This window comes from Staurois parvus, unplaced genomic scaffold (assembly GCF_062004578.1).
Source record: "Staurois parvus isolate SC_StPar_1 unplaced genomic scaffold, SC_StPar_1.0 ptg000221l, whole genome shotgun sequence".
NCBI classification, from domain to species: domain Eukaryota; kingdom Metazoa; phylum Chordata; class Amphibia; order Anura; family Ranidae; genus Staurois; species Staurois parvus.
Window position 1 is genome coordinate 3,326,832 of NW_028318017.1, and position 72,089 is coordinate 3,398,920.

Genomic DNA, 72,089 nt, shown 5'->3' on the forward strand with positions numbered 1-72,089 from the left:
CCTGGCCAGCCAGCTGTCATTATACATACTGCAATATATTAAGCCCTCTTCACTCCCATACCTTTGTTTCTGGTAAATTTCTTTCATTTATTCTGGGCTCATTTTGCTCCTGCTCCATTACCCTTCCATGTGGTTGCAGCCACCAGATTGTGTGTAAAACCCTCCGCTGTCAGGTCCTGATGGAACTGGCAGCAAAGGGTTAAAGAGGTCTGTTCTCATCTGAAAAAAGTATTCCTTTTGGATAATCAAATTTACTGTATAAAGAAAAATATCCCGTAGCCTCCATGGTGGTATTCCCGAGTGTAGCTCGGGGTAAAGTTTCAGTACCAAAAGCAGTAACCCCGAGCTACACTCGGGCTTACCATACAGCGTTGCTCCGGGATCTGTTCTTCACTTACCTTGTCCTGCGCTCCCGCGATGTCCCTCCTGCAGTGTCCCCTGTAATGTCCTCCGGCGGATGCCGGCATCTGTCATCTGGGTTCCATCCCCTGCAACGTCGGGATGTACGGGGGTTGGAACTGGCGGGAAATTTGAAAATGACAAAAAGTGTCATTCACTAAATACACTAAAATCACATAGTATAACATTCCTGTATCAAAGCATTTCACATACATTTTGTCCCGAGTGCTTTGTCCTGTGCCCTGCCTGCATTTTTACTGTTCTTTCTGCCTGGAAACTGAGAAACGTCCATGGCGTCCAAAAAGCGTCCCTTTAGGTCAAAAGCGGTTTTAGACCGGCTAGAGAACAGCGATAGTAAATCAGAACCACTTGCAGAATTGAGTGATAATGATTCGTGGGGGAAATTCCTTATCAGACACTGAAAACGATTCTGCGACTTTGCTCAGCGATGTGCGAACTTGGCGCCCTATTTCACATTTCAGTGTTTTTGGTTTGATTATATTATTGAATTAAATTTATTATTATATTATTATTTTTTAGGATTATTTATTAAATTATAATTTAGGATTTCGTGTTTCAAATTTTATCCTACCCGGGATGTTTACTAGACTCTTGTTCGGACAGATTTCAGGGAGTTATTCCTAAAAATTACAGGCGTACAATAAAAAAAATACATATTTCCATGCAAAAAAATGTACCGCTTTGAGCACAGAAATATGGACATAATCAGACCGCTAGGGAGGTTAAAGACAAATCTGCATTGGGTGGGGTCAGGGTTGGGTGCCCGTTAGGTAGGCTTTACGGGGCCCGATGATTTCTAACAGCAACACTGCCAACAATATTAAACCAGGCATGGATATAAAATGGTAAAAACTGCATTTGGTCTTTAGATGGTGTCAATTATAGAAATTAGAACCAATTGATAGCCAAATGTGGTACTTTCTATTTTAACAATTTCAATACCGGACACTTTCATCCCCTTCCAGCCCAGACCAATTTTAAACTTTCAGCTCTGTCGCACTATGAATGGCAATTGCACGTTCATGCAACACTACCCGTATGAACATTTTATCATTTTTTCAAACAAATTGAGCTTTTGTTTCACATTTAATCACCAGTGGGTGTTTTATTTTTTGCTAAATAAAAAAAAGACCAAACATTTTGACAAAAAACTAATTTTTATTTGTTTCTGTTATACAATTTTGCAAATAAATATTTTTTCTTTAGAAATTTAGGCTGGCCATACACACTATACAATTTTCTGTCCAATTTCTTTTAGATTTACCTTCAGCTATGCAGTGCAAGGGCCTGCCTAATTGGGTGCAATTGAAAGTGTCATTTAGGTTTGACCTCATATTATATGTTTTTTGGTAAATCTAAACCAAAAATCTCAAGAAAATTGTATAATGTATGGCCAGTCTTAGTCTCTGACCAATCTCACGGGTTGGATGGACTTTCTCCTTTTGATTATTTCCAGGTGAACATGAATTAGAGTTCCAATATCTCCCCGATGTTCTGCAGACAGATATACATTTCACGATGACTTATGTTGTACAGATTCCTCGTGTTCCCCGATATGAGCTCATACATTGGACTTGTTCAACTTTCCAACCAGGAGTGAATGGACTTGGATACTCTCCCCATGTGGCCTGGTATGGTTCTGGAGGTGGGGGAAGGGCATGCATGTCCTCCCCTTTCGTGGCCAGGCAGGCTGCAGGCTTGGATGTGGGTTTAGGATGGATTTTGTGGAGGAACCTATACTTTGTTTCTTTTAAAAGTGCCATGTATGAGTTTCTGTGGGGTCCCCTTTGAAATCCAAACTAAACCTGAAAGGTCTTTTGAACCCAAATCCCATCAGACTCAATTGGAGCAAAATCAAAAGTGCCCATTTTCTGGGCTAATAGGCAAGTAGTTGTTAAAAATAGCAACCCCCAGGAGGCAGTCAGCTATTCTCTGGATCAACTACCCCTGGTGTTATTACCTATAACTGTTAGTATCCAGTTATATTCTGTGTATCTAGGAAAGAATCCAGGACTTTTTTTTAAAGCAATCCACTGAGCTGGCCACAACCAACTCTTGAGGGAGTCTATTCCACATTTTCACAGCTCTCACTGTGAAGAAACCTTTCCGTGTTTGAAGATTAAATTTATTTTCCTCCAGAGGTAAAGAGTGCCCCCTTGTCCTCTGTGATGACCTCAGGGTGATAGCTCTACACTGAGTTCACTATATGAACCACTGATGTATTTATACATGGAGATCATATCCCCTCTTATGTATTATACATGGAGATCATATCCCCCCTTATGTATTATACATGGAGATCATATCCCCCCTTATGTATTATACATGGAGATCATATCCCCCCCTTATGTATTATACATGGAGATCATATCCCCCCCCTTATTTATTATACATGGAGATCATATCCCCCCTTATGTATTATACATGGAGATCATATCCCCCCTTATGTATTATACATGGAGATCATATCCCCCTTATGTATTATACATGGAGTTCACATCCCCCTTATGTATTATACATGCTGATCATATCCCCCCTTATGTATTATACACGGTGATCATATCCCCCCTTATGTATTATACATGGAGATCATATCCCCCCTTATGTATTATACATGGAGATCATATCCCCCCCTTATGTATTATACATGGAGATCATATCCCCCCTTATGTATTATACATGGTGATCATATCCCCCTTTTGTATTATACATGGAGATCATATCCCCCTTATGTATTATACATGGAGATCATACCCCCCTTATGTATTATACACGGAGATCATATCCCCCCTTATGTATTATACACGGAGATCATATCCCCCCTTATGTATTATACATGGAGATCATATCCCCCCTTATGTATTATACATGGTGATCATATCCCCCCTTATGTATTATACATGGTGATCATATCCTCCTTATGTATTATACATGGAGATCATATCCCCCTTATGTATTATACATGGAGATCATATCCCCCCTTGTGTATTATACATGGTGATCATATCCCCCCTTATGTATTATACATGGAGATCATATCCCCCCTTATGTATTATACATGGAGATCATATCCCCCCTTATGTATTATACATGGAGATCATATTCTCCTGTGTTCTCAGCAGCAGACCTAACTAATCAATAGTAGGCACGCTGGTTACTGGTAAGGCAAGCCAAATTTAATTAACCAAAACACACACAGCTCTACTGAACACAACCAGCACTAAACCTAAATAATCCTAGCACCTATCTTTATTCTGTCTATTTCTGGATCATATCAATTGTGACCCAATGTGGATCATCTGGAGCTGTGTCAGTACCACCCCCCATTATGGACAAGAGCCCCCCCATGCTCCTTTGTATACACAGAGCTGAAGAAGGGATTTCATACATTGTCCTTCTCTTTGTCCCCAGTCACCCCCTCTAGATGGTTCTGTAAAGGGCCTACATGCTGGGACCGGACCTTTCTACTAATTAATAGATCTGAAGAATTTTTTGGGGTTGGTCCTGCTATCTTTTGCAATCTGTCGTTCATTTTCAATTTGTGCACCTTTATTTCCTTTTTACATATTCTGTTACAGTTAGTTTCTTTGTAATGTTTAAATGATGATAGCGTTCTTTGATTATTATATTTAAAAAAAAAACACTATTTTAACTTTGGCCGTAAGCCACATAGGTTTGGTTTTTAGCCTTTTATACTTGTTGCCCATGGGAATATATTTTGCAGTGTGGTCATATACAGTCTTTTTGAAGAACTCCCATTTCTGTGTTGTGTTCAATGATGCCAATATCTCCTTCTAGTCTAAGTCTTGGAGAGCAGCTCCCAATCTTGGAAAATTTGCTCTCTTTAAGTTGAGCATTTTTATTTTGCCCGTATGTGCTCGCTGTTTACAGGTAACAATAAATGAAATCATGTTCTGGTCACTGCTACCCAGATGTTCTTTTATATGGACACTAGTAATAAGCTCTTCATGATTTGAGATGACCAGGTCCAGCAGAGCATCATTCCTAGTTGGGGCCTCTATGAACTGTACCATAAAATTGTCCTGTAGTAGGTTTATACATTTTTGCCCTTTAACTGTTCCTGCAGTACCATTACTCCAGTCACTTTCCGGGTAGTTACCATCCCCCATTATTATCACTGTCCCAGCCCTTGCAGCCCTTTCCATCTGTGCAAGCTAAGTCTCCACCTCCTCATTAACACTGGGAGGCCTATAACAAACTCCAATGATGACCTTTGTAGTACTTCCCCCCATGTGCAGTTCCACTCGTAATCCTTCAGCCTCATCACACTCTCCATCAACTAGGTCCTCTTTCACACTCGCTCTGAGATCACTTCTCACATAGAGACAGACACCACCACCTTTCACCTTTCCTATTTCCCCCGTCTCTCCGAAAGAGAACCTAGCCAGGAATATGAATGGCCCAGTCATGTGAGGAATGAAGCCAAGATTCAGCAATACCAATTCAATCCTAGTTCTCTTCATGCACCAAACCTTCCAACTCACCTATTGTACTGGGCACACTTCTGGCATTGGTGAACAAACACATTAATTCATTGTCACTTTTGGTTCTTGTGTTTTTCACTGTGAAACAGGAGTGCGGACCCGCAAGAGGGCGTTATGGAAAATCATGTCCCTCCTGCCGTAGGTAGCACATTGGCAGGTGGTTTAGTTTGGCAACTCTGAAGTTGGGAGGAAGGGGGACAGATGAGAGGCCCCAGTTGTGAAGATGCTTAATAGTCTTCTTTTGGCCTTAGTGGAGGCACAATCTGATTTTGGTAGGTAGTCAGGATTTTTGTGTGGGGTACCCCCATTTGTAGAATATGTTTGAGTGATGGGAGCAAACTCTTTCCTTTACTGCGCTGTGGTGGCTGAAAAATCAGCGTAGTGAGAAGTGTGTATGAGGCTCAGGTAAATTACAAGATCTGGCTGCTGCGAGGAGTTGTTCTTTGAGGTGGGAAAAGTGTACCTGGGTCAAAACATCTTGAGGTATTGAGGTCTGTAGATGTTTTGGTTCGATGTGCACAATTATGATATCGATGTGAGAGAGAGAAGGGAGGTGTGCATGAAATAACTGCTGCACATACATTGTTAAATCAGCGGGTACGATAGATTCGGGAATTACCTTAATTTTGATATTGCTTCATCTAGAACACGGATGTCAAACTGGTGGCCCCCCAGCTGTTGCCAAACTACAAGTCCCATGAGGCATTGCAAGATTGACAGTTAGAAGCATGACTCCCAAAGGCAGAGGCATGATGGGACTTGCAGTTTCACAACAGCTGAAGTGCCACCAGTTTGACACCCCTGGTCTAGAGTGATCCTTTAAGTCAGCTATCTTGTTTTTTAGAAACTAAATCTCCTCTGTATGCTCCATCATCTTATTATGAGCTGCTGTGTACTTCCCCATTTGTCATTCAACATGAATAGTGCGTTCATTAATATTACATAGTTAGTCTGGCTGAAAAAAGTCCATCCAGTTCAAACATTTAAAAAAAAAAAAAAGTTATAATCCTACACCCACAGTTGATCCAGAGGAATCGAAAAAAATCCAGCAAAGCATGATCCAATTTGCTCCTGCTAGGAAAAAAAATCCTTCCTGATCCCCAGAGAGGCAATCGGATATTCCCTGGATCAACTTTACCTATAAATGTTATATCCAGTTATATTCTGTGTATCCAAGAAAGAATCCAGGACTTTCCTACAGCAATCCACTGAGCTGGTCACAACCAGCTCTTGAGGGAGTCTACCTTTTCACACCTCTTACTGTGAAGAAACCTTTCCGTGTTCAGAGATTACATTTCTTTTCCTCCAGAACCAACTCTTGAGGGTTGATCGGTTCGGCACTGGATATGTAAAATGGCGGTACACAATTCCCTCTGTAAGCCATTCTGTAAAGACCGGAGCATATTCTTCAAAGTATGTTCAGAGGCTGGGCAATCAAATGCAGGCATAGCCATGCAATCATCCTCAGGAGCCTCAAGTGTCCTCAGCCTCAGCCCAATGTTGTCTCTTACTCACCGGAGGTTTTATAGGTGGAGCCGAAGAAGCTCCACTTTTCTTGGTCTGAGAGGAGGTGGCAAGGGGCTCTGATTCTGTTTCCTCCATGTCCAGGTACTCCTCAGCACTCTCAGGCAGCTACAGCGGGGAGGAGGGAGCGTAGTGTCCTGGGCCAACACCATCTTGCTGTGCCATGTCAGCAGAGGAGAAGAAGTCATTAAGCGGGGCCCTTGGTTTTGGTTCTTCATGCAGGACATAGTCCAGAGTGTGTCAAGCGGTTACCCAGCAGCAGTTTGTATCGCAGCGGGAGGGGATGTATGTCCAGTGCGAACGTGCTTCCTGGCAGAGCACAGATATAGACTCACGTGGCCATCTTGTTCTGCTGCCAAGCCATGCTCACCGACAGTCCAACTTCTGAGTATTTTTCACGGAGGTGTTGTCAAGTGATTGGAAGAGATTTCTGCACTTAACTGGGACAACTGATGAACTGGAGTGCACCATTTTATGGACACCTAGACTGGTTGTTGGTGGATATGACTGCTGAAAGGGATTATTAAAGGATTTATCATTGGAGGATCAGAACACTCGAAATATATATATCTTCCTTGTCTGGGGGGTAAGTTGCTTCCAGTTACTGGGGGTTATTTCTGTATATAACACTTTAGAGGACTTGTCCTGAGCGCTATATAAATTCATGATGGCCGGATGAATGCTTGAAACATTTGTCCTAAAATTTTTTTTTAAAAATGGACCTCTAGTTACAAAATTTTCCACCACAAAATGTATTCAGTCACTGAAAGGTGATGATTTTTATTCTTCTCCTGCTATCAATGGCCAACCCGGTCCCACACTTCATCCATGTCTTTGATGACCTCTGATCTCCTTATGAACTGTTTCTTCCATGATGAAGATCAGCCATGGAGTATATCTGAGGTGTATATCAGGGTGTGCTTCTTCCCCACATGAGAGCTGGGATGTCCAGCAACATTCATCTAGAAGACATTTCCCGCACTCAAGGCACTAATACACCTCCAGGGTTGTGGGGGATCCCTGATGTACAGGAAGACAGGACTTCAGTGAGGAAGATTTCCCTCACTCAGGACAGGAAAGTGGCTTCTCTCCCGTGTGAGATTTCTGATGGCTATAAAGATGAGACTTCTGTGAAAAACATTTCCCGCACTCAGAACAGGAATACGGCTTCTCCCCTCTGTGAGATCTCTGATGTCTGTAAAGGTGTGAAGTTCGTGAAAAACATTTCCCACACTCAGCACAGGAATACGGCCTCTCCCCCGTGTGAGATCTCTGATGTGTATCAAGATGGGACTTCCGTAAAAAACATTTCCCGCACTCAGGACAGGAGTATAACTTCTCCCCTGTGTGAGATCGCTGATGTCTGTGCAGATTGGACTTCCGTGAAAAACATTTTCCGCACTCAGAACAGGAATACGGCTTCTCCCCCGTGTGAGATCTCTGATGTGTGTAAAGAGTGGATGTCTGTGAAAAACATTTCCCGCACTCAGAACAGGAAAGTGGCTTCTCCCCCGTGTGAGATCTCTGATGTATGGAAAGACTGGACTTGTGTGAAAAACCTTTCCCGCATTCAGAACAGGAATGTAGCTTCACACCCACATGAGATCTCTGATGTACGGTAAGTCTTAATTCAGAGTCAAAACTTTTCCCACATTCAGGACAGGAAAGTTTCTCCTCCCCCTGAATTCCAGCCCCATCCCTCCCAGTAGGAGGTTGCTCAGGGTCAGAGGGATTTGATGGTCCATCCACACTGTGAAGTCCACCATCCATAGCTGAGCTCATTGTCTTTTCTCCGGCACAACCTCTTGTGATGTCCTCATCTTCCATTTTACAAACCGGAGATAAAGTGAGATGATCCTTTGAGGGTTTCTCCATGGCGTGTCCTGGAAAATATAAAAACACGATCAGTAGATATGAGAGAGTGAGTTCACATAAATCAAGATTCCATCTGGATCAGGTAGGTTTTAGTGAGCACATGATCTCTGTAGATGTCCCAACCAGCTGGGACTTCCCCTCTTCAGTAAAAGGTCCTTTGGTCCTCCCCCCAGGTCACTTCTACATTTCCTCAGCCTTGCCAGAAGAGCAGGAACCAATAGGGACTGGGAGGGACATGCTCTTCATACAACCACAAGGCTAGGCACTGGGTCATGTGATCTCTGATAATCAGGAGGTTCAAAGTTCAGACTTGTAGACCCTTTACCATAGAACAAGTGACCATAGGCCTAGTCTTCTAGTGAGAAGCAGCACTGGAGGGGGCTTGGAGAAGTACTTTTGGGTGCAAAGATAAGCATTTCGAACAACCTCAGACCCATCTCCCTGCTCCCATTTACATCTAAACTCCTTGAGCGCCTCGTCTACACCTGCCTAAGCTCTCAGCTCAATGACAACCACCTCCTCGATCCCCTACAGTCCGGCTTCCGTCCCCTACACTCCACCGAAACCGCCTTACTCAAACTCTCCAACGACCTGCTAACCGCCAAAGCTAATGGCCACTATTCAGTGCTCCTACTCCTTGACCTCTCTGCGGCCTTCGACACAGTCGACCACCCCCTCCTCCTCAAAATACTACACTCCCTCGGCCTCAGAGATTCTGCTCTCTCCTGGCTCTCATCCTACCTGTCACAACGCTCTTTCAGCGTTACCTATAATGCTACCACCTCCCCCTCACTCCCCCTCTCTGTTGGGGTCCCTCAAGGTTCTGTCCTCGGGCCCCTTCTCTTCTCCATCTACACCTCCTCCCCTGGCCAACTCATACACTCTCACGGCTTCAACTACCACCTCTATGCCGACGACACACAAATCTATCTCTCAACCCCCCACCTCACCCCCTCAGTCTCTGCCAGAATCACACACCTACTGAGCGACATATCAGACTGGATGTCGCTCCACTTCCTTAAACTGAACCTCTTCAAAACCGAGTTTCTTGTCTTCCCTCCAGCCCGGAGCCCACCCCCCATTGACTTCTCCATCACATCCAACAACGCCACCATCAAACCCGCCCCGCAGGTCAGAGTACTTGGTGTCATTTTGGACTCCAACCTATCCTTCCAGCCCCAAGTCCAATCTTTAACAAACTTGTGCAGACTCCACCTCCGCAACATCGCCAAAATCCGCACGTTCCTAACCCCAGAAACCACTAAACAGCTCATTCACTCCCTCATCATATCACGACTCGACTACTGCAACTCCCTCCTCACTGGCCTGCCTCACCGCTGGCTATCCCCGCTTCAGTCCAACCTGAATACGGCTGCCAGACTCATTCACCTTTCCAACCGCTCCGTTTCCGGCACACCCCTCTGCCAATCCCTCCACTGGCTTCCGATTGCGCAACGGATCAAATTCAAAATCCTAACACTGACGTACAAAGCTGTCCACCATACTGCCCCGAACTACATCACCGACCTAATATCCAAGTACCGCCCAACACGCACACTCCGCTCCTCACAAGACCTCCTTCTATCTAGTTCCCTGGTCTCCTCCTCCCATGCCCGCCTCCAGGACTTCTCCAGGGTGTCACCCATCCTCTGGAACTCCCTGCCCCAACCCATCAGATTATCACCTACTCTCCTCTCCTTTAGGCGCACCCTGAAAACCCATCTCTTCAGGGAAGCCTACCCCACCCCCTGCTAACTTGCCGACCTCCTCCACTCTTCCTACCACTCCATCCCCCACAGCTATCTCCTCCTGTACCACCATCCCCTCCCTCCTAGATTGTAAGCTCGAAAGAGCAGGGCCCTCGATCCCCTCATGTTTTGCATTGTATTGGTATTGTTCTGTCACATGTTCTGTCCCCCTTTGTAATGTACAGCGCTGAGCCAACTATTGGCGCTTTATAAATACTGTATAATAATAATTACTATTTTCCTCTTTAATTTTCATCCCAAGAGTTTTATGATGACCTTTCGCTATAAGTCAACTCAAAGAAGAGGGACCAATCTAAGATGGTGCTACTGTAACTAGGATTGCTGCCAGATGCACCCCAGAATCTACATGAATAGGGATGAGAGTGTGAGTAGGGGTTCTATCCCACCTATTTGTATTTTTTCTGTGTTGTATTGAACTGAATCAGGTTACTATTGTTTTATATATGCTGACATCTAGTGGTGGTTTGGGGCTATTACAACTTCTTTACAGATAGGATCTACTTTCTCTCCTTGTCCTCCCCTCCTGTTTAGTGCAAGTTAGCTCAGTTCTAGCAGTTTCTTCCATGTTTCCTCAGTTAATGTTAGCTGGGCACAGAGACATTGCTTGGGAAACTCATTGTCTTCTTACACTTTATACTCTGATTGCCAAGTCAGCAGGTGACTACACTGTCTGGACAGCTTGGATGGTATATCGATGCATAATGCAGCATTTGGATAAGAAGAGTAGGGGTACTTTTTATTCTATAGTCATTCACATCAAGAAATGGGATCTGAGGGCTCCATATTTTTAAAGGGTATTTCCAGATTCCAATAACCCTCTGCCTACAGATCTCCACAACCAACAGGCCAGGTTTGTGAGGAATAAGACCTTGTCCTAATCAAGGACAAGGTTCTCCATCAGAGAGGATAGAGTTCTGGTACGGATTTTTAGGAGGAACCCATTCACATCTATACAGGACCTTAATCTGGGGTTATAAGGATTTGGTGTAGATGAAGGGAATCCTCGGCTGTTTGTTTACAAAGAGAAGTAAGGGGTCAAAAGCTGTCATTTACCAGCAATTTAACTGCTTCCCGACCACCCTATAGCAGAAATACTGCTACAGGATGGCAAGGGTGCGCATAATCACGTTTATATAAGTGATTTAGCATTTCTGGGTAGGGGGTGTATGCGAGCCCCATTCACGCCCTGACAGCCACGGCTGTCAATCACCAGGTCCCGGCTGGTTATTACCCGCCGGCACCTGGTCATTGCCATCGGGGAGGAGGACTGTTTTGTTTACTAACAGTCCTCCTCCCTGTCAGCTCGGGCACACTGCACAGCACAGCCATCCAGAGCAGTGCGCTTACAGTGAAGCACCAACACACCGCCCCCATAGTAAAACACTCCCTGCACACAGTTAACCCTTTGATTGCCCATCATGTTAACCCCTTCCTGCCCAGTGCCATTAGTACAGTGTCAGTGCTTTTTTTCTTTTAGCACTGATCACTGTATTGGTGCCACTGCGAATGTCAGTGACATCAAGTCAGTTCCCCCCCCCAGTGTCAGAATGTCCACCGCAGTCCCGCCATAAATCGCTGATCGCTGCCATTACTAGTAGAAAAAAAAATCCCAGTATATATACCTCCATTTGTAAACACTATAACTTTCACATAAACCAATTAATTTAAACACATTGGGATTTTTTTTAGCAAAGACACAGAGCAGAATACATTTTGGCCGAAATTTATGACAAAATTTGATTTTAATACTGAACATGTTTAATAGCAAAAAGACAAAAATATTGTTTTTTTCTCAAAATTGTCTTTTTTTTTTGTTATAGCACAAAATATTAAAAACACACAGCCGATCAAATACCACCGAAAGATGTACCCAAAGAACCCCAGTGGGACTTTAATGCAGCAATAGGATCATACATACCACTAAAAGAAAGCTTAATTAGTGGGAAAAAAAGGGATGTAAATTTCATTTGGGTGCAGAGTTGTATGACCGCGCAATTGTCAATTAAAGTAACACAGCGCCGTATCACAAAAAATGGCCTGGTCAAGAAGGAGGGGAAATCCTCAGCAGTTACAGTGTCCCTGATCACCACCAAACCAGTTACAGTGTCCCCAATCACCGCCACACCAGTTACAGTGTCCCTGATCACCGCCACACCAGTTACAGTGTCCCTGATCACCACCAAACCAGTTACAGTGTCCCTGATCACCCCCACACCAGTTACAGTGTCCCCGATCACCCCCACACCAGTTACAATGATGGGGCACTATTCCTCCCACTGACACCAATGATGGGGAACTATTCCTCCCACTGATACCAATGATGGGGAACTATTCCTGCCACTGATACCAATGATGGGGCACTATTCCCCCCACTGACACCAATGATGGGACACTATTCCTCCCACTGACACCAATGATGGGACACTATTCCTCCCACTGATACCAATGATGGTGCACTATTCCTCCCACTGACACCAATGATGGGGCACTATTTCTCCCACTGATACCAATGATGGGGCACTATTCTTCCCACTGATACCAATGATGGGGCACTATTCCTCCCACTGACACCAATGATGGGACACTATTCCTCCCACTGACACCAATGATGGGGCACTATTCCTCCCACTGACACCAATGATGGGGCACTATTCCTCCCACTGACACCAATGATGGGACACTATTCCTCCCACTGACACCAATGATGGGACACTATTCCTCCCACTGATACCAATGATAAGGCACTATTCCTCCCACTGATACCAATGATGGGGCACTATTCCCCCCACTGACACCAATGATGGGGCACTATTCCTCCCACTGACACCAATGATGGGACACTATTCCTCCCACTGACTCCAATGATGGGGCACTATTCCTCCCACTGACACCAATGATGGGGCACTATTCCTCCCACTGATACCAATGATGGGGCACTATTCCTCCCACTGATACCAATGATGGGACACTATTCCTCCCACTGACACCAATGATGGGGCACTATTCCTCCCACTGATACCAATGATGGGACACTATTCCTCCCACTGACACCAATGATGGGGCACTATTCCTCCCACTGATACCAATGATGGGGCACTATTCCTCCCACTGATACCAATGATGGGGCACTATTCCTCCCACTGACACCAATGATGGGGCACTATTCCTCCCACTGACACCAATGATGAGGCACTATTCCTCCCACTGACACCAATGATGGGACACTATTCCTCCCACTGATACCAATGATGGGGCACTATTCCTCCCTCTAATACCAATGATGGGGCACTATTCCTCCCACTGATACAAATGATGGGACACTATTCCTCCCACTGATACCAATGATGGGGCACTATTCCTCCCTCTAATACCAATGATGGGGCACTATTCCTCCCACTGATACCAATGATGGGGCACTATTCCTCCCACTGATACCAATGATGGGGCACTATTCCTCCCACTGACACCAATGATGGGACACTATTCCTCCCACTGATACCAATGATGGGGCACTATTCCTCCCTCTAATACCAATGATGGGGCACTATTCCTCCACTGATACCGATGATGGGGCACTATTCCTCCCTCTAATACCAATGATGGGGCACTATTCCTCCCACTGATACCAATGATGGGGCACTATTCCTCCCACTGATACCAATGATGGGGCACTATTCCTCCCTCTAATACCAATGATGGGGCACTATTCCCCCCACTGATACCAATGATGGGGCACTATTCCTCCCACTGATACCAATGATGGGGCACTATTCCTCCCACTGATACCAATGATGGGGCACTATTCCTCCCACTATTACCAATGATGGGACACTATTCCTCCCACTGATACCAATGGTGGGGCACTATTCCTCCCACTGACACCAATGATGGGGCACTATTCCTCCCACTGATACCAATGATGGGGCACTATTCCTCCCACTGATACCAATGATGGGGCACTATTCCTCCCACTGATACCAATGATGGGGCATTATTCCTCCCACTGATACAAATGATGGGGCATTATTCCTCCCACTGATACCAATGATGGGACACTATTCCACTGATACCAATGGTGGGGCACTATTCCTCCCACTGACACCAATGATGGGGCACTATTCCTCCCACTGATACCAATGATGGGGCACTATTCCTCCCACTGATACCAATGATGGGGCACTATTCCTCCACTGATACCAATGATGGGGCACTATTCCTCCCACTGATACCAATGATGAGGCACTATTCCTCCAACTAATACTAATGACTTGACACTATTCCTCCTTCTACTGACTACAAGCACTATGTAATTTTCTTTTTACTCCTACTGATGCTGGGACATTTTCTACTTCCACTGGGTACTCTGGAACTCAAAAAATCTGAAGGACAGTAAATGGGCCCTTTGTTTAAAATGTTTGGAGACCCCTGTTCTAGACCTGTGTTTCTCAACCATTTTTTATGGACAGTCCCGAGGCACCCTTTAAAATTATGGACAGTCTTGGGGCACCCCATTCTAAAATGTGAAAAGCTATTCTAATAGTTGTATATAATGCAGCAGTATCCACACGTGTAGGACACCCAATGTTAGAGGTGATTTATTCTTCCAAAGCAAATACACTTTTGCACACTGGTACTGACTAGTATTCCAATGTTTCTCTTCTCCATCACTGAGCTAATGAGACCCCAGCACTGCCGGAGAGGGGCAGGGGAGGGTCAAAATAGGATGCTATGCAGGCAGCTGACATCCTCCTTAACAACTGATGATGTCATTGGTTGTCAGGACACCGGCCGCTAGAAGGTCGTAATGGTGCACAATGAAAACCTGTGACTTTGTGTAACAAAAAGGCCGGCTCGTTCCACCTTCTGGTTTGTATACAAGTTTTGGGATATTTTTAGACATTCTTCCAAGGCACCCTAAAGAAACCTGAAGGCACCCTGGTTGAGAAAGGCATATCTAGACCAACTAGTGTGCCATAAGAGAGCAGAGATAACAGAATATATTGTGGCTCACCTGTGCTGATCTCTGTAGGAGTGTCCTCCTCTTTCAATGTCCTCGTCATTCCAGCCTCCTCCATAGACTGCTGATCATCCCTCACATATGTCTCTTCTACTTCACCCTCAACTTTCATCTTCATCAGATCTTCACCCTAAACCAACAGAATGGCAGAAAATAACATCTGTAATATAGAAGGATTTATGATGTGAGATCACATAGAAAATATCATCTTGTAGAGTCCACACATCGTCTCCACATGTCAGAGAGTTCCATCACTTTATGTTCCAGACCCTCAACTCCACCGACCTGATGATGGGGAGGGATGGTGTGACCTTCCTGTGTGGAATCCCGGGAATACAGAGGACGGGGACATCTCTCTGGTGGGTTCCTGGTATTAGGTGGCTCCATCATATCCTTGTGTCCTTCTGAAAACTCCTCCATCACTCCATACTCCTCATCCTCCTCTTTATACTCTTCTTTAACATCAATATTATCATCCCCGAGGATTCCACTCTGAAAGATATAATAAAACATTCATTGTAACAAACATGCTGTGTATAAATCACAACTACCAATAATTGTCATCATCTACCTGATGATGGTGAGGGATGGTGTGACCTTCCTGTGTGGAATCCCGGGAATACAGAGGACGGGGACATCTCTCTGGTGGGTTTCTGTAGCTGGATGACTCCACCATGGTGTCCTGGTACAGATCTTTGTGTTCTTTTAGAAGCTCTGACTCCTTCATCACCCCATCCTCATCCTCCTCCTCTTTTTTCTCTTCTTTAACCTCAACTTTAGGATCTCTCAGGTTTCCACTCTGAATATATAATAAAAATGCCATCAATGGTAACAATGCAGATAATGTACAGATCCTAATGATACTATCAGTGATTGTTCCTCATCTACCTGATGATGGTGAGGGATGGTGTGACCTTCCTGTGTGGAATCCCGGGAATACAGAGGACGGGGACATCTCTCTGGTGGGTTCCCATGACTGGATCCATCTGTAGGAAACACACACACTGACTGAATCCATTGTTTCTATGTGTTTATCAGATGATGGGGGATCTAGGTGGATCCTCCGTACTGCTCTCTCCTTTACAATAAAGTCTCCTCTTACCCGGTGATGTGAGGGGCGGCTGATTGTCCATCATGACGTCCTTGTAGAGATCCTTGTGTCCTTCTAAATACTCCCACTCCTCCATGGAGAAATAGACAGTGACACCCTGACACCTTATAGGAACCTGACACACACAATGATACAGTCACCATCCAGACACATCCCTTGTCTGTTACTGGAGAATGTCCCAGAATTCCCGGCACCGCTCACCTCTCCTGTCAGCAGCTCCATCATCTTCTTGGTGACTTCTAGAATCTTCTGCATGTTGTGTCTCTCAGGGTTTAGGGAGTCACATGGAGGCACTGTGATGGTCATATGGTCACCTGACTTCAGAAGAGGAAATCTCTGTATTGAGAAACCAATAGGAATATCATGTTAGACTCCCAGAATCCTCCTCACCTCTCCGGTCAGGTCTGTGTATTATGAAAAGAGCTAAGAGTGATGTCATGTGACCTCCCAGAATCCTCCTCACCTCTCTGGTCAGGTCTTTGTTTTATTAATAGAGATAAGAGTGATGTCATGTGACCTCCCAGAATCCTCCTCACCTCTCCGGTCAGGTCTGTGTTTATTAATAGAGATAAGAGTGATGTCATGTGACCTCCCAGAATCCTCCTCACCTCTCCGGTCAGCAGGTAGAGGATCTCCAGGGTGAGGTTTAGTATCCTCTCAGTCATGTGACTCCGGTCCTCCTCCATCCTCATTGGTGCCATCATGTGATCTATACAGGTCTCCTTGTAGACGGATAACTTTGGGAAATGAAAGTAAGAATGATTTGGATGGTATTGGTCACACAATATTATGTGGATGTGAGGGGGGAATAGGAGGGTTGCTGGACAATAAAGGACTACTACCCCCATGCGAACACATTCAGTTTAGACTGATTAGTGTTTTATACCCTTTCATGAACCCAGAACTCTCTTGACCTGCCGGGTCAGAAATCCCCTTTTCTCTGTTGGGTTTATTTGGTCTCTGAACTGGTTTTGATGAGTTTTAGATCTGCAGACAAGGAATGATAAATATGATCCTTTCTTTGACTTGTTTGCTCTGAGGCAGTGCTGTGAGGTCAATATCGGGTCATCATGATATCCAGGAAGGGCAACTTGCTGACTTTTGATTGGACTTTCTGGCTAATCAGGATAATTGGCAGAACTCCGGCTGCAAACCTCAAATCTCCAGCAGCCTGCTGACTGACAGGAGTGATGTCACTGTCACTCTCTGCAGTAAGAGATGGGATTGAATAGCAGGAGGATGCTGCTGGTGAAGTACACAGCTGTGGGGGAGGGGCCTGTTCTATTCCTTCCAATGGCAGCCCAGTGTGGGTAGGAGGAGGACAGCAGGGAGGAGGGGTTTGTTTTCTTGGTTGCCAAATATACTCTAGTACCCAGGACATTGTACAGAGTGGTGGTGGGTTCCTGGGGCTCTGAATTTTAGCACTGGGCACTGCCAGAGCCTGTGTCATGGGAAGGTATTGGACTCCCCAGATGCAGTGCACTGACCCCTTACCTCCTGTTAGGTAATGCTGCACAGATAGACCTCCTCTAAGAATAAGTGCCCACCAGGCCAATGAAGGACTGTCATTCTTTCCATTTGGTATTCTGGAACACATTACTTGACCAGTGAGATGGTAAGAGGTTAAAGGTTGCCTTCATTTCCTGGCAGAAATTCAGTAAGGTCTGAAAAGTGCAGGTGGGAGGATCATCCTAGAGCCCCCTTCCCTACCTTAGAGTCCCCCAGAGCCCTACAGCCTCTTCTTCCCTCAAAGTCCTTCTGCCTTTCAACCTTGTCAAAGGCCCAGAGTCCTTCAGCTACACTATTCCCTCAGAAATACTGAGCCCCGCTACTCCAAAAGGGGTCCCTAAAGTCCATCAGCTACCCATTACCCCTCACAGTCCCTCAGCTCCTCTACTTCCCTCGGAAACCTCAGTATTTCCCTCCCTCTGACACCAATGATGGAACATATTCTTCATGTCCGGCTGGGGAATGTTTCCTTCCTCCTGACCAGCAATGTAAGGGGTTCTATTCTCCATACTCCTGACCCCGGCACTCCATCATTGTGTTGGCTGCATAGTGTAATGATTGCCCATTGGCTGCCTGTGTAGTGTCATCATTGCCCTTTGTAGGCCATGTATGGTCAGGATGGTCCTTGTCTTGTCTATTTATTGTCAGTGCTGTTTGTTTAGAGGACCATATTACTAGAATTTATCTCCACAATGAGGAGAATGTTCCGGCCCCGGAAGTGGGGGAATGTTCTGCCCCTGAAGGGGTTCATCTGGGTTCCCACACTATATATGTGTGTATCATCATCTGCTGGAGATAAAAGATGTCACAGTGACTATGGAGGAAGAGGACGGACGTGACTATGGAGGAAGAGGACGGACGTGACTATGGAGGAAGAGGACGGACGTGACTATGGAGGAAGAGGACCGACGTGACTATGGAGGAAGAGGACCGACGTGACTATGGAGGAAGAGGACCGACGTGACTATGGAGGAAGTGGACGGACGTGACTATGGAAGAAGAGGACGGACGTGACTATGGAAGAAGAGGACGGACGTGACTATGGAAGAAGAGGACGGACGTGACTATGGAAGAAGAGGACGGACGTGACTATGGAAGAAGAGGACAGACATGACAGGGGGTTACTGATTGTAAATAGGAAATAACATCTTATTACCACCTCTGCTGCCACTTCCACCAACGTCGTCTCTCTACTTCCTCCCCACTCACCTCTCACCTGGAACTTCCTATTTATACCTGACATCACTTCCTGTCTTCCATAGAGACTTCCTGTCTGGGTAGTGAGATCCCCACCTTGTGGAGCTCAGAGGAACTGCAGCCCCGAGAAGCGTCTGGTAGTGTGACCCCGGCCTTGTGCTGGGTGTGTATGGACTGTATGTCCTTATAGAGGGGTCACCTCCACTCCCACATATTTCCTATTACTATCACTGCTAAATACAATCACATGCTCACTCCCCTTTCTTGGCCAGGCAGGCTGCATGCTCGGACTAAGGATTTGGTATGGATTTCCTGGTGGACCTCAAAGGACAACCCCCAGGAGTAGGACACCCCCCCAGGATTAGGACATTCCCCAGGATTAGGACACTTCCCAGGATTAGGACCCCCCAAGCATGTTATTTAAAGGAATTGGATATTTTTAATGTTTTGCTTTAAGCTTTGAAATATTCTCTGTTCCTGGCCAAATGGAATGTTTGAACATTTTTTTGCATTGGTACATGTTCCTCAGGGCAGGGACCAGCATGTTTTTACACCACCTATTAGCTCAGTAAATGGATATTTTTAATTTGACAGTCTCAGCCCAATGGTGTTCAGGTTTGGCCTCTGAGTTTCTTTGAAGTTCACTGATCCTTCTCACACCAAACCCTGGGTAGTTCAGCTCATCTCTGTTGGAGAGTCCATGGCCAGAGGCATCCTACCAGCCAGTGACACATACCTACTCCATTCAGCCATTAGTCGGTCATTCTGCAGGTGAATGTTTAATAAAGGGGCATTAAGCCAATCTTTTCAGAAGTGACCTAATCCTCATACATGGCACATTCTATCTGTTCATGAACTGGGTCATTGCAGGTCTCTTTGTGTCCAAAGGGTCATGGTGAAATGAAGGAGAGTCAAGTGGCATAATGCCAAGTCTTTGGGGGACAGAGACATTAGTAAGCATGTTGTATGACACTTCTTTTTCAGCATAATGACAATGTGGGGGGGAATCCTCCCCCCCTTCCTTCAGTACGGCATCCATATCCTCTTGCTTCCCTTCTGCCTCTGCATCCTCTAGCACCAGCCACCGGCATATCGGGATCTGACTCCAGATGAGAAACTGAAGTGGAAGAAGAGGCGGGGGGGGGGGGGGGGGTTTAGAGCTCTGGACAAGTTTGGCTGTATAAGGCCATAATATGCCCAAGGAATGGTACAGAAAATTCTGCTTTTGTCAGGTAGTCCCCAAGTTGTGATCCTGAGATAGAACCAGATATGGACATTGGTGTTAAAACCGGGTTCTGCTCTGGTGCAAGGGATGCATTGTCACTCTGAGTCAATGTTTACCTGTGATTTCGAATTGGCTCCCTTTCTCCTGGTCTCCACCATAGCTACAAGTGAGGGAATTTCGCTGTGGGGTACTCATGGAGTGGGGTGCAGGGGATAGGGTAAGTGTGTCTGGAAGGTGTACATGGTAACCCAGGTGTAGACCATCCTGGACAAGTCGTGAAAGGGTGGCAGGAAGCACTTGAGTACCTTATAAGGGCTCTAGGTGGAAGTGGCATTAAAGTATAGGGCCAGTGGTGTCTTGTAACACATGGTCATCCACCTGATACTGAGCTCTGACTGGTTGAATTTTAGCCCCAAGTTTGAAAAGCTTATGCCGTAAGGTGAATACGTTCCAAGCATAGTAATGGTTTATACAGTATTGGTCAGAAGCATGCAGAGTGACCCTGTATTATCTGTCCAGAATTCTATACTGTATATAAAGTCAATTCTTTACCCATCATGATGGGCATACCTTCAAAGGGGTCTTCAGGGACTGGGTTCCATAGCAATGAACCACCACCCTGGCCCTGTATAGCTCCCTGTGGCTAACTCCACACATTGCACCAAGTGCCAAAGAACAGGATCCAATGCCTGAAGAAACATTATAGGGCATTCCCAGAGCATGGGGGTCATGGTACGGCTCCCAAGGTTTTACCAAGGTTGTACCAATCAGGAGACACTGCTTCTGGTAGACAGTAGAAGACAGTGAGGATTGATTGAAGAGTCAGAAGATAAATTAATAAGGAAAAATTAATAAACCAGTGAAGATAAACCCTAGGTGGGTCCAAATTATTCTGCCCACACAATGGGTGCAAGTCCAGCTGCTCACTGAAGCATCCAAAGAAACTAGAATGGACAACCACACTCCAGGAAAATACTTCTTTATGATAATAAATCCAGAAATGACATCAAAACAGGAGAGATGGGACGGTCAACGTGTTTCAGACTACAAGAACTTAATCATAGCAAACCCCCCATACTGCTTCCTCTACATTTACATATACAGTGGGGCAAAAAAGTATTTAGTCAGCCACCAATTGTGCAAGTTCTCCCACTTAAAAAGATGAGAGAGGCCTGTAATTGGCATCATAGGTAGACCTCAACTATGAGAGACAAAATGAGAAAAAAAATCCAGACAATCACATTGGCTGATCTGGAAAGAATGTATTTGCAAATTATGGTGGGAAATAAGTATTTGGTGAATATGAAAAGTTCATCTCAATACTTTGTTATATATCCTTTGTTGGCAATGACAGAGGTCAGACGTTTCCTGTAAGTCTTCACAAGGTTGGCACACACTGTTGCTGGTATGTTGGCCCATCCTCCATGCAGATCTCCTCTAGAGCAGTGATGTTTTGGGGCTGTCGCTGGGCAACACGGACTTTCAACTCCCTCCAAAGGTTTTCTATGGGCTTGAGATCTGGAGACTGGCTAGGCCACTCCAGGACCTTGAAATGCTTCTTACGAAGAAACTACTTCGTTGCCCGGGTGGTATGTTTGGGATCATTGTCATGTTGGAAGACCCAGCCACGTTTCATCTTCAATGTCCTTGCTGATGGAAGGAGGTTTGCACTCAAAATCTCACGATACATGGCCCCATTCATTCTGTCCTGTACATGGATCAGTCATCCTGGTCTCTTTGCGGAGAAACAGCCCCAAAGCATGATGTTGCCACCCCCATGCTTCACAGTAGGTATGGTGTTCTTTGGATGCAACTCAACATTCTCTCTCCTCCAAACAGGACGAGTTGTGTTTCTACCAAACAGTTCTATTTTGGTTTCATCTGACCATATGACATTCTCCCAGTCCTCTTCTGGATCATACAAATGCTCTCTAGCAAACTTCAGACGGGCCTGGACATGTACTGGCTTAAGCAGGGGGACACGTCTGGCACTGCAGGATCTGAGTCCCTGGCGGCATAGTGTGTTACTGATGGTAGCCTTTGTTACGTTGGTCCCAGTTCTCTGCAGGTCATTCACTAGGTCCCCCCCCCGTGTGGTCCTGGGATTTTTGCTCACCGTTCTTGTGATCATTTTGACCCCACGGGGTGAGATCTTGCGTGGAGCCCCAGATCGAGGGAGATTATCAGTGGTCTTGTATGTCTTCCATTTTCTAATTATTGCTCCCACAGTTGATTTGTTCACACCAAGCTGCTTGCCTATTGCAGATTCAGTCTTCCCAGCCTGGTGCAGGTCTACAATTTTGTTTCTGGTGTCTTTCGACAGCTCTTTGGTCTTCACCATAGTGGAGTTTGGAGTGTGACTGTTTGAGGTTGTGGACAGGTGTCTTTTATACTGATAACAAGTTCAAACAGGTGCCATTGATACAGGTAATGAGTGCAGGACAGAGGAGCCTCTTAAAGAAGAAGGTACAGGTCTGTGAGAGCCAGAAATCATGCTTGTTTGTAGGTGACCAAATACTTATTTTCCACCATAATTTGCAAATAAATTCTTTCCAAATCAGCCAATGTGATTGTCTGGATTTGTTTTCTCATTTTGTCTCTCATAGTTGAGGTCTCCCTATGATGCCAATTACAGGCCTCTCATCTTTGTAAGTGGGAGAACTTGAACAATTGGTGGCTGACTAAATACTTTTTTGCCCCACTTTACAAAATCAATTAGCATGCTACTTGACAAGATGAAGTATAGGTAGGTAGTTTTGGGCTGGATTTTTGAGGTGAAGGTAAGTTGGCCGTTCGTGTGTTCGACAAACACATGAATGTTAAGGGTATTCAGCGGGCTGTTCACCAGCCTAGTGCCTCACAATGCACTGTGCTCTTACAGTGCATTATGAGAGCAATGATTGGCCAAAACACTGCACCTGACCACTTTGGTGACTTTGGCCAATCATGGCTCACAGCTAAGCCCACGCCCCACACTATACAAGGCCACTTACACTGCAGCCTTATGCAATGTGTTGCTGGACACTATCCCTGGAAAAAAAAATATCATTACCAAAGAAAAATTTAAAAAACCAGCGTGCCCCCCCAATCCTTTCCAGACCTTCTAGGTCTGGTAGAAAGATTACAAGGGACCCCACAGTAAAACAATTAAAAATAATTCACTTGAGGTTTCCCCTAAAAGCCATATCAAGCCCTTTAGGACTTTTAAGGGGAACCCCTACCTCCAAAAAATGGAGGAAAAAGTGTGTGGGGTTCCCCCTTAAAGCCATACCAAGCCCTTTAGGGTCACCTTTAGGTTGTCAATACAATGCCGACTCACTGTAATAAAAAAAAAAACCCAGATGCCCACCAACCCGTTCGCATCCACCGAGCAATCGCCGCAATATGACAGGTCTGACAGTTGCTGGTCAGATGTAAACAATTGGGCGGAGCTAGCAGTGACATTGGCGGTGATAGCTCCACCCAATTGTTTACATCTGACCTGCAAATGTCAGGTTGTGGCAAGTGCTCGGGTCAGCGGGTGTAAGGTTTTTTTTCTTTTGCCAAGATGTCATTGTCGTGACAACACTGGACGCTGTGATTGATGATGGATTACAACAATGGAACCATTTTTTGGCTTTTTTTTAGCCAATTGCCCTCCAGAGGATTTACCCCCTTCCTGACAAGGCCATTGTTTGAGACACGGCACTGCATTACTTTAACTGAAAATTGCACGGTCACGGAACGCTGTACATAAATGACATTTATGTCCCTTTTTCCCATGAATAGAGCTTTCTTTCAGTGGTATTTGATCACCTGTGCGGTTTTTATTTTTTGCGCTATAAAAAAAAAGTCTGACAATTTTGAGAAAAAAAACTATATTTTTGACTTTTTGCTATTAAGTTTGAATTTAGAATAGAATCCCTTCCTGCACTCAGTACAAGAGAGCCTCTTCCCTGTTGGAAGGCCGGCCCGGTCCCGCACAATCTGAGGTTCCTCAGGATACGAGGAATCCGATGGTCCATCTACACTGGGTGGTGTCGGATGGACATTGGAGGGAGTCGGGTTTTCTCCTGGACTATACTGTGTGATGTCCTCATCTTCTACTTTCCAGTCTGGAGACAAAGCGAGACAATCCTCGGAGGTTTTCCTCATCTCCCGGACATGGACTAAAATACAAAGAGGATTACTAGACAGGAGCCGATTGGTTCCCCCAAACCAGGACTCCGCCCACAAAAGGCAGCTTGGTCTCTGAGGAGCTTACAATTCCACCCTCAAGGGAACTAGGAAATGGCTCCTCTGATCTCCTACCAGGTCATTTCTTTATTCATGGACCTTAGTCCATTTATAGATTATAATTGTATATATCATGGTTTGTATATTATGTATGTAGGGGAGGAAATGAATCCTATCTGTGACTGCTGTAACCTGCTGACTTGCATCTCCTCTGAACCCTGACACTTGCACAGTGAGGGATTTCAGCCCCTCCCTTCTCCTCTCAGACTGTAATAGAGAGAGAGCCAATCAGAAGAGCTATTAAAGGAGCCAATGACAGGGACTTTCTCAAGCAGGAGGTGCAGCTGCAAAGCATTGTGGAATATGCAGTCTTGAACAGAAATGGCCTGATAGGCTTATATGAGGAATGGAACTACAGAGACCAGAATACCTGGTGAGAGCAGAGTGAAGGACTCCATCTTGTTTTTCCTGAGGGGAGGCAGTCTGCATGTGGCAGGAGACAGTCTGGACCTGGCAGAGAAGTGCTCAGGGTCAGTTCACTCCATGTTTAGGTATCTGCATCAGTCAGGGAACATCCAACCTGAGAGATGTGGCCTACAGTACAGTGCCTACACCGACAGTGTGAAGGGCTCATCGTGAGGTGACAACAGGAGCCGGTCATTTCCAGGACCATGGTTTGGGCCTTAGTCCCAGGATCTGGTGAGAGGGATTTTGCCCCCTGGCAGATGACAGGAACACGGCACACAGAGACATGACACTTCTCCCATACTCACCAGGCACTGGGTTGTGTAGATGGCTCTGCTATACAGACACAGTGTTTGCTTTGCTATACAAATCCTGCCACGGGATTACAATGATACTTTACCATAGGAGTGTAAGTGCACCAATGAAAGTGTCTCGCTGAAGATCCCAACATTCATCCTGTTACCAAGAGACTGACGTTACTGGTGCCATACGGGCACGCTCATGCGTATTCAGGCCTCTATATTGCATGGTGTGGGAGGGAATAGCTCTACCTTGGAAAGTAGCTATTAAGCATCAGTTGGGCGCAGTGTTTGCCTATTGGGCTTGTGGTGTCGGGGGTTAGGAGGGAGAAGTCTGACACCAGATCCCCTTGTGCTCACTTTGGGTGTTAGCATGATATCCCCCTAGCAGAGTGAGATCGGAGCAATATATCTATGCACAGGTCTACAGGAAAATGGCACTGGAGACCATGGGACGGTCTACGACAAAATGGCGCCGATTCAGATGTTTTGCATTGCAATTAGTGTATGGGTATATACGGGAGGCTTGACATCCAATCGGCTACTCCTGATGAAGTCACATGACGTAGCGCGTAGGGTACGCTGATGACATCAAGCCGCATCCCCGAAGTGCACGTGCCACCATTTTGGAAAATGGATTCCTGCACATACTGTATAGTGAGTTTTACCCTGTAGTGACCCAGGTGGACACTTTTAAATGTGAGTTTATTTTGAGCATTTTAATAAAGTCGGTTTTAATACACAATATTACACTATATGTAGTATTTTTCCTATGTCTGTTGAGCATTCTGGAGAGTTTAAAATGCTGACGGTGGTGAAGATCTATGTACCAGTATACCCTTCCCTTAAAGGGAAAAGCGTAGTCTGACCTGGCATTACGGGTCAAATGTGATGGTGAGCGCAATAGTGTGCCAGAGGTGGATGTACACTAAAGGGTGACACAGGAGCACAGCATCTGTGTATGCAGTAGTGTGATTACACTGATTCACCCGGAGTACAGCGGACTTAAAGGAACGGTTCACCATTTGCTTGGAGATTTTTGTTGCTGATGTAATTGGAGCAGGATATATAGGAGACACATCGCACAAACACACGTGAAGATTTCTGAGATTTAAAGGGACAGTTCACCATTATATATCATTTGTTTGATTGGTGTATATATTCATTTAACAACTTGTATGTGCAAGTCAATGGTGATTTATGTGCATGTGTGAAGAATACATTGGATGTAGCACATATTTTCTGTCACGCACACAAGTTTTGTCCACACTCTTTGTATTATGAGCACCATTTGAGTTTATATTGCTGCGCTGCAATTTCTATACTGATTTACGGTTTACATGTGGGAACACATTATATGCTAGCTGCACAATTTATTTTGTAGGAATTGCATTGCGCTGAGGTTTTTTAACACATAAATCCATATTATGTGTATATATAGAAGTGGGGGGAGGGTGGAGAGCAGAAGTCAGGACTATGGAATGTACAATATATTGTATAAGATACAACAGAGAGGACTCTATAGTATCAGAATGATGTAATGTATAACATAGAGTATATAGTGCAGGGGTCAGTAGTATGTAATGTACAACAGAGTATATAGTGTAGGGGTCAGTAGTATGTAATGTACAACATAGAGTATATAGTGCAGGGCTCAGGAGTATATAATGTACAACATAGAGTATATAGTGCAGGGGTCAGGAGAATGTAATGTACAACATAGAGTATATAGTGCAGGGGTCAGGACTAATAATATTGTTATTCAGCAATCAGTGGTGGCCTAAATGTTCACATGAGACAAGTTTCAGAGGTCCCACACTGCTGCCTCCCATCTCCTGAGTCTGAAACCATTGTTTCTGTGTTTATCAGATGATGGGGGATCTAGGTGGATCCTCCGTACTGCTCTCTCCTTTACAATAAAGTCTCCTCTTACCCGGTGATGTGAGGGGCGGCTGATTGTCCATCATGACGTCCTTGTAGAGATCCTTGTGTCCTTCTAAATACTCCCACTCCTCCATGAAGAGATGGTCAGTGACACCCTGACACCTTATAGGAACCTGACACACACAATGATACAGTCACCATCCAGACACATCCCTTGTCTGTTACTGGAGAATGTCCCAGAATTCCCGGCACCGCTCACCTCTCCTGTCAGCAGCTCAGTGATCTCTCTGGTGACTTCTAGAATCTTCTGCATGTTGTGTCTCTCAGGTGTCAGGGAGTCACATGGAGGCACTGTGATGGTCATATGATCACCTGACTTCAGAAGAGGAAATCTCTGAACCAATAGGAATATCATGTTAGAATCCCAGAATCCTCCTCACCTCTCCGGTCAGGTTTGTGTTTTTTTAATAGGGATAAGAGTGATGTCATGTGACCTCCCAGAATCCTCATCTCTCCGGTCAGGTCTGTGTTTTATTAATAGAGATAAGAGTGATGTCATGTGACCTCCCAGAATCCTCCTCACCTCTCCGGTCAGGTCTGTGTTTTATTAATAGAGATAAAGAGTGATGTCATGTGACCTCCCAGAATCCTCCTCACCTCTCCAGTCAGGTCTGTGTTTTATTAATAGCAATATGAGTGATGTCATGTGACCTCCCAGAATCCTCCTCACCTCTCCGGTCAGGTGTGTGTTTTATTAATAGAGATGAGAGTGATGTCATGTGACCTCCCAGAATCCTCCTCACCTCTCCGGTCAGGTGTGTGTTTTATTAATAGCAATAAGAGTGATGTCATGTGACCTCAGCGCTTCCTCTTTCCCCTTTTCACCCTACAGCCCTCCTCTTCTCTCCCTTTTCTCCTGCTTCACGCCCCTGTCCCCAGCTTCACCCCCTTCTATTCCCTGTACTCCTGTTCACCCCACTGTCCCCCAACACTCCCTCTTTCCCCTTTCACCCTACAGCCCTCCTCTTCTCCTGCTTCACCCCTATCCCCTTCTTCACCCCTTCTATTCCCTGTACTCCTCTTCACCCTACAGCCCTCCTCTGCTGCTTCACCCCATCCCCTGCTTCACCCTCTTCTATTCCCCATACTCTTATTCACCCCACTGTCACCCCAACACTACCTCTTTCCTCTTTTCACCCTACAGCCCTCCTCTTCTCCTCCCTTTCTTCTGCTTCACCCCCTGTCCCCCTCTTCCATTCCCCGTACTACTCTTCATGCCACTGTCCCCCTAGCACTCCCTCTTTCCCCTTTTCACCCTACAGCCCTCCTCTTCTCCTGCTTCACCCCCCTGTCCCCCTCTTCACCATCTGCCCCTCTTGTAGCACCTGTGAGGCATGGCGGTACCCTCCAGAGACAGGGTGGGCTGACATTTCACCTCAAGGGTAAGTCTCTTAGGTCCACAGATGGGTGCCAGTCACTTTTAGGTAAAAAAGTGGCAGAGAGGGTTATGGTTGCAGATGCTCAGAATGAAGACAGAGCTCCAGCACTCCAGGCAGCCCATCACAGGGACCAGAGCTTTTAAGTTGGGAACAACATTCCTGTGATAGGATTCTCTATTATTCTCCAGTGGTAGCAGTTTTGATCTTCTGCAGGAGTTTCAACCAGCCTCCATAGGACTCCATCTGACCTTCAGTGAAGATCGGCATCACCTAGAAACCTCATCACTGCCCAGGACTCCCAAGGCAGGCCTAAATCAGCAGCTCCATCACGAAAAACCCTCCCCTGGCCACAGCCAGGGAGGAAGAGTGCTTGCATCAGCCAGACCCATGTATTTATACCCTTCCCCATAATGCACCTATGACTGTGCCACCTAGAGACAGAAGGAAGAACTGACAACCAGGCTGGACTTAGGGGAAACTGTACAAATCACAGACTACATGCATTGGCTGACTACAGCTATGCAGAACTAAATGAGGTACTCCTGCTTAAGACAGGGTGACTACACACTTTTCACCCCTCTTTGTGCAGTGGTCCAGACTTTTCATTGTTAATAAACATGGTGGTATATTGCCTCCTGTCAACCGCTCTCTGAAAATCGATCCACGGCAAATCACTTTTCAAAGGGATGGCAAGGTCTGCTAAACTTGTGAACGAGCCCTAAAAGCAGTAACTAGATAACTAGATACATAAATCATTTCACTAATCAACAAGACCTTCTTGTCTGTGTGATCAGGGATACTAACTGGTGACAGCATGTAAACAAATAATAATACTTTATTACATTTTTTTACTATTTTTCAAGATTTTTTTTTTACATTTTTTTTTACATAGTAGTGACATTGTGTACTACTGTTTTTGGGTGATTGTTTTCACTATTATTGCTTGTAAGAGTGATGATCACTGTTGTAAGCAATAGTTTTAGGCATCGTGAATGGCTATCGTTAATGACAGCTTGCTTACTATTGTGATCTGTGATTGGCTATAGCTAATCACATGGTACAGGCTGCTATGATTGGCCCAGGCACCATGTGATAATTCTGGGACAATCACAGCATCACAACAGTAAACAAAACAGTCACGGATGGAAGCTATTCATGACGGTTTTGCTTACATGCAATCGTCTGATCGCATGATCATCCGACACAGCAGCAGTCACAGGGGGGCACATCAGTTTGCATATGTGCCACGTCTACCAGCCCTCTCGAAGTAAAAGTACCCTTCTGACAGCTGAATGTCAAAAGAATTGCCCAACAATTATTTTTTTTTAATGATGTGCAGTCCCCCCTACCATCCATACCAAGCACTTCGGGTCTGGTATGGATTTTGAGGGGAACCCCCATGCCAAAATTTTTTAAAAATGGCATAGGGGTCCCCCCAATCCATACTAGAACCTTATACAGGCATGCAGCCTGGCAGGTCAGGAAAGAGGGGGACGGGCACAGGCCTTTCCCATCTAAACCATACAAGGCCACATGCCCTCAACGGGGGGGGGGGGGGGGGGGGCTTCTCCCCATGTTGATGGGAACGAGGGCTTCTTCCCCACAACCACAGCTCGGGTTTTTAGGGAAGAAGCCCTTGTCCCCATCAACATGGGGGCAGGAGACTTATTGGAATCTGGAAGTCCCCTTTACCAAGGGGGTACCCAGATCCCACCCCCCCATGTGAATATGTATGCGGTACATGGTACAACTCCCCATTCACAAAAAAAAGGTGTAGTGTAAAAAAGACAGGAGTCTTTTATTAAAAATTTAAAAAATGTCCCCAGAAATAGATCCAGTGTCAGTTACGATGCCCACCGCCACCGCTACCCGAAACCCCCCCCCCCCCCCCAAAACGCTCCGCCTGCGATGCCGGCTCTGAGCAAGCTGACAGCTTAAATACTGGCATGACATCACAAGGGGCGGAGTGAACCCCTTTTGACGTCATCTTGTGCTGTGGTCAGGTGCATTGCTTTGACCAATTCAAAAATTATTCTAACGGAATGAAGAGTTGCGTGTCCATATTGGAAATGTCTTTTTCAGCAAAATTTTCACAGTGCGTTTGTTGATCACTACTCGTCACCATAGCACAGCTCAGAATTTATTGCAAAGTATTTTATTATTTTCTAATCTCTTCTATTCTTTTCTAAATTTTATATTCTATTCTAATGTACTCTGTTCGAATTCTAATTGCGGAAGGCAGTTGTATTCTTTCTATTTTATTTTATTCTTATGTTTTTCTATACCATTTTATTCTTTGATTCTCTATTCTAATCTTTTCTATTTTTGGATTTTCTGTTCTATTCTAATCTTTTCTTTTCTAGTTTATTCTATTCCTTTATTTTCTGTTCTATTTTGCTCTGTTTTACTTTATCATTTTCTATTCTATTCTTTGATTTTTTTTATTCTAATTTTTTTCTATTCTATTCTAATTGAGTCTATTTTTTTCTTTTCTATTCTTTGATGTTCTATTCTAATTGTTTCTATTGTATTCTAATGGATTACATTTTTTTCTATTCTATTTTGTTATGTTTTACTCTATTATTTTCTACTGTATTCGGTTCTATTCTCTTATTTTCTGTTCTGTTCTTTTTTTCCTCTATTCTTTTATATTCAATTCTTTTCTATTTCTTTATTTCTGGGCAGGAGACTCATGAGGGCTCTGAAAGACACCTGATGTCTCATTAAAGAGAACCCGTCACAACAATATGCTTTCATATGGGGGCTATTAGTTAGTTATGTGATAGTAATAAAGTTAAGTGAAAAAAAGAAAAAAAAATATTACACTCAAACACTTAAAACCCCGCCGTAAAATATTTGAGTCCCCAAGTACATACAAGCATTAAAACAAAAACATTGATTGCACCACACGCATTACATCACGCCATGCGTGCCAGAGTGAGAGCAATCATTCTCCATCCATTATTAAGGGTTACCTCGAATCTGAGGACCAGGAAAGGTTTTTTAACCCCTTGGCGCCTCCCAGCCCTTTAAGGGTTTCAGAAGCCGGGAGGCGGGGTGAGGTTTAGGGTCAGGTGACTGCCATGACACACCGTCATGGCGGTCACATGATCGGGAAAGGTCCCAATTGAAAGAGATTGGGACCTTTCTGTGAGTACCGGACATGTGTGCTGGGAGCGCACAGGGCGTGCTCCCAGCACATATTTTTTTTTTAATAGAATGCAAATGTACGGTCGCTCAGCGCCTAGGCCCAGATGCCAGGAGGCCTCACATTTACGTTCGGCCGGCGCCAAGAGATTCAAGTATCACCTATGGGCCATTATTGAGTACCGAAGTTTGTCATAATTTCATCAGCAAACTCCATTTTAAGGCTGGACATGTTGGGTATCTAGTTACTCGGCAAAATCTCATCTTTTATATTTTACCAAAAAAAATGTGAAGAAAATTGCACTTATGTGCTCTAAAGCTGCAATTAATGTGTTTTCTTACTGAAATTTACTATTGGTGAAATAATGAGTTATTAACATGTGACATAAAAAAAAAATGAAAGTAGCACTATTTTATTCTCCAGGGCCTCTGCTTTCAGAAAATATATTTGGGGGTTTCAACTAATCTTCAGACCTAAAATGTGCAGTTTAACAGAGCTGCTACATACATCCCCAGACCCTGCATTCACTATATCTGGTCTCCCCAGACCCTGCATTCATTATATCCACTCTCCCCGGACCCCGCATTCACTATATCCACTCTCCCCGGACCCTGCATTCACTATATATGGTCTCCCATACCCTGCATTCACTATATCCGCTCCCCCCGGACCCTGCATTCACTATATATGGTCTCCCATACCCTGCATTCACTATATCCGCTCTCCCCGGACCCCGCATTCACTATATCTGCTCTCCCCGGACCCCGCATTCACTATATCTGCTCTCCCCGGACCCCGCATTCACTATATCCACTCTCCCCGGACCCCGCATTCACTATATCCGGTCTCCCCGGACCCTGCACTCACTATATCTTCTCTCCCCGGACCCCGCATTCACTATATCTGGTCTCCCCAGACCCTGCATTCACTATATCCTCTCTCCCGGACCCTGCATTCACTATATCTGCTCTCCCCGGACCCCGCATTCACTATATCCGGTCTCCCCAGACCCTGCATTCACTATATCCACTCTCCCAGAACCCTGCATTCACTATATCCGGTCTTGAACCCTGCATCCACTATATCCGCTCTCCCCGGCCCCCGCATCCACTATATCCGCTCTCCCCGAACCCTGCATCCACTATATCTGGTCTCCCCAGACCCCACATTCACTATATCCGCTGTCCCCGGACCCTGCATTCACTATATCCGCTTTCCCCAGACCCTGCATTCACTATATCCAGTCTCCCCGGACTCTGCATTCATTATATCCACTCTCCCCGGACCCCGCATCCACTATATATGGTCTCCCATACCCTGCATTCACTATATCCGCTCTCCCTGGACCCCACATTCACTATATCCACTCTCCCCGGACCCCGCATTCACTATATCTGCTCTCCCTGGACCCCACATTCACTATATCCACTCTCCCCAGACCCTGCATTCACTATATCCTCTCTCCCGGACCCTGCATTCACTATATCTGCTCTCCCCGGACCCCGCATTCACTATATCCGGTCTCCCCAGACCCTGCATTCACTATATCCACTCTCCCAGAACCCCGCATTCACTATATCCGGTCTTGAACCCTGCATCCACTATATCCACTCTCCCCGGCCCCCCCATCCACTATATCCGCTCTCCCCGAACCCTGCATCCACTATATCTGGTCTCCCCAGACCCCACATTCACTATATCCGCTGTCCCCGGACCCTGCATTCACTATATCCGCTTTCCCCAGACCCTGCATTCACTATATCCAGTCTCCCCAGACCCTGCATTCATTATATCCACTCTCCCCGGACCCCGCATTCACTATATCCGCTCTCCCCGAACCCTGCATTCACTATATCCGCTCTCCCCAGACCCCGCATTCACTATATCCGCTCTCCCCAGACCCCGCATTCACTATATCCGCTCTCCCTGACCCCGCATTCACTATATCCACTCTCCCTGAACCCCACATTCGCTATATCCATTCTCCCCGGACCCTGCATTCACTGTATCCGCTCTCCCCGGACCCCGCATTCACTATATCCGGTCTCCCCGGACCCGGCCTTCACTATATCCGGTCTCCCCTGACCTTGCATTCACTATATCCGCTCTCCCCGGACCCCGCATTCACTATATCCGCTCTCCCCGGACCCCGCATTTACTATATCTGGTCTCCCCTGACCCCGAATTCACTATATCCGCTCTCCCCAGACCCCGCATTCACTATATCCGCTCTCCCTGACCCCGCATTCACTATATCCACTCTCCCTGAACCCCACATTCGCTATATCCATTCTCCCCGGACCCTGCATTCACTGTATCCGCTCTCCCTGGACCCCGCATTCACTATATCCGGTCTCCCCGGACCCGGCCTTCACTATATCCGGTCTCCCCTGACCCTGCATTCACTATATCCACTCTCCCCGGACCCCGCATTCACTATATCCGCTCTCCCCGGACCCCGCATTTACTATATCTGGTCTCCCCTGACCCCGAATTCACTATATCTGCTCTCCCCGGACCCTGCATTCACTATATCCGCTCTCCCCGGACCCCACATTTACTATATCCGGTCTCCCCGGACCCGGCCTTCACTATATCCGGTCTCCCCTGACCTTGCATTCACTATATCCGCTCTCCCCGGACCCCGCATTCACTATATCCGCTCTCCCCGGACCCCGCATTTACTATATCTGGTCTCCCCTGACCCCGAATTCACTATATCCGCTCTCCCCAGACCCCGCATTCACTATATCCGCTCTCCCTGACCCCGCATTCACTATATCCACTCTCCCTGAACCCCACATTCGCTATATCCATTCTCCCCGGACCCTGCATTCACTGTATCCGCTCTCCCCGGACCCCGCATTCACTATATCCGGTCTCCCCGGACCCGGCCTTCACTATATCCGGTCTCCCCTGACCCTGCATTCACTATATCCACTCTCCCCGGACCCCGCATTCACTATATCCGCTCTCCCCGGACCCCGCATTTACTATATCTGGTCTCCCCTGACCCCGAATTCACTATATCTGCTCTCCCCGGACCCTGCATTCACTATATCCGCTCTCCCCGGACCCCACATTTACTATATCCGGTCTCCCCGGACCCTGCATTCACTATATCCGCTCTCCCCGGACCCCGCATTTACTATATCTGGTCTCCCCTGACCCCGAATTCACTATATCTGCTCTCCCCGGACCCCGCATTCACTATATCCGGACTCCCCGGACCCCGCATTCACTATATCCGCTCTCCCCGGACCCCGCATTTACTATATCTGGTCTCCCCTGACCCCGAATTCACTATATCCGCTCTCCCCAGACCCCGCATTCACTATATCCGCTCTCCCCAGACCCCGCATTCACTATATCCGCTCTCCCTGAACCCCACATTCGCTATATCCATTCTCCCCGGATCCTGCATTCACTGTATCCGCTCTCCCCGGACCCCGCATTCACTATATCCGGTCTCCCCGGACCCGGCCTTCACTATATCCGGTCTCCCCTGACCCTGCATTCACTATATCCGCTCTCCCCGGACCCCGCATTCACTATATCCGCTCTCCCCGGACCCCGCATTTACTATATCTGGTCTCCCCTGACCCCGAATTCACTATATCCACTCTCCCCGGACCCCGCATTCACTATATCCGGACTCCCCTTACCCCGCATTTACTATATCAAGTCTCTCCGGACCCTGCATTCACTATATCTGGTCTCTCACAGTACACACAGAATATGGAAATGCAATTATTTTAGTAAATATAAACTGCTAAACCCTTTTTCTCATCATCAGTATACAGCAGTCTTGTGACTTCAGCAGAGCACTGGTTAAAGCTTGTAGGAGGAGTTTTATTTCTTCTCTAGGAGGATGTGAAACCCCTGACCTCTGTCTGGACATTGCTGATGGGCCCTGTGCTGATCACATGCACCCTCACAATAAAAAAAAAAAAACAACCCCTCTAGCAATACACACCAAACTGAGCATGTGCATGTGACTACGAATTCAGTCTGTATGAGGTGGTCATTTCAACAAGAGGAGGGGCAGAGAAGACAGGATCCAACAGCCTTTTTTACACAATGCAGAGGATTAACCCCTTAGGTCCTACAGTGAGTAAAACACACAACACTGCATCTACAGACTGATTTCACTGTTGTGGGTTTAGTAACACTTTAAGCTCTGGAAAGTTTTACCCCCTTCATGACCAGGGCACGTTTTGCTATTCAGCACTTTGTTACTTTAACTGACAATTGCTTCATCATACAAAACTTTACCCAAGTGAAATTTATATCATTTTTTCACACAAATAAAGCCTTCTATTGGTGCCCTTTGATCACTAGATTTTTTTTATTATATAAACAAAAAAAGACTGAAAATTTTGAAACAAAAAACTGATATTTTCTATTATAAAACATAAAAAAATCAAATTTCTTCACAAATTTCAGCCAAAATGTATTCTGCTACGTTTTTGGTAAAAAAAAAAAAATCCCAGTAAGTGTCTTTTAATTGGTTCGTATGAAAGGTATAGAGTCTACAACTGGCCAGCTCAGTGGATTGCTGTAGGACAGTCCTGGATTGTTTCTTGGATACACAGAATATAACTGGATGTAACATTTATAGGTAAAGTTGATCCAGAGAATATCTGATTGCCTCTCGGGGGATCAGGAAGGAAGTTTTTCCCAGCAAAAGCAAATTGGATCATGCTTTGCTGGGATTTTTTGCCTTCCTCTGGATCAACTGTGGGTGTAGAATTATAACTTTTTCTTTTTAATGGTTCAACTGGATGGACTTTTGTCTTTTTTTAGCCAGACTAACTATGTAACTACAAACTATGGGATATACACTGGAATTTATGCAGCCATGATGCTATACTGGTAATGGCGGTGATCAGCGACTTATAGTGTGGCGGGCAATCTGGCACTAGCTGATGCTGGCTGGGAGGGGACACTAACTGACATCAATAGTGACATTATTACAGTGATCACTGATAATACTTTACACTGTCACTGTACTAATCACACTGGCTGGGAAGGGGTTACCATTCAGGGCGATCAAAGGGTTAACTGTGTGCCTAACAATGTGTCCTATGTGCTGCCTTTACTAAAAGATGGGGCTAATTTCTCTCCCTGCTTCGTAGGGAGAAAAAACAGCCACATTGCTGCTCTGTGTACAGAGCCCTGTGTTGTTAGTAAACACAGAGCTTGCTACTGGGATTTGCTAAGCAGGTCCTGCCATAAATCACACCACAGATCTGGTGGGGAAAGATATATATATATTACTGGAAATGCTGGATCATGTACATGATCCAACGCAGCTGTGCTACCCCTGTGCGCAATCCAGAAGCGTCTAATAGTGTTGGTTATAATGAACGTCTATCCGTCAGTGTGTTCTGTACTCACAAGTGATGAGTATGACCTCAGCTGTCTGTATGAATCCATGCCTGATGAAGGAACTAAAGGGTCCACTTATAGAACATTCATTGGACGAATGTGACAAATATTCATCCAGCCATTAAAAATTCTGGTCGTATTTGAATTAACACAGTGATTTCCTATGACTGCCAGCTCCATCTAGTGGCCATGTTACAGTATGTTTCCTAAAATATACCTTCTTCAGTAAAAATTAGTGCAATACAGCATTATAGCCAGTAGATGGTGCCAATGATCATAGGAAATAAAAAGACAGCCAAAATTCTTCACAGCTGGGCGAATGCCGGTTACATTTGATCAACTAATTAAAAAAAAAAAGACCTTGCAAATGAAGGTGAAGACTTAATTTTTATTCTTCTCCTGCTATCAATGGCCAACCCGGTCCCACACTTCATCCATGTCTTTGGGGACCTCTGATCTCCTTATGAACTGTCTCTTCCATGATGAAGATCAGCCATGGAGTATATCTGAGGTGTATATCAGGGTGTGCTTCTTCCCCACATGAGAGCTGGGATGTCCAGCAACATTCATCTAGAAGACATTTCCTGCACTCAAGGCACTAATACACCTCCAGGGTTGTGTGGGACCCCTGATGTACAGGAAGAAAGGACTTCCGAAAGGAACATTTCCCTCACTCAGGACAGGAAAGTGGCTTCTCCCTCGTGTGACATCTCTGATGTCTGGAAAGACTGGACTTTACTGAAAAACATTTCCCACACACAGAACAGGAATACAACTTCTCACCAGTGTGAGATCTCTGATGTTTAAAAAGTGTGGACTTCTGTGAAAAACATTTCCCACACTCAGGACAGGAATATGGCTTATCCCCCGTGTGCAATCTCTGGTGTGTGTAAAGATGAGATTTCCGTGAAAAACATTTCCCACACGCAAGACAGGAGTAGGGCTTCTCCCCTGTGTGAGACATTTGATGTGCAATAAGATTTGATTTTTGTACAAAACATTTACCGCACTCAGAACAGGAAAGTGACTTCTCCCCTGTGTGCAGTCTCTGATGTCTGTAAAGATCAGATTTTTGTGAAAAACTTTTCCTGCACTCAGAACATGAAAGTGACCTCTCCCCCGTGTGAGATCTCTGATGTCTGTAAAGATCAGACTTCTGTGAAAAACATTTCCTGCACTCAGGACAGCAATAAGGCTTCTCCCCCGTGTGAGACCTTTGATGCTTAACAAAATCTGTTTTTGTTGCAAAACACTTCCCACACTCAGGACAAGAAAATGGTTTATCCCCCGTGTGAGATCTCTGATGTCTGTAAAGACTGGACAAATGTGAAAAACATTTCCCGCACATGGAGCAGGAAAGTGGCTTCTCCCCTGTGTGCGATCTCTGATGTGTGTAAAGATGGGAGATCTGTGAAAAACATTTCCCACACTCAGGACAAAAATATGGCTTCTCCCCTGTGTGAGATCTCTGATGTGTGTAAAGATCGTACTTCTGTGAAAAACATTTCCCGCACTCAGGACAGGAATACGGCTTCTCACCCGTGTGAGACCTTTTATGTCTATTAAGATGGGATTTAAAATGGAAACATTTCCTGCACTCAGGACAGGAGAAGCTCTTCCCTGTTGGAAGGCCGGCCCGGTCCCGCACAGTCTGAGGTTCCTCAGGATACGAGGAATCCGATGGTCCATCTACACTGGGTGGTGCCGGATGGACATTGGAGGGAGCCGGGTTTTCTCCTGGACTATGCTGTGTGATGTCCTCATCTTCTACTTTCCAGTCTGGAGACAAAGTGAGACAATCCTCGGAGGTTTTCCTCATCTCCCGGCCATGGACTAAAATACAAAGACAAAGAGGATTACTAGACAGGAGCTGATTGGTTCCCCCAAACCTGGACTCCGCCCACATCAGGCAGCTTGGTCTCCGAGGAGCTTACAATTCCACCCTCAAGGGAACTAGGAAATGGCTCCTCTGATCTCCTACCAGGTCATTTCTTTATTCATGGATCTTAGTCAGAGAGTGAGGAAACAACCAGAATTGTCTTTTATAGGAGGGACAGTGATGAGGAGATTATAGGACGAGGGTCCCCACCCCCTCTATCACTCATCGCCATCTTCCCAACACAAGAAGTACTGCACTTCCTTATTTAGTCCATGATTTAGTCATGAAGAACAGCGGGGCTGAGCCCCACCAGAGGTCAGAGAGTGAGGATGGGGGGAGAACAACCAAGATGAAGACTGGACTGATCCTGAAGACCACCATCATTGGGGTATTGACTCCTCCCTCATTATCACTTTCTGTTTAAGGGTCCAAAGTTGGAGGATGTTATCACATTATTATCACCATGTAAAAGTCTGTGCTCCAATCACATCATCCGATATAAAATGGCCAGCTGGTAGGATAGGAGTGACAGTGATGAGGGGACTATAGGACAAGGATCATATCCCTCCACCTGGCACAGCCAGCAGACAACAGAGTAAATAACCTTGGGAGAATTGCTGTCATAGATTTTGCTTGGCCTAGGTATAGGACAGAAGACTCAAGGTACATACCCCAACTACCTAGGTCTAGCAATGTCTATGGTAAAAATCAACATTTTGCTGCCAGCTGAACCCCAGAATCTCCATAAATCCAGTCTAGATACATAAATTGTGTCTGCAGCACAGAGAAGGAAGATTATCCGAGAGAAATCCAGGAATACAGGACGGGGAACACAGCTCAGGAAAGTGACCAGGGGATTACAGGCTGATATCACCCAGTCCCCGCCCTACTCTGGACCAATCAGTGAGCAGTATGGGTGGAGGAATGGATTTAGTGTTCATGACCCACCTGTGCTGATCTCTGTAGGAGTGTCCTCCTCTATAAATGTCCCCGTTATTCCATCCTCCTCCATAGACTGCTGATCATCCCTCACATACGCCTCTTCTTCTGATTTAACCTCAACTTTTATATCTATCAGATCTTCACCCTAAACCAAGAAAAGGAAATACAATTTCATTTGTAAAATATAAAATCACATTAAATATTCACATATCATCTCTACAAATCCATGTTCTAGAAGTTCTGTCCCACCAACCTTGTAATGTTGAAGGATGGTGTGACCTTCCTGTGTGAAATCCCAGGAATACAGAGGACGGGGACATCTCTCTGGTGGGTTCCTGTAGCTGGATGACTCCACCATGGTGTCCTGGTACAGATCTTTGTGTTCTTTTAGAAGCTCTGACTCCTCCATCCCCCCATCCTCATCCTCCTCCTCTTTTATCTCTTCTTTTATCTCAACTTTAGGATCTCTCAGGTTTCCACTCTGAATATATAATAAAAATGCCATCAATGGTAACAATGCAGATAATGTACAGATCCTAATGATACTATCAGTGATTGTTCCTCATCTACCTGATGATGGTGAGGGATGGTGTGACCTTCCTGTGTGGAATCCCGGGAATACAGAGGACGGGGACATCTCTCTGGTGGGTTCCCATGACTGGATCCATCTGTAGGAAACACACACACTGACTGAATCCATTGTTTCTATGTGTTTATCAGATAATGGGGGATCTAGGTGGATCCTCCGTACTGCTCTCTCCTTTACAATAAAGTCTCCTCTTACCCGGTGATGTGAGGGGCGGCTGATTGTCCATCATGACGTCCTTGTAGAGATCCTTGTGTCCTTCTAAATACTCCCACTCCTCCATGGAGAAATAGACAGTGACACCCTGACACCTTATAGGAACCTGACACACACAATGATACAGTCACCATCCAGACACATCCCTTGTCTGTTACTGGAGAATGTCCCAGAATTCCCGGCACCGCTCACCTCTCCTGTCAGCAGCTCAGTGATCTCTCTGGTGATTTCTAGAATCTTCTTCTTCTTTCTCTCTTCTATCAGGGAGGGAGGTGGAGGCAATGTGATGTCATATGATCTCCAGTAAATGTGTATATAGACCGCCCTGCCAAAAATGTAAATCAAGATTCCTAAACAGTTTGCCACATGTAAAAGTGTAAAAAATAAATAAATAATCAGCACCAGAAAATACAACTAATGTCTAATGTATCAAATTAGTGTTCAAAGTCCCATTCAAATAATAGTGCTTGACAAACAAAAGGTGCTGGTGCCATTAGCAACAGATAAACACGTGACCACTTCCAGGTGACCCCCACATGGATGTACACTCAACATGGACCTTCTATTACTTGTTAGGTCTCTTTCTTGGTTGGACCCACTGTGTTTTGTCACCAATGTAACCATTCATATATACCACAATGTGTTTCCTTTCCAAGCCATACACCACCACTTTCCCCTACTATTAAAGTGGTATAATCCATTAGTATAGACTGATGAGGTGAGAAGGTGACCCATCTCCACAATGAGGAGAATGTTCCGGCCCCGGAAGTGGGGGAATGTTGTGCCCCTGAAGGGGTTAATCTGGGTTCCCACACTATATATGTGTGTATCATCATCTGCTGGAGATAAAAGATGTCACAGTGACTATGGAGGAAGAGGACAGACATGACCATGGAGGAAGAGGATGGACATGACTATGGAGGAAGAGGACGAACGTGACTATGGAGGAAGAGGACGGACGTGACTATGGAGGAAGAGGACGGACGTGACTATGGAGGAAGAGGACGGACGTGACTATGGAGGAAGAGGACGGACAGGACTATGGAGGAAGAGGACGAACGTGACTATGGAGGAAGAGGACGGACGTGGCTATGGAGGAAGAGGACGGACGTGGCTATGGAGGAAGAGGACGGACGTGGCTATGGAGGAAGAGGACGGACGTGGCTATGGAGGAAGAGGACGGATGTGACTATGGAGGAAGAGGACAAACGTGACTATGGAGGAAGAGGACGGACGTGGCTATGGAGGAAGAGGACGGACGTGGCTATGGAGGAAGAGGACGGACGTGGCTATGGAGGAAGAGGACAGACATGATGGGATGTTACTGGGTGTAAATAGAACATAACATCTTATTACCTCCTCTGCTGCTACTTCCAGCAATGTCTTCTCTCTACTTCCTACTACAAGAAACTTCCTGTCTGTCTCTGACATCACTTCCTGTCTGTACTTAACAGCACTTCCTGTTTTCCATAGAGACTTCCTGTCTGGGTAGAAGTGAGATCCTCACCTTGTGGAGCTCAGCAGAACTGCAGCCCAGAGAGCCGTCTGGTAGTGTGACCCCGGCCTTGTGCTGGGTGTGTATGGACTGTAGATCCTTATAGAGGGGTCACCTCCACTCCCACCAAGGGGGACAGAAATATATGACTGCCTAGTCCAGCCTTTCTCAGCCAGGGGTCCTCCAAAGGTTTCTAGGGGCTCCTGTCTAAATCTGTCAAATTACACATCCCCATTATCTAGGTAAGGGGGTGGCAAAAAAATAGGTTGGCAGTGACATCTTCAAATCTAAAAAAGAGTTTGAACTTGCCGGCAAATGACAATTCCCTGCTGGATTCCTTTTTAAAAACAAAAAAAATCACACAGACCCCCAAAATACATAGCAGGCCACTTATGTATTGAGGGGGATCTCTGAAGGTGTCTGTGGGTGTTTATTTTATTTTTATGTTTTTTGCAGATGGTGAGACCCCCCCACACACCGTGATAATGGAGGGTCCTCCCGTACTCCACGGTAATGGTGGGCCCTCCTGCAAACACCCTGGAAATGCTGGGTCCCCCCACACACCCCAGTAATAGTGGGCCCCCCTGCACACACCCTGGTAATGATGGGTCCCCCCACACACCTTGGTAATAGTGAGTCCCCCCTGCACACCCTGGTAAAGGTGGGTCCCCCTACACACCCCCGCCATGGGCCCATCTGCAGACCTAGGATTGGCATAGAAGGTGATGCCAATTAGAGGGGAGGGAAGTCAGTGAACATTTTCTCCTGGATCTCCCCTTCCTTTATTGTCCATTTCCCATGGTGAACATTCACTCCTGGATTTCCCCTTCCCTGGATGAGCTTTCGCTCCTGGATCTCCCCTTCCTTTAGTGAACATTTGCTCCTGCATCTCCCCTTGCTTCAGTGAACATTCCCTGCAGGATGTCAGAGGTCAGAGGAGACATCAGAGGTCCATCAGCTTCATCAGAGGACAGGAGAAATCAGAGGTCCATCAGCTTCATCGTAGGACAAGGGAGACATCAGAGGTCCATCAGCTTTGTCGGAGGACAGGGAAGACATCAGAGGTACATCAGCTTCATTGTAGGATAAGCAAGACATCAGAGGTTCATCAGCTTCATCAGAGGACAGGAGAGACATCAGAGGACAGGAGAGACATCAGAGGTCCATCAGAGGACAGGAGAAACATCAGTGGTCCAACAGCTTCATCAGAGGATAGGGGAGACAACAGAGGTCCATCAGCTTCATCAGAGGACAGGGAAGACATCAGAGGCCCATCCGCATCATTGTAGGATAAGGAAGAAATCAGAGGTCCATCAGCTTCATCAGAGGATAGGGGAGATATCAGAGGTCCATCAGCTGAATTGTAGGATAAGGGAAACAGAGGTCCATCAGCTTCATTAGAAGACAGGGGAGACATCAGAGGTCCATCAGCTTCATCAGAGAACAGGGGAGAAATCAGAGGTCCATCAACTTCATCAGAAGACAGGGAAGACATCAGAAGTCCCTCAGCTTAATTGGATAAGGGAAACATCAGAGGTTCATCAGAGGACAGGAGAGACATCAGAGGTCCATCAGAGGACAGGAGAAACATCAGAAGTCCATCAGCTTGATCAGAGGACAGGGGAGACATCAGAGGTCCATCAGCTTCATCAGAGGACAGGGGTGACATCAAAGGTCCATCAGCTTCATCAGAACACAGGGGAGAAATCAGAGGTCCCTCGGCTTCATTGTAGGACAATCAAGACATCAGAGGTCCATCAGCTTCATCAAAGGACTGGGAAGACATCAGAGGCCCATCAGCTTCATTGTAGGATAATCAAGACATCAGAGGTCCATCAGCTTCATCAGAGGACAGCAGAGAAATCAGAGGTCCATCAGCTTCATCAGAAGACAGGGGAGACATCAGAGGATCCTCAGCTTCATTGTAGGATAAGGGAGACATTAGAGATTCATCAGAAGACGTGGAGACATCAGAGGTCCATCATCTTCATTGTAGGATAAGGGAGACATTAGAGATCCATCAGCTTCATCAGAGGATAGGGAGATATCAGAGGTCCATCAGCTTCATCAGAGGAAAGGGGAGACATCAGAGGTCCATCAGCATCATGAGAGGACATGGGAGACATCAGGGATCCCGGAGGTCTCACCAATCATCACATTAGACATTTTGTCTCCTCTGAGATGAATAGTTTAGTAAAATTATAAAAAACTAAAATTCCACCCAACCATTTAAAATCCCCCTAAAAAGATGTCTTTAACTCCCCCCCCCACACACACACATACACGAATGAATGCAAATATGCACATTGGGGGCACCTTCAAACAAAAATAGCAATCATCCCACACATATCACCTATCAGTGCACACTCCGGAGAGATGACAATAATTATGAGGATATAGGGGACTACATTCTGTCACCACAATTCTCAGCCTGGACATATTGGGGATCCATGAATTTGGTTATATATTGCGTCTTCTAGGGAAATGGGTGCAAACAGACAGTAGGAGATCTGCTGAGACATAGAGAGGGAAATGGGAGCTAATAGGCTGCAGAAGATCTGCTGAGACATAGAGAGGGAAATGGGTGCTAATAGGCTGCAGGAGATCTACTGAGACATAGAGAGGGAAATGGGAACTAATAGGCTGCGGGAGATCAGCTGAGACATAGAAAGGGAAATTGGTGCTAATAGGCTGCAGGAGATCTGCTGAGACATAGAGAGGGAAAAAGGCACTAATAGGCTGCAGGAGATCTGCTGAGACATAGAGAGGGAAATGGGAGCTAATAGGCTGCAGGAGATCCACTGAAAAAGGGAAAGGGCAGTGGTGTCACTAGAGTTGGTGTCACCCAGTGTGTTAAAAGTATGTTGTCACCCCTCTAGACTATGGACCTACTTCACTGAAGCTGATTGGATCCGATGACGTAATCACATGACTTGGGCATTTAAGTTCCTTGCGATTTGTTGTGCGGACGTTAGATTCGATCACATGCGCAGTTCCTTCCTGTTCCTTAATCCCGCTTATTATTCGTTTCATCTGATCAATCCAGGATTTGGCGCCACTGCCCTACAAAGCACGTGGAGAGGGTCCGGCCCAAATATAAGTTTTGCTCAGTCGAAATTACATTTTTTCATTTTGGTGTCACCCCTCTGTCACGATCGCGGCGTCAGACCCCAGACCTTCTCACCAAACTCGTGACCGAAGGACTAGCCGATCTAAAACCGCAATGTGACATGCGGAACAATGCCACACCCAGCAGCACCCTGCACAACAATTTTCCAGCTAATGGACCACAATCGATGTACCGGCAGCGTGGGCGATTGTTATTGGGTCTGGTTAATTACGCAATTAACCCTTCACACTGCCACCACCTCCTTTTTGTACAGAGAAAGAGGAAACTCGGCGATATCAGCTAAAACACTACAATGGTTCAGATAATCATCTGCACAATACGGTCACCGCAGGCCGATTATGCAGAGTTAAACAAACACAGTAGCATTCTCTTTAGAGGCAGGAATTCGTAAATTGCAATACAGAACTATAAAAACAGTTCAACACTTTCAGAAGGAAAGATTTATTACTAAAAGGTCAAACGGGTGCAATAAAAATATTTACAGAAGCAAGATGTAACTAAGATATATGTATACATATACAAAGAACCATAGCACAGCAAAGAGATATCAGAGAGAGTTGAAAGGGTTAAGGTACTTGCCAAAGTCCTGGGTTAGCAGATCCAAGTTTCAGAGTGAAAGGGCACGGGTCTCCCCAGGTGGTATTGATGTTAAAATGGGAGATGTCTTCAACTCACACTCTTAGGCCTGACAGCCTATTTTGTGTTCCCCAGCAGGGGGTATCTCTGAAGTCAAAGACCAATACCCCATGTAGGGTGTGGAGGTATGGGTGGATACCTCAACTAGAGCTAAAATCTCCTGTAACTCATATTTTGGCCCATAACTTTCCATCTGCACAAGTGACATTCCACCCGCGGGTAGATTATTATGCAGACAAGTCTGAGGATTGATTAGATATGAAATATGAAATTATACACTGAACGGTTCACAAGATCTATTTTTCTGCTTTCCAATGTGTCCGAGACAAGGTGAGTGACCTATCAAAATGTTCGCCTGCTCATTGTTCATCTGACGATATGTCCGGTTTTTATGTAAGTCTCTCATATTCCAAGATATGAGACATAGGGGAAAGATGGATTTTAACAAAGTTTATCTGATTCTGTCACCTACGCTGAGTTAGGTTTATTAGGTTGGAATCTCTTTCAACTCCTGGGAAAGCTTGCCTTATCTCTTCCGAGGTGTTACAATTTGCAGGTTCTTTGGACAGGGAGGCCCCAGCTCCCTTGGGGGGCTTTATAGCTCCTATGACCCTTCTGTGACATTCCTAACTCACACACATCTGGCCAAATGTTGCTGGGACTCTCTAAGGAGGGTGGGGGGAAGAATGAGGGAGAAATATATTTGTCAGGATGATTAATCCCTTTGCCAAGATGGAGGTTGAAGCCAAAATGGTTGAACCTCGTCCATCTCTGGGTATACGCTGTTACACCCCCCCCTATGATGGTGCGATAGGTGTCACCCGGTGTGGCCTGCACCCCCCGCACCCACCTAAGGACGCCACTGGGAAAGGGATATTAATAGATTACAGGAGATTGGCCTACAAAACAGAAAAAAAGAAAAATGGGCGCTCATTGGATATAGATTTGCTGAGACAAAGAAAGGAAAAAAGTGCTAATAGAATGCAGGAGATCTGCTGAGAAAAACAAAAGAAAATGGATGCTAATGAGCTGCAGGAGATCTAATTTTAACCACTTCCTGTCTGGCCCATGTATATAAACGGCTGAACAGGAGCAGTGCAGGGGCGGGTGGCTGTTTATAAACGGCCTCCCCCCTGCTTGTGCGTGCTCCCTGGGAGTGTGCAGCACCTCAATCCGGTGCCCACTGTGTCCTCCGGACACATTGGAACACAAGTTGTTGTACGGGACCTCTGTGCGAGATCCCAATCATGTGATCATTGATTGGCCAATCAGTGATCACATGCAGAGTAGTAAGCAAGATGTCACTTGTGACATCATTGCTTACTACTTGAGAAATCTGCGAATGATCACAGAGGTCACATGGTACAGGGCTATTCACAACAGCCTTGTACCATGTGACAAGCTGTGACCAATCACAGCTCTCACAGTATTTCTCAATGGCTGCAAGAATGCAGCCAGAGAGAAGGAGAAATTATTGCTTTTACAGCCTTTATGGGTGTAAAAGTAATCAGTGTAAAAAAAAAAAAAAAATCTTCATCACCCCCCACAAGTAGTACAGTGTCACTATGGTGACACTGTACTGCTAGGGTGACAGTATGTAAAAAAAAAATATATAAAAAATTAAAATAAAAATGTAAAACAAAATTTTTTAAATTATAATTTTTGGTTATAAACTTAATTTGGGTTATTTTTTTTTTTTACTAAAAAGATAACTGAATACATTTTGGCCAAGATTTATGAACAAAGATTATTTATTTGCAAAACTTTATAAGAAAAACACATTTTTCAAAATTTTTGGACTTTTTCATTTATATAGCCGAAAAAAAAAAATCCCAGTGGAGAATAAATACCACCAAAATAAAGTTTTATCTGTCTCAAAAAATGCTAAAAAAATTCATATGAGTACAGTGTTGCATGACCGCGCAATTGTCATTCAAAGTGTGATAGCGCTGAAAGCTGAAAATTGGCCTGGACAGGATGGGGGTGAAAGTGTCCGGACAGGAAGTGGTTAAAAAAGGGAGCTGGTTGAAGCGTATCTCCTAAAGCTTTCCCGCCCCCCCCCCACCCCTTTCTTCCGCAGATCTCCTGCAGCCTATTAGCATCTGTTTCCTTTGCTGAGAATAAAATGGTGGTGAAATTAATTTTTTCTTTATTTCATTTTTATTTTTCGTAGTAAGTTGTGCGTTTGTGTGCTACCCACCATCACATTGTGACCGCCTACCTGAACTGTAGGACCGCCCACCCGAACAGTATGACGACCCGTCATCGCATTGTGACCGCCCACCTGAACTGTAGGACCGCCCACCAGAGCAGTATGACGACCCGTCATCACATTGTGACCATCCACCTGAACTGTAGGACCGCCCACCAGAACAGTATGACGACCCGTCATCGCATTGTGACCCCCCCCACCTGAACTGTAGGACCTCCCACCAGAACAGTATGACGACCCGTCATCGCATTGTGACCCCCCCCACCTGAACTGTAGGACCTCCCACCAGAACAGTATGACGACCCGTCATCGCATTGTGACCGCCCACCTGAACTGTAGGACCTCCCACCAGAACAGTATGACGACCCGTCATCGCATTGTGACCGCCCACCTGAACTGTAGGACCGCCCACCCGAACAGTATGATGACCCATCATCACATTGTGACCCCCACCTGAACTGTAGGAACGCCCACCAGAGCAGTATGACAACCCGTCATCACATTGTGACCACCCACCTGAACTGTAGGACCGCCCACCAGAACAGTATGACGACCCGTCATCGCATTGTGACCCCCCCCACCTGAACTGTAGGACCTCCCACCAGAACAGTATGACGACCCGTCATCGCATTGTGACCCCCCCACCTGAACTGTAGGGCCGCCCACCAGAACAGTATGACGACCCGTCATCGCATTGTGACCGCCCACCTGAACTGTAGGACCTCCCACCAGAACAGTATGACGACCCGTCATCGCATTGTGACCCCCCCACCTGAACTGTAGGACCTCCCACCAGAACAGTATGACGACCCGTCATCGCATTGTGACCCCCCCACCTGAACTGTAGGACCGCCCACCAGAACAGTATGACGACCCGTCATCGCATTGTGACCCCCCCACCTGAACTGTAGGAACGCCCACCAGAGCAGTATGACGACCCGTCATCACATTGTGACCACCCACCTGAACTGTAGGACCGCCCACCAGAACAGTATGACGACCCGTCATCGCATTGTGACCACCCACCTGAACTGTAGGACCGCCCACCAGAACAGTATGACGACCCGTCATCGCATTGTGACCCCCCCCACCTGAACTGTAGGACCTCCCACCAGAACAGTATGACGACCCGTCATCGCATTGTGACCCCCCCACCTGAACTGTAGGGCCGCCCACCAGAACAGTATGACGACCCGTCATCGCATTGTGACCGCCCACCTGAACTGTAGGACCTCCCACCAGAACAGTATGACGACCCGTCATCGCATTGTGACCCCCCCACCTGAACTGTAGGACCTCCCACCAGAACAGTATGACGACCCGTCATCGCATTGTGACCCCCCCACCTGAACTGTAGGACCTCCCACCAGAACAGTATGACGACCCGTCATCGCATTGTGACCCCCCCACCTGAACTGTAGGACCTCCCACCAGAACAGTATGACGACCCGTCATCGCATTGTGACCCCCCAACCTGAACTGTAGGACCTCCCACCAGAACAGTATGACGACCCGTCATCGCATTGTGACCGCCCACCTGAACTGTAGGACCTCCCACGAGCTTTGGCTGTGGTCATGGGACAGCATGGGCACCCTGACTGTTCTGCATCTACACAGCCCCATACACAACAAACTGCAATTAACATTTTTTTTTTTTTTGCTTTCAGCTCAACTTCAGGGACAACATGTTCACTCACTGCCTAATGCAGGCCATAGATGAGTCAAACATCGGCCGATTTTTTTTTTTTTTTTTTAAATAAAACATCGGTCGTTCGATCGGCCAGCATTACCACCGTTAAAAAAAATATATAATAGCGGACTGGAATTCTTATTATTCTTCTTCTTCTTTTTCTTCTTGGAGGTCACAGCTCATGCTCAAATTTTTTATTGGTAAAACGATCGATTGATTTGCCCATCATTGCCAGGAAAATCAGCTGATCGTCAAAATTGGCCGCAAATTTTCCAACATGCCTGAAAAAAATGTGCGAAAAACGGCCGACCAATTAACCCACTAATGGTGCAAAGATTCGGCCGATTTTCAACCTGTCTATGGCCGGCATTATATATCCCCCCACTTTCAGATGCCATTGTAATGAGATAATCAGTGTTATTCACTTCACCTGTCAGTGGTCAGAATGTTATGGCTGATTGGTGTACAGTCCATACACAGCACAGCACAAGGTCGGGGTCACATTACCAGACGCTTCTCGGGGCTGCAATTCCTCTGAGCTCCACAAGGTGGGGATCTCACTTCTACCCAGACAGGAAGTCTCTATGGAAGGCAGACAGGAAGTGATGTCAGGAACAGATAGGAAGTGATGTCAGGTACAGACAGGAAGTCTCTATGGAAGACAGGAAGTGATGGCAGGTATATATAGGAAGTTCTGGGTGAGAGGTGAATGGGGAGGAAGTAGAGAGAAGATGTTGGTGGGTTTTCCAGCAGAGGAGGTAATTATATGTTATTTCCCATTTCTTTCAGGTACTTATATAGCACCATCAATGTATGCAGCACTTTACATATATATTGTACATTCACATCAGTCCCTAACCCTCAAGGGGCGTACAATCTAAGGTCCCCAACTCACATTCATACATACACATATTAGGGACAATTTAGACAGGATCCAATTAACCTACCAGCATGTCTTTGGAGTGTGGGAGGAAAGTGGAGTACCCGGAGGAAACCCATGCAGGCACAGGGAGAGCATGCAAACTCCAGGCAGGTGGGACCATGGTTGGGATTTGAACCAGCGACCCTAGCACTGCCACTGCTGTTACCCTTGAAGGTGTGCTCAGACAGCAGGACTGTGAAGAATGGGGGACTGGAGGACTCAGGGAGATGCTGAGGGGCATCTTTGGGTCTGTGATGGCCCTCCCATCCACACTTATTTTTCAGACCTCACAGAACAGGCAATCTTAACCATCTTATTATTTCACTGGTCAAGTGATTTGTTCTGAACTATCAAGGCCATTCCTTCACTCGTTGGTGAGCACTTGTTCCTAGAGGAGTTCTGTTTCATTTGCAAACCAATTAAAAAAACAAAACAAACCCAACAGAGAAAAGGGAATTTCTGATCCGACAAGCAAAGAGGGTTATGGGTCCTCCAAGATGTCACAAACACTAAGCAGTCCAAACTATATGTGTTCCCATGGGGGCAGTAGTCCTTAAATGTCCATCAACCCTCCTATCCCCCCCTCACATCCACATCCTATTATTGTGTGACCAATACCATCCAAATCATTCTTACTTTCATTTCCCAAAGTTATCCGTCTACAAGGAGACCTGTATAGATCACATGATGGCACCAATGAGGATGGAGGAGGACCGGAGTCACATGACTGAGAAGATACTAAACCTCACCCTGGAGATCCTCTACCTGCTGACCGGAGAGGTGAGGAGGATTCTGGGAGGTCACATGACATCACTCTTAGCTCTATTAATAAACACAGACCTGACTGGAGAGGTGAGGAGGATTCTGGGAGGTCACATGACATCACTCTTATCTCTATTAATAAAACAAAGACCTGACCAGAGAGGTGAGGAGGATTCTGGGAGGTCACATGACATCACTCTTAGCTCTTTTCATAATACACAGACCTGACCGGAGAGGTGAGGAGGATTCTGGGATTCTAACATGATATTCCTATTGGTTCTTCAATACAGATTTTTCCTCTTCTGAAGTCAGGTGATCATATGACCATCACAGTGCCTCCATGTGACTCCCTAAAACCTGAGAGACACAACATGCAGCAGATTCTAGAAGTCACAGAGAAGATGATGGAGCTGCTGACAGGAGAGGTGAGCGGTGCCGGGAATTCTGGGACATTCTCTAGTAACAGACAAGGGATGTGTCTGGATGGTGACTGTATCATTGTGTGTGTCAGGTTCCTATAAGGTGTCAGGGTGTCACTGACCATCTCTTCATGGAGGAGTGGGAGTTTTTAGAAGGACACAAGGATCTCTACAAGGACGTCATGATGGACAATCAGCCGCCCCTCACATCACCGGGTAAGAGGAGACTTTATTGTAAAGGAGAGAGCAGTACGGAGGATCCACCTAGATCCCCCATCATCTGATAAACACATAGAAACAATGGATTCAGTCTCAGGAGATGGGAGGCAGCAGTGTGGGACCTTTGCAGCTTGTCTCGTGAACATTTAGAACGGGTCTCCAAACTTTCTAAACAAAGGGCCAGTTTACTGTCGTCCAGACTTTAGGGGGGCCATTGGGAGTAGAAATTTTCCTGGTATCAATGGGCGTAAACAGTGCAGCTTTGGCATTAGAGAGAGGAAAACTGCACTATTGTTGTCAGTGGGAGAAATACTGCTTTGTTGATGTCAGTAACAGGAATTATGCCCCATTGTTGGTAGCAGTGGGAGGAAGAGTGCCCCGAGGGCCTGATAAAGGCAAGCAAAGGGCCACATCCTGCCCCCAATCTGCAGTTTGGAGACCACTGATTTAGATTATCACTGATTGCGGAATACCAATATTATGAGTTATGATCCCTGCATTGTATACTCCATGCTGTACATTACATACTCCCGACCCCTGCACTATATACTCTGTGTTGTACATTACATACTCCCGACCCCTGCACTATATACTCTGTGTTGTACATTACATACTCCCGACCCCTGCACTATATATACTATGTTGTACATTACATACTCCTGACCCCTGCACTATATACTCTGTGTTGTACATTACATACTCCTGACCCCTGCACTATATACTCTGTGTTGTACATTACATACTCCTGACCCCTGCACTATATACTCTATATTGTACATTACATACTCCTGACCCCTGGACTATATACTCTATATTGTACATTACATACTCCTGACCCCTGGACTATATACTCTATATTGTACATTACATACTCCTGACCCCTGCACTATATACTCTATGTTGAACATTACATACTCCTGACCCCTGCACTATATATTCTATATTGTACATTACATACTCCTGACCCCTGCACTATATATTCTATATTGTACATTACATACTCCTGAGCCCTGCACTGTATACTCTATGTTGTACATTACATACTCCTGACCCCTGCACTACATACTCTCTGTTGTATATTACATAGTCCTGACTTCTGCTATCCCCCCACTGTTTTATATATACACATATTATGGATTATCTTTGGTTACACCCATCACAGACTTTTACATGGTGATAATAATGTGATAACATCCTCCACCTTTGGACCCTTAAACAGAAAGTGATAATGGGGGAGGAGTCAATACCCCAATGATGGTGGTCTTCAGGATCAGTCCAGTCTTCATCTTGGTTGTTCTCCCCCCATCCTCACTCTCTGACCTCTGGTGGGGCTCAGCCCCGCTGTTCTTCATGACTAAATCATGGACTAAATAAGGAAGTGCAGTACTTCTTGTGTTGGGAAGATGGTGATGAGTGATAGAGGGGGTGGGGACCCTCGTCCTATAATCCCCTCATCACTGTCCCTCCTATAAAAGACAGTTCTGGTTGTTTCCTCACTCTCTGACTAAGGTCCATGAATAAAGAAATGACCTGGTAGGAGATCAGAGGAGCCATTTCCTAGTTCCCTTGAGGGTGGAATTGTAAGCTCCTCAGAGACCAAGCTTCCTGATGTGGGCGGAGTCCTGGTTTGGGGGAACCAATCTGCTCCTGTCTAGTAATCCTCTTTGTCTTTGTATTTTAGTCCATGGCCGGGAGATGAGGAAAACCTCCGAGGATTGTCTCACTTTGTCTCCAGACTGGAAAGTAGAAGATGAGGACATCACACAGTATAGTCCAGGAGAAAACCCGGCTCCCTCCAATGTCCATCCGGCACCACGCAGTGTAGATGGACCATCGGATTCCTCGAGTCCTGAGGAACCTCAGACTGTGCGGGACCGGGCCGGCCTTCCAACAGAGAAGAGCTTCTCCTGTATTGAGTGCAGGAAATGCTTTTCATCTAAGTCAGGTCTTTCTCTACATCAGAAATCTCACACAGGGGAGAAGCCACTTTCTTGTCTTGAGTGCGGGAAATGTTTTTCAAGTAGGTCAAATTTTAAGGTACACCAGAGATTTCACACAGGCGAAAAGCCATATTTCTGTCCTGAGTGTGGAAAATGTTTTTCACAGAAGTGCAATCTTAACAGACATCAGAAATGTCACATAGGGGAGAAGCCGTATTCCTGTCCTGAGTGCAAGAAATGTTTTTCACAGAAGTACCATCTTAGCAAACATCAGATTGTCTCCCACATGGGGAGAAGCCACATTCCTGTCCTGAGTGAGGGAAATGTTCCTCACTGAAGTCCTGCCTTCCTGTACATCAGGGATCCCACACAACCCTGGAGATGTATTAGTGCCTTGAGTGTGGGAAATGTCTTCTAGATGAATGTTGCTGGACATCCCAGCTCTCATGTGGGGAAGAAGCACACCCTGATATACACCTCAGATATACTCCATGGCTGATCTTCATCATGGAAGAAACAGTTCATAAGGAGGTCAGAGGTCACCAAAGACATGGAGGAAGTGTGGGACCAGGTTGGCTATAATGTAATGTTGCACAATTTTAACTGATTAAAGTATTTCAGGAAAAATACCTGATTATGATCACTAAATGGAGATGTCATAGGAAATCACTGTGTTAAATTACGGCCAGAAATTGTAATGGCTGGAAGAATGATTGTCATATTCATCCAACAAATCATTTTTTTTTCTTTTAGTTTCCTTCTTCAGACATGGTGTCATACAAATACCTGGGTAAGGCATGCACGTGGGTAGGGGGCATGCGTGACCTACCCACGCCGCCATTCACGGCCGCAGCTGTCAATCACCAGGACCTGACCGGTACTTACTCGCCGGCGCCTGGTGATTTCCGACAGGGAGGAGGACTGCTTTGTTTACTAACCGTTCTCCCTGTCAGCTCGGGCACACTGCTCTGGATGGCTGCGCACAGTACAGCCATCCAGAGCAGTGTGCTTACAGTGAAAGACACCTTCCCCCCCCCCCCCCCCCCCCCCGCGCACCCTAGTAAAGCACACCCAGCACACAGTTAACCCTTTGATCACTCCTCATGTTAACCTTTTCCTGCCCAGTGCCATTAGTACAGTGTCAGTGCTTTTTTCCCCTTTCATCTTTCAGGCCAGCACCTTGAGAGACCTCGGCTCCTCCCCATCTGAGGAAACACCTCCACCCTAAAATAAAAGAGCTCCACTCCCCTCTGACCTCAGTTCAGGTGTTTCCTCCGGTGGGGAGACACGAGGAGGCGCAAGGTGCGGCAGACGACGGGAGCCGAGGGCCGGATATCCGGCTGTGAGGCTCGGCGCAGCCGGGAGTGAAGGCCGGAGTGTCCAGCTGCATATCCTCCCAGGGCAGGCTGCGGTGCAGTGGGCACGCATCCCGGGTGACGGGACTGAGCACGTACCTGCTCTTCGCCCCCCGACCCTCTCCGGCGAGGGGGGGGCATCGGGGTGGCTGTGGTGAGATCTGGGGAGGATCGGGGGAAATTCCCCTCCTTCCCACGCTGGCGGTCTGAGGACTTTGCCGGGCTGGATGTCGGGAGACGGCGGTTTCCGCTTTCGGTCGCAACCCTCACACCACGGTGGCGCAAATTTTAAAAAGGAGGTGCGGTGCACAGCGGCCTGGGGGACAGGCCAGCACCAGGCGACCACCCTCCTGAGCGAGATGTCAGAGGCACCGGGACCAGGAGATGCCAGCACCAGCCAGACACAGGTAGCTTCTGTGAGTCACAGGGAACCCCTCGTGACTGGGGAGGAACCAGTGGGGGATTCCCGGTCTGAAGAGGAGCAGAGAAGGCAGGGGCCCCTCCCGGTACAAATTGACCCTAGAGGAGGTAGATGAGCTCCTGGGGGCTATATGCGAAACCCTGGACATTAAGGAGGAGGTTAAGGCCTTATCTCTCCATGACCAAATGTATCAAGGGTTGGAGGAGCACAAGCACAGAATATTTCCTGTGCATGACATTTTGGTGGACACTATTAGGAAGGAGTGGCAGGACCCGGAAAGGAAGCCGTTCTTCTCTAAGGCGTTGAGAAGGAGGTTTCCGTTTTCGGAGGACCCGGAGGCAGTCTGGAACAAGAGTCCTAAGCTAGACATGGCCTTTTCCCAAACGACCAGTAGGACAGATCTGGCGTTTGAAGACATGGGGGTCTTACCAGACTTATTAGACAGAAGGGCGGAGTCTCTCCTTAGGAAGGCCTGGGACTCAACCCTGTACAACCTGAAGCCGGCCATGGCTACAACGGTGGTAGCCAGAAACTTAAGAGTACTGGCTTACACAATTAGGCCCATATTGTGGCAGACTCTCCCAAGGAAAAAATCTTGGCCTCTTTGAGACCCTTTTGCAAGGGGTTGGATATATCGCGGGCGCTTCCGCAGAGTCGGTGAGGTTGGGAGCCAGGTCTGCTGCCCTGACCAATTCAGCTAGAAGGGCGCTGTGGTTGAAACCGTGGCAGGGGGACATCACTTCTAAAATTAGGTTGTGCGGCATCCCCCTCACAGGAGACTGTCTGTTCGGCCCAGGGTTGGAGGAATTATTGGACCGGACTGCTGACAGGAAGAAGTCCTTCCCCCTCAAGAGGAAAGTGCAGGAGGGAGGGACACGGAAGGCCCGCCCGGCAAAGAGGCTGAGCCTGCGGCCAGCAGGTCAGGGTAGGTCTGCTGGGCAGAGAGGTAGGGGGGGTGATTTTTCGCCCTCCTGAGCAACCCCAGAAACCGAGGTGACTCTGTTCCTCCTGTGGGAGGGAGATTGGCGGCCTTCCTCCCACAGTGGGAAGCCGTGGTCGCCAGCCCCTTCATTTTGGATATCATCAGAAGGGGTTACCGGTTGGAGTTTATAGGGCCGCCATCCGAGACATTCCTTGTGACGACCCGTCCAAAGGATCCGGCGAAGGCCGCTGCTCTGGTGGATGCCTTGGAGGTTCTAGAGTCCCAGGGGGTCATCACCAGGGTCCCGGAAGAGGAACGAGGGAAGGGGGGTTTATTCCCATGTGTTCTTGGTTCAAAAGCAGTCTGGGGCGTTCAGGCTGATTTTGAACCTAAAACCCCTGAACAGGTCAGTGCGTTACCGGAGGTTCCGCATGGACTCCATTTTTACAGTCAGGTCCCTAATCCCGCCAGGTGCTTTCATGGCATCCATAGACTTAAAGGACGCCTACCTGCACGTGCCCGTGGCGGAGGCCTCTCAGCGGTTCCTCAGGTTGGCAATAGGGGGAGAGGGAGGAATTCGACATTGGCAGTTCAGGGCTCTTCCATTCGGACTTTCCTCCTCGCCAAGAGTATTCACCAAGGTTCTGTCTGAGGCACTGATTTCTATTCGCTTAAGGGGGATTTCAGTGGTAGCCTATCTGGACGATCTGCTGCTCTTCGCAGATTCAGAGGCTCACCTGCGGCAGGATCTGGTTATAGTGAGGGGCCATCTAGAAAGCTTGGGGTGGATTTTGAATCTAGAGAAGTCCTGTCTGGTGCCTTCTCAGAGAGTGGTTTACTTGGGCTACACTCTAGATTCAGTAAATCAAAAGACCAGCCTGACTTCAGAGAAGATCACCAAGTTGGAGGCAGGGATCAGATTACTGCTAGGGAGCAGGTCGATATCAATAAGGCAGGCCATGTCAGTACTTGGATTACTGACAACGTCCATTCCAGCAGTTCAGTGGGCAGGTCTGCATATGCGTCCCCTCCAGTTGTGGGTCCTGAGAGTTTGGGACAGGAGGAGTCACTCCCTAGAAAACCGGGTCCTGGTTCCCCCCAGTGTGAAGAGGTCTCTGTGGTGGTGGAGGAGATCGTCCAGCATAACTCAGGGGCTGTTGTGGTGCTTTCCGGTATCCAGGGAGGTCACTACGGATGCCAGCTCCAAGGGATGGGGAGCCCACCTGGGAGACTTAGTGGCTCAGGGGGAATGGTCCTTAGTGCAGAAGGGCGAATCCTCGAATTGGAAGGAATTGAGGGCACTGGGGGAGGCTCTGCACTCCTTCCAAGCGTGGGTCACGGGCCAGCATGTGCGTGTCCTAACGGACAATGCCACGGCAGTGGCTTATGTAAACAGGCAGGGAGGAACAAGGAGCAAGGCCCTCGGAGCCTTAGCGGCAACGCTGTTGTCCTGGGCAGAGGTGAACTTGGCGTCCCTGTCTGCGATATACTTGAGAGGGGAGCTGAACCAGAAGGCAGACTTCCTGAGCAGGACTCAGCTCAGGGAGTCGGAATGGGCCTTGAACCCCGAGGTCTTTCAGGAGATTGTGCGGAGGTGGGGATCCCCGGATGTGGACCTTTTTGCCTCGGGAAGGAACAACAAGGTCCCAAATTTCTTCTCTCTATCCCACAGGGATGGGTCAAAAGCGGTGGAAGCATTAGGTCAGAGGTGGGACTACCGGCTTTGTTACGCCTTCCCCCCGGTTCCTTTGCTTCCCCTGGTCCTAAGGAAGTTCAGGACAGAGGGGACCTCGTTAATCCTGATAGTTCCCTTCTGGCCGCGGCGGGCGTGGTTCATGACCCTAAAAAATTTAGCCTCTCGTCCACCCTGTGGGCTGCCACCAAGGGAAGATTTGTTAACCCAGGGGCCGGTTCTTTGCCCCAGCGTGGGAAGATTGAGGCTAACGGCCTGGTTTCTGAGCAGCAGCTCCTCTTAGAGAAAGGGTTCTCGCCTAGGGTAGTGGCGACATTACTGGCCAGTAGGAAGGAGGAGACCCAGGCCATTTATGGTAGGGTCTGGGGTTGCTTTACAGCCTGGTGTGACCAGGCATCAGTGGCAACCCATAGTTTGGTTTCCGTGTTGGAATTCCTGCAGACGGGGACAGACAAGGGGTTGTCTGTCAGCACGCTCAAGGGCCAGGTCTCGGCCCTCAGTGTGTTCCTAGAAACGCCCCTGGCCAGGGAGGCGTTGGTGAGTAGGTTTTTTAAAGCTCTGGTGAGGCAGAGGCCTCCAAGGTCCAGACCGTTTCCGGTGTGGGATTTGGCCAAGGTGCTCGGAGGGATGACTAGGGCTCCGTTCAAGCCCCTGGAGTCCTGCCCAATTAGTGAGCTCACCATTAAGACGGCTTTTCTGGTGGAAATTACCCAGGCAAGGAGGGTATGTGAACTGGAGGCCCTATCGATCAGAACACCTTATCTCCGTATTTTTTTGGACAGAATAGTTTTCAGGACGGACCCGTCCTTCGTTCCGAAGGTGGCCCAGAGCTTCCAGAGGGAACAGGACATTGTCCTTCCCTTGTTTTTTCCTGACCCGGTGGGGGTAGTTCAGGAAAAACTTCATTGTTTGGATGTAAGAAGGTGCGTACTCCAGTATCTAGAGAAGACTAGGGAGTTTAGGAGCACCAAATCCCTTTTTGTTTTTTTCAAGGGGGCTAGAAGAGGCAAGAAGGCGTCTAGAAGGACGCTGGCCAGCTGGCTGCGGCTGGCAATTGCAGGAGCGTATCAGGCTGAGGGCCTGAAGGCCCCGGAGGGTATCAGAGCGCATTCCACCCGAGCGGTGGCAGCTACCCAGGCAGAGCTAGCAGGGGCTTCCCCAGGGCAGATCTGCAGAGCGGCAACATGGTCCAACTATGACACATTTGCCAAGCATTACAGACTGGACCTGTGCAGGAGCAGGCCTTTGGTCGTAAGGTCTTGCAAGCAGTTAGCCCGCCCGAGGGGTGAGTACTTGCTTATCCTCTCAAGGTGCTGACCTGAAAGACGAAAGGGGAAAAATCAAGTTACACTTACAGTAACGTCTTTTCCAGGAGGCTTTCAGGCCAGCACCGGTTTCCCACCCAGTGTTGATATTGGTTATGTGAAGATGGCTTATTACGATTATGTTGTCTCGCATTGTGTCTCCCCAGGTGACCGGAAGATGCTTGGAGAACTGAGGTCAGAGGGGAGTGGAGCTCTTTTATTTTAGGGTGGAGGTGTTTCCTCAGATGGGGAGGAGCCGAGGTCTCTCAAGGTGCTGGCCTGAAAGACTCCTGGAAAAGACGTTACCGTAAGTGTAACTTGATATTTTTTTTTTTTTTTTTTTTTTTTTTTTAGTATTGATCACTGTATTGGTGTCACTGGGGATGTCAGTGACACCAAGTCAGTCCACCCCCTCAGTGTCAGAATGTCTGCCACAGTCTTACTATAAGTCGGTGATTGCCGCCATTACTAGTGGGAAAAAAAATCCTTGTACACATACCACCATTTGTAAATGCTATAGCTTTCACATAAACCAATTCATTTACACATATTGGGATTTTTCTTTTTTTTTAATTAGCAAAGACATTTCGCAGAATACATTTTGGCCTAAATTTATGAGGAAACTTGATTTTTTTTATTTTTTTTTTTACTGGACATGTTTACTAACAAAAAGATATAGATAGATCTATATATGTGTATATGTGTATATATGTGTGTGTGTGTATATATGTGTGTGTATATATATATGTGTGTGTGTGTGTGTATGTATATATGTGTGTGTGTGTGTGTATATATGTGTGTGTGTGTGTGTGTGTGTGTGTGTGTGTGTATGTATATATGTGTGTATATATATATATATGTGTGTGTGTGTATATATGTGTATATATATATGTGTGTGTGTGTGTGTGTGTGTGTGTGTGTGTGTATATATATATATATGTGTGTGTGTGTGTGTATGTATATATGTGTGTGTGTGTGTGTGTGTGTGTGTGTATGTATATATGTGTGTGTGTGTGTGTGTGTGTGTATGTATATATATATGTGTGTGTGTGTGTGTATATATGTGTGTGTATATATATATATATATGTATATATATATGTGTGTGTATATATATATATATATATATGTATATATATATATATGTGTGTGTATATATATATATATATGTATATATATATATATATGTGTGTGTATATATATATATGTGTGTATATATATATGTGTGTGTATATATATATATATATATGTATATGTGTGTGTGTGTATAAAAAACGCACAGTAGATCAAATACCACCGAAAGAAAGCTCTATTTGTGGGAAATAAAGGACGTAAATTTAATTTGGGTGCAGCATTGCATGACCGCGCAGTTGTCGGTTAAAGTAACGCAGCGCTGTAATGCAAAAAATGGCCTGGTCCGGAAGGGGGGGGGGAATCTTCGGGGGGGAGGGGTTAAAAAATGAAAATAATACTATATTTGGGCTTTAGACAACGCTAAGTATAATAGCAATTATCTCCATCTAGTGGCAAGTGTGTGTGTTTTTTTTTTTTTTGTTTTTTTTTTTTTAAAAGCAATGGTAATTATTCAACCAGCAAATAGCAAATAATATCCAACCCTCTTCCCCCAATGCACACAGAAGGAATGTACATGCACTTTTTACATTATATTTTCCCTTCTTTTAGGACAGCACCTTGAGAGACCTTGGCTCCTCCCCACTTGAGGAACCGCCTCCACCCAAAATAAAAGGCCTGCCTCTCCCCTCACAATCTGTTTTTGGTGTTTCCTCCGGTGGGGAGACGCGCTTTGGAGGCCTGTCCAGGTGAGCTCAGAGGACCGGGAGGGCCTGGTGGAGAGAGAGAGGTGCTTCTGTGGGGATGTGTGGGCAAGAGAGCTGGTTTCTACCCCCCATGGTTGCGCAGTGACAGGCGGACCCCATCCATAGGAGACGGGGGGCTGCGCTTACCTGTCAGGTTTCAGCCCGCCCCCCACTGAGAGAGGTGTTGGGGAGTCAGGCGCCATTGTGTCCGGTGTCAAGAGGGACCTGGGGGGAGTCCTGCTGTCCCGGCATCGGAGCCGGGGCTGGGCCTGATGACGGGCAATGTCATTTCTGGTGGAAGAGGTGGGACTTCTCCAGGGACATGGCTTCAGGCTGTGGCCTAAGAGGACACGAGGGGCAGCATCTACAGTGGTGTGAGTGCTGTATCCTGCAGAGGCAAGCAACACAGCACTCAGGCGACCACCTTTCTGATGATGTCCGGAGCAGAGGCACTGGGACCAGGCAAGGCCAATACCAGCCAGTTACAGGTAGGTGGCACAGTGGAGCTCTTTTCCCTACCTGTGGGCCCCTAGCTCCAAGGGGTGTTCCCAGCCCTCTGGTGGTCAGAGGTGCCAGGGTGGGGGGAGAGCCCAGGTTTGTAGCTCCCACTCCCTACCAGGAAAAAAGGGTGGGTGGGGAGGTCATAGCATTCCCTAAAGGTAATGGGTCCCCTGGGTCTCCTCTTCTCTTTATGCAGGAGAAAGTCCGTGAGATGCCCAAGACACACCAGGGGTCTGAGCGGAAGTGCCCTTCATGCAAAGTGACCCTCAAGGACTCTTGGAAAAAGGTGCTGTGTGGGTCCTGTATCAAAGGGCTGGTTAGGGAGGAGATTACTTCACAGGGGGACCTGGTTAAGTCGGATAGAGAGCTGACGAGTACCTTTTTGATTCCTTTAAGTCTCTGGTTGAGAACTTTGCCTTGCCCCAAGCGTGTACCACACCCCTTCCCCCAACACACTGAGGTGGTCTCTTCTACTAGAAGAGGGACTGGAGGCCAGGGGTGTGAGGCGACTGAGGGTGACCCATCCCTGGGCTTGAATTCGGAAGAGGATTCAGATGGGGAGGGACCCTCAGACAAACCTATAGGCCCCTGTAGATATAAGTTGTCCCTGAAGGAGGTTGACGACTTGCTCGGAGCAATTCACGCCACCCTGGACATTAAAGAGGATAAGAAGCCCCTGATGATACATGATCAAATGTATCAGGGCATGGAGGAGCAGAAACGTAGGGTTTTTCCTGTCCATGAGGTGTTGGTGGAGACTATTAAAAGGGAATGGCAGGACCCCGAAAGGAAGCCTTTCTTTGCCAAATCCCTCAAATGCAGGTTCCCATTTGACGAAGACCCGTCTGCATTGTGGAATAAGAGCCCCAAATTAGATGCTGCGTTTTCTCAAATAGCCAGGAGAATGGACTTGGCCTTTGAAGATATGGGGGTCCTGTCAGACACTATGGACAGGAGGGCAGATTCCCTCCTTAAGAAGCCCTGGGACTCTGGAGTATTGGCTTACGCAACTACAGGCACATATCGTGGCTCAATCCCCAAAAGAGAAGATTTTAGCCTCCTTTCAGACTTTACTGCAGGGTGTGGGCTACATAGTGGACGCTTCTGCAAAGTCGGTTAGAATGATGGCTAGGTATTCAGCCCTTTCTTATTTGGCCTGTAGAGCCCTCTGGCTCAAAATGTGGCAAGGAGACCTTGCCTCCAAGGTCAAACTCTGGCATCCCATTCACAGAGGGATTTCCTTTTTGGCACAGGGCTATAGATGGTACTTGATCACACAGCAGACAGGAAGAAAGCATTTTCTCTTAGGAGGAAGCTGCAGGGGGTGAAAAAGTTTCATCCCCAAAAGAAAATGCAGGTTCTTAGGCCAGAAATGCAGAAAAAGTCCTGGGGCAGAGAGGAAGGGGCAAAGGAGGAGCGATTTTTTTTTTTTTTTTTTTTTTTTTTTTTTCCCCCCCCATCCTGAGCAGCCCCAGAAGCTGCAATGACTTTGTTCCCCCAGTGGGAGGAAAATCGGGGGGTCTTCCTCCCACAGTGGGAAGCGAAAATCTCCAGACCCTTTGTCCTGAATATAGTGAGGAGGGGGTACCGCCTGGAGTTTTCAAGGCCACCGCCACAAAGGTTGTTGGTTATGAACCTACCAAAGTGCGCACAAAAAGTGGCAGCCTTACTTGCTTCTCTACAGGAGTTAGAGGAGTAGAACGTTGTGGTCAGAGTCCCTGCTGCGGAGGTCAGCAGGGGTTTTTACGAATGTCTTTGTCATCTGAAAATCCTCGGGATCTTACAGGTTGATTCTAAACCTGAAGAATTTGAACAAGGCCATCAGGTACAAGAGGTTCCGGATGGATTTGATCTTTACGGTCAGATATCTTCTCTCCCCCTACTCTTTTCTAGCATTGATAGACCTAAGGGACGCTTATTTGCATGTTCCCATTGCGGAAACCTGTAAAAAAATTTCTCAGATTAGCAGTTCAGGGTCCGGGGGGGACACGTCAACTGCAATTTTGGGCTTGCCCTTTGGACTTTTCTCCTCTCCAAGAATCTTCACAAAGGTCATGTCTGAGGCCCTAGTGCCAACTTGGCTGAAGAGGGTCTCCAATAGTGGCCTACATGGATGACCTCCTGTTGTTCTCGAGATCAGAAGAACAGTTGTTGCAGGACATAGCCATTGTGAGGAGGCATTTGGAGGATCTGGGCTGGCTGATAAACCTGGCCAAGTCCAGTTTGGTCCCGACCCAGAGGATGGTATACCTGGGCTACGAACTAGATTCCACCTGTCAATTAACCTTTCTGACTCCAGAGAAGATCCTGAAGTTATACAGGGGAATCAGACGGTTGCTAGGTAGCCAGGTGGTATCTTTATGGGAAACCATGTCAATTCTGGGTCTTCTAACCTTGTCCATTCCAGCGGTACAATAGGCAGGGTTACATCTACGGCCCCTCCAGCTGTTCATTTTGAGGATCTGGGATCGTCGGCAGGCAACTTTAGACTCCTTGGTATGGATACCCCCTCAGGGTGAAGAGGTCCCTCTGATGGTGGAGGAAAGCAGCCAATTTAACCCAAGGGTTGCTGTGGGTCTTCCCCCGTTGCCAAGGAAATTTCAACAGATGCAAGTGCCCAAGGGTGGGTAGCACACCTGGGGGAGTTCGTGGTGCAGGGCTCTTGGTCTCCAGAGGAGAGGAAGGAGTCCTCAAACTGGAAATAACTCAGAGCAGTTTGGCAGACCCTTTTTTTCCTTCCAGGAATTGATACAGGACCAATGCAAATGTGTCCTCTCGGACAATATGACCCTGGTGGCATATGTGAACAGGCAGGGAGGGACTCGAAGCAGGACCTTATGGGTCTTGACCGTGAGGTTGCTCTCCTGGGCAGAGACAAATCTAGCCTCCTTGTCTGCCGTCCACCTGAAGGGGGATTTAAACCAGGTGGCCAATTTTGTCAGCAGAAGGCAGCTGAGGGAATTGAAATGGGTATTTAATGGGGAGGTCTACCAAGCCATCGTAAGGGAGTGGGGGTTTCTATCCATAGACCTGTTTGTGTCAAGCCAAAACACCAAGGTTCCATTTTTTTTTTTCTCGCTAAATCGGCAGAACGGGGCATTGGCAGTGGATACTGTAGCACAGCAGTAGGATTTTCCAATAATGCTTTTCCCCCAGTCCCTTTGCTGCCAGCATTGTTAAGGAAATTCAGAGCTGAGCAGACCTTCCTGATCCTAATAGCTCCATCTTGGCCCTGACGAGTGTGGTTTTTGATGCTGGCGGACCTGGAGACACACCCATCTTGGATATTGCCAGTTCGGAAGGACCTGCTATCTCAGGGCCCAGTCCTGTGTCCCAGGGTAGACAGATGGAACCTGTCAGCTTGGTTTCTGAGGAACAGCTCTTGTTAGCCAAAGGGCTCTCAGGTAGGGTAGTTGCCACACTCCTGAATAGTAGGAAGGAAGAGACCCGGGCGATCTATCAGAAGGTCTGGAAATGCTTCAATAGATGGTGTACCCAGACCTCGGTGCACATTTATAGCTTGGTGTCGGTCCTGGAGTTTTTGCAGGCAGGGGCCGACAGGAGTTTGGCTGTCAGTACACTAAAGAGCCAAGTATCGGCTCTAAGTTTGTTCTTGAATTCCCAGTTAGCCAAAGAGGTACTTGTAGCTAGATTTTTTTTTTTTTTTAGGTCCTTGACCAGACAAAGACCAGCAGGGGGTAGACCATTTCCCAAATGGGATCTGACAACGGTTCTTAATTTACTGATGGATCCCCATTTGAACCTCTGGATTTGAGCTCCCTAAGGTCCCTGACTCTCAAGACTGTCTTTTTTGTAGCAATTACAACTGCAAGAAGAGTGAGTGAACTAGAAGCTCTGTCAATTAGAGCCCCTTTTTTCAGGTATTTACAGATAGGGTTACATTCAGGACGGACCCTGCCTTTGTACCAAAGGTGGCCTTGAGATTTCATAGAGGTCATGATATTATTTTGCCTTTTTTTTCTAATCCCTTGTGAGACCAGGAGGTAAGGTTTCCCACACTGGATGTGAGAAGATGTGTTCTCCTATATTTAGAAAAGCCTAAAGAGTTCCGGAAGTCGGATTCATTTTTTGTTTCTTTTTCGGGTGTAAGGAAGGGCCAGAAGGCTTCCAGATGCAATTTAGCTAGGTGGCTAATACTAGCAATCAGAAAGGCGTATCTGGCTGAGGGCCTGGAGGTCCCGGAGGTCATCATGGCACATTCTACCTGTGCCATGGCGGCCACACAGGCTGAGCGTGCCAGTGCTTCCCCAAGGGAAGATCTGTAGAGCTGCGACTTAGTCCGGTTACGGAACCTTTGTCAGACATTGCAGACTCAACCTGGTCTTGGTGCAGGAGCAGGCCTTCGGACATAAGGTTCTGCAAGCAGTGGTCCTGCCCTACGGGTGAGTGCTCACTTATCCTCTCAAGGCGCTGTCCTGAAAGATGAAGAGTGGGGGGGAAAGGCAAAGTTACACTTACGGTAATGCCTTTTCCAGAAGTCTTTCAGGACAGCACCAGTTACCCACCCTCTGTTGCATGGTTTTCATGAGATAAGTTTTATTTGTGTCTTATATTGTCTCCCCAGGTGATCAGAGGTGCTTAATCCTGAACTGAGGTCATGAGGGGATAGGAAAGCCATTTATTTTGGGTGGAGGTGTTTCCTCAGGTGGGGAGGAGCCGAAGTCTCTCAAGGTGCTGTCCTGAGAGACTCCTGGAAAAGACGTCACTGTAAGTGTAACTTTGCTTTTTTGCACAAGATTTTGGGCCTGAAGATGAGATAAACCCCCAAACATCTATTCTGTGACATCAGAGGCCCTGGAGAATAAAATGGTGGTGATTGTTAAGGTGTTCCCCGTACACAGATTCCCCTTCATATCCAGCTTTATTTCCTTATTTTCCCCCATTTTCTATGTTGAGGTCTTTTCTACAATACTTTGTTATAATAATAGGACACATTGTGTATTGTATTGCACACCAATAATAATAATGACTAGGGATGCAATGAAATTTCAGTGGCCGAAACGTCTCGGCCAAAAACACCCCTTCGACCATAGGCCGAAATGGGGAAAAAAAAAGCACCAGTACAAGTGCCGAGAAAACCCCAACACTTGCTGCTGCTGCCACCGACCGCCGCTCGGTAGTTCAGTTTTACCTGAGAAACCAACGATCCCGATGCTGGGCATAGAGATAAATGAAGGAAAGATGGCCACCACAAATCTCTATGCCCTTGGAGGACCGGAGTGAAGTCACTTCTTGTTCCAGCCATTTTTTTTAAAGCACTAGATCAATGCTTTTTTTTTTTTTTTTTTTTTTTTTTTTTTTTTGATCCAATGCTTTACATTGTAGAAGTAGGTTGTGGGGTCTTACTGACCCCATATCTCTCCATAAAGAGGACCTGTCACTAATCTATCACAAGGGATGCATGCATTTCTTGTGATAAGAATAAAATTGATTCCATTTTTTTTTAAAGGAACAGTGCAAAAAACAAAACATTAAATACATAATTTTTTTACGTATAAAGTCCCCCCCCCCTCGTGCTTGCACGTAGTGGTGAACACGTACGTAGGCCACGCCCACATATGTAAATGGTGTTCAAACCACACATGTGAGGTATCGCCACGAACATCAGAGCAAGAGCAAAAATTCTCGCACTAGACCTCCTCTGTAACTTTACACTGCTAACCTGTAGAATTTTTAAAACATCACCCATGGAGATTTTTAAGTATCGCAGTTTCACGCCATTCCACGAGCGTGTCCAATTTTAAAGAGTGACATGTTTGGTATCTATTTACTCGCCGTAACATCCTCTTTCATATTTTACAAAAACATTATATATACCCCAATCAAAGTGCATTATTTTTAAAAAATATATATTCATTTTTAAAAACTGAGCATTTTGGTTTTCAGCCAAGTGCATTTTGAATTTTCAGTTTCGGCACCAGAATTTTCATTTCGGTGCACCAAATAACTTCTCCACCTCCACATTCCAGACATGGGATCTTCCTGACCAATTGGATTTCTACCTTTTTTTACTATTTCCTGATTTTATGACTGCAATCTTGTTAAAAGAAAAATGTTATTAACTTTATTGTATGAAAAAAAATTGTGTGCCGTTGCAATGATGACCGTATCCAAAAATTGCATTAAAATAACTGGGGGATTTTAAAGGTAAAAAAATACAACAAAGAACATGTATGAAAAAGAGTTTAACAACTTTTATTAGTTACTATATGAATAAATACAATACTACTGAGAATAATGATGGGAACTTGGCTTTATCACTGCGCTATGGAGAAGTGAAATTTCCCTACATGTTTCACCCAACAAGGGCTTCTTCAGGGGCAGAAGTATTTCAACCACAGTACAGTCTACAGTATATGAAAAAAAATAATATACATCAAAATAGGATTACAGCATCGGTCAAATATTTTTATTACAATTAGTATACTGTTCAAAACGGCAAATAATTCCCCAGCTCACCCTATGTGTCAAGCTCACAGAGCTATTGAGGCGTATATTGATGTATATTATTTTTTTCATATATCGTAGACTGTACTGCGGTTGAAATACTTATTTCCCTGAGGAAGCCCTTGTTGAGCGAAACGTAGGGAAATTTCACTTCTCCAAACCTCAGTGAAACAGCCAATCTCTCATTTTTCGTCATTATTGTATTAATTTTTTTTATAAAGTGACTAATAAAGTTGTTAAACTCTTTTTCATACATGTTTTTTGTTGTATTTTTTCACCTTTTGTAAAAACCCACTTTTTTTTTAGCTCTATATTTTCATTGAGAGGGATGTGGTGCTACTTGCATACTGTCACCCACTCGTCACTTTCCTTTCTCTGATGCATTAAGTCTGCACGGGTCATCAGTTTGTAATTACCTGCGAATAATGGCCCAGAGTGCAGTGGTCAGGAGTATATCATATACAGTCCAGCACAGAGTGTAGTGGTCAGCAGTATGTCATATAAAGCCCAGCATACAAAGTGTAGTGGTCAGGAGTATTTCATATACAGCCCAAGATAGAAAGTGTAGCGGTCAGGAGAATATTATATACAGACCATGGTACAGAGTGCAGTGGTCAGAAGTATATCATAACCTCAGCTACAGAGTACAGCAGTCAGGAGCATATCATATACAGCCCAGGGTACAGAGTGCAGTGGTCAGGAATATATTATAGACCAACATGCAGAGTGCAGGGGTCAAGAATACAGTGAAGGAAATGTGTATTTGATCCCCTGCTGATTTTGAATGTTTGCCCCTCACACAGAAATGATCAGTGTAAAAATCGAATGTTCGGTGTATTGTAACACTGAGAGACAGAATAGCAACAAAAAAATTCAGCAGAAATGCGTCTTGCAAATGATGACTGATTTGCATGTTCATGAGAGAAATAAGTATTTGATCCCTTCACAAAACATGACTTAGTACTTGGTGGCAAATCCCTTGTTGGCAATCACAGAGGTCAGACGTTTCCTGTAGTTGGCCCCCAGGTTTGCACACATCTCAGGAGGGATTTTGGCCCACTCCTCTTGGCAGATCCTCTCCAAGTCGTTCAGGTTTGGTAAATGATGTTTGGCAACTCTAACTTTCAGCTCCCTCCACAGATTTTCAATCGGATTAAGGTCTGGAGACTGGCTAGGCCACTCCAGGACCTTAATGTGCTTCTTCTTGAGCCACTCCTTTGTTGCCTTGGCCGTGTGTTTTGGGTCATTGTCATGTTGGAACACCCATCCATGACCCATTTTCAATGCCCTGGCTGAGGGAAGAAGGTTCTCACCCAAGATTTGATGGTACATTGCTCCGTCCATCGTCCCTTTGATGCGGTGCAGTTGTCCTGTCCCCTTAGCAGAAAAACGCCCAAAGCAGAATGTTTCTACCACCATGTTTGACAGTTGGGATGGTGTTCTTGGGGTCATAGGCAGCATTCCTCCTCCTCCTCCAAACATCCTCACGTGTAGTTCTGGGATGATTCCTCACTGTTCTCATGATCATTGACACTCCACGAGGTGAGATCTTGCATGGTGCACCAGACCTAGGGAGACTGACACTTGTTTTGTGTTTCTTTCATTTGCAAATTATTGCACCAACTGTTGTCACCTTCTCACCAAGCTGCTTGGCCATAGTTTGGTAGCCCAGTCCAGCCTTGTGTAGGTCTGCAATCTTGTCCCTGACATCCTTGGACAGCTCTTTAGTCTTTGCCATGGTGGAGAGTTTGGAATCTGATGGTTTGATTGCTCCTGTGGACAGGTGTCTTTTTATACAGGTCACAAAATGAGATAAGCAGCACTCACTTTAAGAGACTGCTTCTAATCTCAGCTTGTTACCTGTATGAAAGACACTTGGTAGCCAGAAATCCTGCTGAATGAACGGGGATCAAATACTTATTTCCCTCATGAACATGCAGATCAGTCATCATTTGTTAGACATGCATTTCTGCTGAATTTGTTGTTGCTATTCTGTCTCTCAGTGTTACAATACACAGAACATTCGATTTTTAGACCGATCATTTCTTTGTGAGTGGGCAAACATTAAAATGCAGCAGGGGAGCAAATACGCATTACCTTCACTGTATTTTTTTTCTGTGGTTGAACTGGATGGACTTTTTGTCTTTTTTTCAGCTGGACTAACTTTGTAACTATGTATATCCTATATAGCCCAAGGTACAGAGTCCAGTGCTCAAGTGAATGCCATATAGGGCCCAGCATACAGAGAGCAGTGGTTAGAAACCTATCTAACCAGCATACATAGTGTAGTGGTCAGAAGTATATCTTTTACATGTCTGTGTAGAGGGTGCTGTGGTCAGGATTATACAGCTCAGAATGCAGAGTGTAGTGGTCAGGAAGATGTCATACAGCCCTTTGTATAGAACATGTCATATACAGCCCAGGGTACATAGTGCCATTGCCAGGAGTATGTCATATACAGCCCTGTGTATAGAGTGCAGTGTGTGTCTATTCCTATCTTTATCCAGGGTGATTGATGATGTCATATGCTGATATTATGTGGTCTACATGCCCCCCCCCCCCCTTTGGCTTCTGTAGGATTTTTTGAAAGAGGTAAGGATGTATATTATTTGCTTCCTTGCTCTTGCTTGAAATGGTGATCCACAGTCAGTACACATCTGGGCCTGGTATAAATTTATGGGGACACCATGCTGTTTATTTTTTTTTTTTTTTGTGTGGGCTCCCCTTTGAAACCCACATGGAACCTGGAGGGCCCAGTAAGGGTTTAGGGGAGGCACCCTACACGACCCCTTTGTTTGCATTCACCCAGGAATCACCATCTGACAGCTGAATGAGCAGGGATGCATCACTGGTTGTCAGGATGCCTGTACTCTCTACTGCTGATGAGCTGAACTTCCCTGTGTTTGGACTGAGCAGGGTTCAGGGAACTTCAAAGACATTCAAATGCTGAACCCCATTGAATTAAAAAATGGAGCAGAATCAAAAATGCCCATTTTCTTGGCTAATAGGGAAGATGGTGTCAAAAACAGAATGGGAGGGGAACATGTTCTAATGCAAAAACAAATTAAGAATTCCATTGGATTGGAGCAGTGACATAATAATGATCAATTCCTTGGGGGTGGGGGGGGATGTCCAAAATGTTGACCAGGACAGTTGTGTGTTAGAGGAGCTCTGCTGCCATGTTGGTTCTTTATCTGTACTATTTTTAAAACTACTACTTCATGACCTGTTTTTCTGCCTACTGAAGATGTCAAGAGGCAGACTACACGCTGGAGACCTGCAAAATGCGGATAGTGAAGACAACTTGGTGGGAAAACAGGCAAATGGCCTCACCAACATTGTAACCCAAATGGAGGATTGTGATCTGACTGTTGTGTTGGAAGACAACTTTAATGCTCTTATGCAGGCAATCTCCAGCTGCCATTCGACACTTGTCTCTAACATAGACCTACTCCAAACTGATATCAGACATGGATAAATTCCCTCACTGCATGGCTGAGGCAGAATGATGAATAGGCAACTGCGATGACACTCTAAATCAGGGGTCTCCAAAATTTCTAAACAAAGGG

General features: G+C 46.3%; 2 protein-coding genes and 1 pseudogene across 3 annotated transcripts; 1 reads left to right on the plus strand and 2 right to left on the minus strand.

Annotated features, from left to right (window-relative positions):
* Nucleotides 1-2,799: 2,799 nt before the first annotated feature.
* LOC149460799 (uncharacterized) lies at nucleotides 2,800-38,822 on the minus strand (annotated as a pseudogene). Its single transcript, XR_016313028.1, has 5 exons — nucleotides 37,668-38,822; nucleotides 21,024-21,096; nucleotides 15,396-15,599; nucleotides 15,105-15,240; nucleotides 2,800-8,332 (listed from the first exon to the last, which is right to left on the minus strand). The product of XR_016313028.1 is annotated as an uncharacterized LOC149460799 (transcript).
* Nucleotides 38,823-39,621: 799 nt separating this feature from the next.
* Nucleotides 39,622-40,319, minus strand: LOC149460800 (uncharacterized). The gene is made up of 2 exons (XM_089679250.1): nucleotides 40,068-40,319; nucleotides 39,622-39,959 (listed from the first exon to the last, which is right to left on the minus strand). Exons 1-2 carry the CDS (start codon nucleotides 40,317-40,319, stop codon nucleotides 39,810-39,812), a joined length of 402 nt encoding a protein of 133 aa, XP_089535376.1. The 3' UTR covers nucleotides 39,622-39,809.
* Nucleotides 40,320-50,489: 10,170 nt separating this feature from the next.
* Nucleotides 50,490-52,173, plus strand: LOC149460801 (gastrula zinc finger protein XlCGF66.1-like). Its single transcript, XM_089679314.1, has 4 exons — nucleotides 50,490-50,537; nucleotides 51,353-51,481; nucleotides 51,754-51,888; nucleotides 51,975-52,173. Exons 1-4 carry the CDS (start codon nucleotides 50,511-50,513, stop codon nucleotides 52,164-52,166), a joined length of 483 nt encoding a protein of 160 aa, XP_089535440.1. The 5' UTR covers nucleotides 50,490-50,510; the 3' UTR covers nucleotides 52,167-52,173.
* Nucleotides 52,174-72,089: the final 19,916 nt, after the last annotated feature.

What these genes read in the sequence shown, in the direction of transcription:
- LOC149460800 (XM_089679250.1), bottom strand. Translation starts at nt 40,319, where the DNA reads ATGGCATTTTTATTATATATTCAGAGTGGAAACCTGAGAGATCCTAAA. An exon ending in CCATCCTTCAACATTACAAG is followed by an intron (nt 39,960 to 40,067) that starts GTTGGTGGGACA and finishes TTCTTGGTTTAG; the next exon opens with GGTGAAGATCTGATAGATAT.
- LOC149460801 (XM_089679314.1), top strand. Translation starts at nt 50,511, where the DNA reads ATGTTGGTGGGTTTTCCAGCAGAGGAG. An exon ending in TGGGTTTTCCAGCAGAGGAG is followed by an intron (nt 50,538 to 51,352) that starts GTAATTATATGT and finishes CATTTCCCAAAG; the next exon opens with TTATCCGTCTACAAGGAGAC. An exon ending in TCTACCTGCTGACCGGAGAG is followed by an intron (nt 51,482 to 51,753) that starts GTGAGGAGGATT and finishes TCTTCAATACAG; the next exon opens with ATTTTTCCTCTTCTGAAGTC.